This window comes from Carya illinoinensis, chromosome 1, assembly GCF_018687715.1.
Source record: "Carya illinoinensis cultivar Pawnee chromosome 1, C.illinoinensisPawnee_v1, whole genome shotgun sequence".
Taxonomy (NCBI): domain Eukaryota; kingdom Viridiplantae; phylum Streptophyta; class Magnoliopsida; order Fagales; family Juglandaceae; genus Carya; species Carya illinoinensis.
Genome location: NC_056752.1, coordinates 5,199,118 through 5,271,206, shown reverse-complemented (window position 1 = coordinate 5,271,206; position 72,089 = coordinate 5,199,118). Strand labels below are relative to the sequence as shown.

The window sequence follows — 72,089 nt, the reverse complement described above, 5'->3', positions numbered from 1 at the left end:
TAAGACTATACAGGAAGAATTTGAGATGAGCATGATGGGAGAACTTACATTCTTTCTCGGATTGCAAATTAAGCAAGCAAAAAGTGGGACATTCATCAATCAATCAAAATATATTAAGGAATTACTGAAGAAGTTTGGGATGGAAAATGCTAAGGAAATTGGAACACCAATGAGCCCATCAACTAAACTTGATAAAGATGAATCCGGTAAGCCAGTTGACTCGAAAATATATCGAGGTATGATTGGTAGCTTATTATATTTAACAGCCAGTAGACCAGATATTATGTTTAGTGTGTGCTTATGTGCACGCTTTCAATCATCTCCAAAAGAATTACATTTAATTGCAGTTAAACGCATTCTTAGATATCTTAGTGGTACAATTAACCTAGGGTTATGGTACCCTAAGCACACATCTTTCGATCTAATCAGCTACACAGATGCAGATTATGCTGGCTGTAAAATAGATCGAAAAAGCACTAGTGGAGCATGCCATTTCTTAGGTCATGCATTAGTTTCCTGGTTTAGTAAAAAATAAAATTCTGTTGCACTATCTACTGCTGAGGCAGAATATGTTGCTGTGGGTAGTTGTTGTGCTCAAGTTCTCTACATGAAGCAACAACTTGAAGATTTTAAACTCAAGTATAATCACATTCCAATCAAATGTGATAATACAAGTGCTATAAATCTTTCAAAGAACCCAATGCAACATTCAAGAACTAAGCATATTGAAATAAGGTATCATTTTCTTCGAGATCATGTGCAGAAATGCGATATAATATTAGAGTTCACAAACACACACGATCAGTTAGCAGATATTTTCACAAAACCTTTACCAAAAGATAGATTATGTATGATCAGAAGAGAAATAGGTATGATGCATGCTATGAATATCTCTTAAAAGATAAACAAGAGTCAATAAAAATAGAGATAGATTTTTTAAATACTTTTACATAAACTTGAGATTCTTAGTGTAACAGCCCGCTAGAAATTCAATTGTGAAATTTCTATTAACTTTATAAATCTCGTGAAAACCCCATAAGTTTTCACGAATCCATTAATCGTATAGGTTTTTGTTTAACTATATAGTTAGTGTTATTATTTACTATGGTATTAGAAGTGTGTTTTTGATTATTGGAGATAGTTAGAAGTGTCAAAATGTATTATGGTTTGTGCCATTAGAGTCGGAGGGTTATTTAAAGTCTTATGGCGCAATAACATTTTTTCATATTTTCGGACAAAACGTCTGTTCAAAACTGTAGATATTATTGGATAAAAAGAAATATCTTGAGGTAATTTTCATGAATATTATTGGATAAAAATATTTTGAGTTGATTTTTATAGATATTATTAGATAAAAATATCTTAAGTTGATTTTTTGTAGATACTATTGGATAGAATATTATGAGATAATCTTTTATAGATATTTTGGATAGGAGAAAACTACACTCAACTCTCAACTCTAGCCTCATCTCTTCCATATCTCATCCATAAGTATCACCAGCCACCTCTCCCCACGAAATTATCTCAATTTACACTTTCCATTGAAAGAATATCAAACACTCTCTCTCGGACAGCTTTTAGGAGGTCTTTTGCATACCCATTTCGAAACTTTTGTAAGTATTTTATCATAAAGTCTCCTTCATATAAGTTGTTCCTTTTTTAGTCTAGTTTACATGGATATCTTATTTGCCCCATTTGAAGATCATTTGGTCAGTTAAATATTGTGTAAACTATAAAAAGGTCATTCTGGGAGATAAACTGGAGAATATGTTATAGTTTGGAGTTTTTGACCAAGCTAATGGATAGATATTGGTCCGAAATTTTTATGGAATATTGTTAACATGTATATGTGACTATTGGTTGAGGATTTTTGCATGATTAAAGGTTTTGATGAAAGATTTTCTTAGATTTAGAAACTTAGAAACTGGAAGAAGAAAAACAGTTTTTGTTTTAAAAAAGTTTAACTTTTTGGTGGTCTAAACCTATTCTAATGACTTTAATAATTTTATTGGAGGATCCTAAGTATCTTATATACATGTTATATTATTATTTTGAAGATATTTGATGTTAGTTTCAAAGATATGAAATTTTATGCAAAGAGATATTCAAATAAGCCGAAGTGTGGATATTCTTGGCTAAATTTATGTTTTGGTTAATTTCTAACCATGTGATCTTGAATTAGAAGCTTATATATGTTTTAGGACATCTTTTTAAACTATGTGATGGTTTGGTTTGAAGATCATATATTTATAAGTCATAGATCAAGAGATTTATCAAAACTAGTTGAGGAAAAAGTTTCTGTTTTTGGACTAAGTGTAAAACCAAAAACTCCAAATGTTATTTTGTGATTTTGGTGACTTTAGCTCGATGATTTAAAGCATGGTTGATGTTAGGATGATATTATGAATATGTTAGAAGTAAGATTTGATTTTTGAAATTCTTGGAGATGTTTTGATTTAAGGTCAAAACTTGTGATTCAAGTGCTTGGATCTTTTTATAAAAAAGTTTGGTGTTAATTATTAACTTTTTCTAAATGGATGTTTTAAGTATGGTTTTGAACTTAGGATTGGAAGATATTTGTTGCAAAATTTTGGTTTAAGCATGAGTTTTGAAGTTGGAAGGAATTGCAACAAAAATCAAGGGAAATGGCCTATGGATGTTTTGGCCATAGTGTGTTCTTCATAGTTGTGTTTTGTTTTAAATTTTTCTGAGTTGATATTTAAGTTTAGGACAAAATTTACATGAGGAATGTAAATTTTGGAAACTTTTGGAGTTAGTATGCAAAATCCTTAAGTTATGGGTAAAACGGTCATTTTCCCACATGTAGAGAGTAAAATGAAAATTTTACTCTTTAAGTTAGTATTTTCCATATTTCAAATTATTAGTGATTTAGTTCTAACTTTTAGAATTACTAATTACAGTTCCTCGTGGTCGCACTTGAAGTTTTATAAGAAACGCGGAGATCGAGGTAAGTTAGTTTTTAACTTACTAGGAGTCTACTGTGTATGTGTGCTAAGTAAAAGAACTACAGTGTATCTATGTGTGTTATCATATATGTCATGCCATACCAAGTTATCACGTAATTGTCTATTATACAGAATTTATTCTGTCATCAACTTTTTATCTGTTACATAATATATTCTGTCATGTATTACAGTACCTTACAAGTACGTCATGCTAAGTATGCCATCTATTACATGTATGTCAAGTCATGTAATATTCACTGTTGCAAGTATGTCATGTTAAATATGTTGTCTATTATATGTTATGCCATGTTACGAAATATTTCTATCTCAAGTTGGTCATGTATTTCAAGTTATGTTCAAGTCACGTTATGCTACGTCAGGGCTTCAGTCATTTCGTATTCCAGTCATGTTTCATCTTGATTACTTATGTATGGGGTCACAGCAATTGTGGCGCATACACTACGTGAGACACAGCAATTGTGACACGTAGAATAGATGGGGCCACAACAACTGTGGAGTATGTATTTAAGCAGTTAAAGAATAAGTTTCCGTAGAATACATGGGGCCACAACAACTGTGGAGTATGTATTTACACGTAGAATACATGGGGTCACAACAACTGTGAAGTATGTATTTTTCATATTAAGTCAAGTTTGTGTAGAATATATGGGGCCACAACAACTGTGGAGTATGTATTTACAGGTAGAATACATGGGGCCACAACAACTGTGGAGTATGTATTTTTCATGTTAATTCAAGTTTCAAAGCAAGTTCATGCTAAGTCAAGTTTCAGATCAAGTTCATGTCAAGTCAAGTTCAGTTCGTGTTTCAATTTAAGTTATATCAATTATGCTATGTTGTACGCCAAGTTATGCTTTAATTACTTATGAATTTGATTATGCATTTATGCTTTTACTGTCATCCATGCATCATTAGCTTGTGTGGAAGTTTTTTATTAACTTACTGAGATTTGTAATCAAATCTCACTTTGGTAGTCCCAACTACCATTCCCCTCGAATGGTAGATCTTGTTACAGGACCTGAAGGAGAATCAGGAGCTGATCAACTAGACACAGTTGACTAAGCGACGGTGCGATGTCAATGTTAATATAGTAATTAACGTAAATTACTACTTGTACAATGGAGTTGCATCTTTAGTACTTTTTGGATCATAACCATTTTGGACTAGTGTTGTGATCTATTCAATGGGTCTTTATGTATGAAGTATGTTTTAAGCATTTGGGATATTTTCAATCTGGTGCATAGTATTGCTAAAGAAAAAAATTATCCGCTGCGAATATTGCATAATGTTAGATGCATGTTAGGAACATTGCATCTTATATGTCATGAACGGGGGCAGGTAACCTTGTGTTGCATGTCTCGACGCTTCAAATGTCCGTCCGATCCCAAACGGAATTTGGGGGCGTCACAGGGTGGTATCAGAGCAAATACGTCTCTGGGCAGTAAATCCACATGTCCTTAGGAAATGCACCAAACATTAGGCCTGAAATTTTAGTCGTCAGTAGGCTTGAATTTCTTAAGGTATGAAAGGTAGTATGTGGTTTTTATACATATACTCGTGTGTTTCAAGATGGGACACATGACTCGTGATAGAATATATCGGAATCCTAAGGGAGATAACAATCAAGAGGATCAGAATTTCCCGATGGATGAAGGATTAGTTGAGGTAAACATAGTTAACGTTGATCTGATTGCAATTGATGGTAGTATTGCATTATTGTTATTTTGGAGTAGGTCAAGTCTTTGGGGTTGGTAAATTGTACATTGTTTGATTCAAACGAGTCATTGTTTCTATTAATTATGGTAGTGCTTGAGAATTCAGCTTGGAAGCTGAATTGTTACTCTAGTGGTAAGAGTAACAATTTTCATTAGAAGTATTATTGTTCATACTAATGTAGATATAGAATACCTTTTAGTAATATGAGAAAGGATATGTAGGATTGATGAATGGTATTCCACATATTTGGAGGATTGTTTTGATTCTGAGAATACGATAAAAATTGTGTTTGGAAGAGTAATTTGATTAGGAGAAGCTTTAGCCTTAGTAGGATTTATTTATGATAATAGTATTACCACGCCGCCAATAAATGATTTCTGGCAAAGCACTATCTTTATGGATACATAGATCGATCTTCTTTTGAAGACTATTATATGGGGAGTAAAATCTTGGTTTTGAGGATTTATGTGAACATTAGGAACAAATCATTTAGAGTTAGAATAATTGATAACTCATGATGGATAGAAGAGTTATGACAATCATAAGAGAGAAAGTCTCAAGTTTAAGTTATCAACTGGTCAGTTATCGAAGTACCACCTAGGAAGATGACTGATTGTTGCAATTATAAAGAAGTAAATTAGTCCTAGACCAGTAGAACTCCTTGAGGTTTTTATTAACTTGAAGATTAATGAGAGTTTGGATATGCATGATTAAATGCATATTTATATGAGTCATTGGATCATATCATATATATGAAAATCCATGAAAGAAATAAAATGGAGCACATAAAACATCTACCAGAAGATAGAAACACAAATATGAATATTTGTGAAGTATTATTTTATTATCATAAAGCAAAATTACAGAAATTTGAGGCTCTTTGCCTCAATATTTAAATGCTCTTGCTCTTCAAAAATCTGCATACCTTTCCTATCTAAAGGAGTAGCCACTCGAAAAGAAGAGTTAAGCAAAGATTTTAAATCTCTCTGTTCTCTCGCTTTACTGCTTCTATCTTCATGTTGGATTCCATAAGAAGCCTCTGAAGGATAGAAATTTTCTCATGGAATTTGTCAACCCCACTAGTCCTGGATTGCAGTCATTGAGAATATGCGACAATGGCTTATGAGTATCGAGTACCGAGACTCACAAGCTCGTAGATAAGTTCATTATCTGACTTATTAGTCAGATCATTATTGGATTGCATTATAGCACCTACGGAAGAAGCTTAAACAACTGGTGAACGAGGTGCAGAATACCTCATATTTTGGTAATGAGAAGATTGCTGAGCCATTGCAAAGTGAGTAAGCAGAAAGAGATTGCAGAGTAAGAATGCAAACTAATTTCAGAAAAGTGAAGAAGATGAGATGAGAAAGAAGATGAACTGAATAATTCTTTTATAGAGAAAAATATGACGAATCATCTCTCGTGAATCATTTCTCTACAAGAGATAAGAGCAATTTAGTATCATAGCTGCGGTGCCTGACAATTACAGAAGAACAAAGTAGTGTCGTAGCTATGCGGCGCCTGACAACTACAGAAGACCTATAAAAATCATGCGCATCAGAGTTGTCTGGTCTAAAACAGAGGGCCACTGATTTAAAAAAAAAAAAAAAACAGAGAGAGAGAGAGAGAGGATAACGGCTTAATTTTGATGAATTCTCTACTAACTTTGGTATTTACAAGAACACTTAAAGTATATCGCCTATGTTTTTTAAAGAAGAGTTTCGGAAGATTATTTACTTGAAATTTTAGGTTTGGAGAGTGTGTCGATACAATTTGGCCAACCTTGTAGAAAGAAGTATAATATAATTGTTGATTAAAATAAGAGAGTTAAGGAATGACATAATCTCAAAGGCAAATATATATGGGATAGACACCAGGTTGATAAGCAACACATATTCCTTAACTTATTATTTCTTACTTAATTCGATTTCGAGGACGAAATTCTTTTTAGGAGGGGAGATTGTAACAGCCCGCTAGAAATTCAATTGTGAAATTTCTATTAACTTTAGGAACCTCGTGAAAACCCCATAAGTTTTCACGAATCCATTAATCGTATAGGTTTTTGTTTAACTACATAGTTAGTGTTATTATTTATTATGGTATCAGAAGTGTGTTTTTTATTATTGGAGATAGTTAGAAGTGTCAAAATGTATTATGGTTTGTGCCATTAGAGTCGGAGGGTTATTTAAAGTCTTATGGCGCAATAACATTTTTTCATATTTTCGGACAAAACGTCTGTTCAAAACTGTAGATATTATTGGATAAAAAGAAATATCTTGAGGTAATTTTCATAAATATTATTGGGTAAAAATATTTTGAGTTGATTTTTATAGATATTATTAGATAAAAATATCTTAAGTTGATTTTTTGTAGATACTATTGGATAGAATATTATGAGATAATCTTTTATAGATATTTTGGGTAGGAGAAAACTACACTCAACTCTCAACTCCAGCCTCATCTCTTCCATATCTCATCCATAAGTATCTCCAGCCACCTCTCCCCACGAAATTATCTCAATTTACACTTTCCATTGAAAGAATATCAAACACTCTCTCTCGGACAGCTTTTAGGAGGTCTTTTGCACACCCATTTCAAAGTTTTTGTAAGTGTTTTATCATAAATTCTCCTTCATATAAGTTGTTCCTTTTTTAGTCTAGTTTACATGGATATCTTATTTTCCCCATTTGAAGATCATTTGGTCAGTTAAATATTATGTAAACTATAGAAAGGTCATTCTGGGAGATAAACTGGAGAATATGTTATAGTTTGGAGTTTTTGACCAACCTAATGGATAGATATTGGTCTGAAATTTTTATGGAGTATTGTTAACATGTATATGTGACTATTGGTTGAGGATTTTTGCATGATTAAAGGTTTTGATGAAAGATTTTCTTAGATTTAGAAACTTAGAAACTGGAAGAAGAAAAACAGTTTCTGTTTTGAGAAAGTTTAACTTTTTGGTGGTCTAAACCTATTCTAATGACTTTAATAATTTTATTGGAGGATCCTAAGTATATTATATACATGTTATATTATTATTTTGAAGATATTTGATGTTAGTTTCAAAGATATGAAATTTTATGCAAAGAGATATTCAAATAAGCCGAAGTGTGGATATTCTTGGCTAAATTTATGTTTTGGTTAATTTCTAACCATGTGATCTTGAATTAGAAGCTTATATATGTTTTAGGACATCTTTTTAAACTATGTGATGGTTTGGTTTGAAGATCATATATTTATAAGTCATAGATCAAGAGATTTATCAAAACTAGTTGAGGAAAAAGTTTCTGTTTTTGGACTAAGTATAAAACCAAAAACTCCAAATGTTATTTTGTGATTTTGGTGACTTTAGTTCGATGATTTAAAGCATGGTTGATGTTAGGATGATATTATGAATATGTTAGAAGTAAGATTTGATTTTTGAAATTCTTGGAGATGTTTTGATTTAAGGTCAAAACTTGTGATTCAAGTGCTTGGATCTTTTTATAAAAAGGTTTGGTGTTAATTATTAGCTTTTTCTAAATGGATGTTTTAAGTATGGTTTTGAACTTAGGATTGGAAGATATTCGTTGCAAAATTTTGGTTTAAGCATGAGTTTTGAAGTTGGAAGGAATTGCAACAAAAATCAAGGGAAATGGCCTATGGATGTTTTGGCCATAGTGTGTTCTTCATAGTTGTGTTTTGTTTTAAATTTTTCTAAGTTGATATTTAAGTTTGGGATAAAATTTACATGAGGAATGTAAATTTTGAAAACTTTTGGAGTTAGTATGCAAAATCCTTAAGTTATGGGTAAAACGGTCATTTTCCCACATGTAGAGAGTAAAATAAAAATTTTACTCTTTAAGTTAGTATTTTCCATATTTCAAATTATTAGTGATTTAGTTCTAATTTTTAGAATCACTAATTACAGTTCCTCGTGGTCGCACTTGAAGTTTTATAAGAAACGCGGAGATCGAGGTAAGTTAGTTTTTAACTTAGTAGCAGTCTACTGTGTATGTGTGCTAAATAAAAGAACTACAGTGTATGTATGTGTGTTATCATATATGTCATGCCATGCCAAGTTATCACGTAATTGTCTATTATACAGAATTTATTCAGTCATCAATTTTTTATCTGTTACATAATATATTCTGTCATGTATTACTGTACCTTACAAGTACGTCATGCTAAGTATGCCATCTATTACATGTATGTCAAGTCATGTAATATTCACTGTTGCAAGTATGTCATGTTAAATATGTTGTCTATTATATGTTATGTCATCTTACGAAATATTTCTATCTCAAGTTGGTCATGTATTTCAAGTTATGTTCAAGTCACGTTATGCTACGTCAGGGCTTCAGTCATTTCGTATTCCAGTCATGTTTCATCTTGATTACTTATGTATGGGGTCACAGCAATTGTGGTGCATACACTACGTGAGACACAGCAATTGTGACACGTAGAATAGATGGGGCCACAACAACTGTGGAGTATGTATTTAAGCAGTTAAAGAATAAGTTTCCGTAGAATACATGGGGTCACAACAACTGTGGAGTATGTATTTACACGTAGAATACATGGGGTCACAACAACTGTGAAGTATGTATTTTTCATGTTAAATCATATTTGTGTAGAATACATGAGGCCACAACAACTGTGGAGTATGTATTTACACGTAGAATACATGGGGCCACAACAACTGTGGAGTATGTATTTTTCATGTTAATTCAAGTTTCAAAGCAAGTTCATGCTAAGTCAAGTTTCAGATCAAGTTCATGTCAAGTCAAGTTCAGTTCATGTTTCAATTTAAGTTATGTCAATTATGCTATGTTGTACGCCAAGTTATGCTTTAATTACTTATGAATTTGATTATACATTTCTGCTTTTACTGTCATCCATGCATCATTAGCTTGTGTGGAAGTTTTTTATTAACTTACTGAGATTTGTAATCAAATCTCACTTTGGTAGTCCCAACTACCATTCCCCCCGAATGGTAGATCTTGTTACAGGACCTGAAGGAGAATCAGGAGCTGATCAACTAGACACAGTTGACTAAGCGACGGTGCGACGTCAATGTTAATATAGTAATTAACGTAAATTACTACTTGTACAATGGAGTTGCATCTTTAGTACTTTTTGGATCATAACCATTTTGGACTAGTGTTGTGATCTATTCAATGAGTCTTTATGTATGAAGTATATTTTAAGCATTTGGGATATTTTCAATTTCGTGCATAGTATTGCTAAAGAAAAAAATTATCCGCTGCGAATATTGTATAATGTTAGATGCATGTTAGGAATATTGCATCTTATATGTCATGAACAGGGGCAGGTAACCTTGTGTTGCATGTCTCGACGCTTCAAATGTCCGTCCGATCCCAAACGGAATTTGGGGGCGTCACACTTAGCCTCATGTTTGAGACGCTCATTCTCTTCATACAGTATCATGTTATTCTTATCCATGGGAACCGGCAAGCGGAATGAAGAATCTAATAAAGATTTCAACTGTTTATTCTTCTGTCGAATGATTCCTTCCCTTGTGTGAGACTCTTGAACAATTCGTTGAAGTACAACAATTTGTTCTTTGAGCTTTTCAACTTCGTGATTTTTGACTTGTAGCCGCTGAGAAAAAGCAATAATAGAGGAAAAGTAGCGAGTCCCAAGACTCACCAAGTCATAAATAGCATTAGAATCTGACTTATTAGTCAGATTATTATTTTCTTGCTGCAACATGGCACCAATGGCAGCTGCAGAAAGGACAGGAGGTTGAGATGCAGAATGTCTCATGGATGGATCTAGAGAAATGTTAGAAGAATGAGCCATTGAGAAAAGAATAGAAGGCTTAAAACGAGAATGTTGAAGGAATGCAGATGAGTTATAGATATGAGAAGAAAACTTGATGCGGATTAGATGAATTTCAGGACTGATTTTATAGAGATAGCATAAAGAATAAGACAAATTATTGTCTCTTCAAATCTTATTTAGTAAAAAAAAATACAAGATATGCTGGACACACATTGTCAAAAGTTTTCTTACTAACCCAGCGAGATTAACAGTAGATTGTCCCTATTTTTCTAGTAAACGATGAACCTCTGCTGTTATCTGCCGATGTTGACCTTGTATCTGAACCCTTTCTCGTTCCAGCTCCTCTATTCGTGGTTGCAGATCATGAGCATACCAATCTGCAAATTTTTTCAACTCTTGGTTTTCTTGCTTTAGCCTTTTATTCTCACTATCCTTATTAGCAAGCTTCTGTCGTAACTCAGATATTTGCATGTTAAGATGATCAATCTCACTCACCCTCGCCATTAACCTTCGAGACAAGATCGTAACAGAGGCAGCATATTGACTATTGAGCATTCTTGATTCTATAATAATCTCAGAATCAGCCTTACTAGAAAAACGGTTCACTGCTCCTATCATGGTATTGACGGCCTCAAGAGAGAAGATTGATGATTGATGCATCAAGGGTTCCTGATTCAAGTCTGGAACATTAGTGGAAGAGAATTGCTCAACCATTCTATCGTTGTGGTAAAACAGAACTCAGGTCAAGAAGCAATTATTTTTTTGGCATCCGATAGATGAAAATGATCATTTTTTTATAGCAACTCAGAGCTTTCAATCACGTTTGTCAACAACATCAGGTGATTGTTTAAATCTCTAGCCACACTAAATTCATAGAGTTAGGCCTCGAGTCTTTGCAGCATTTGTCGGGTCACGAACGGCTCATTTTTCAACTATCTACAATGACTATTAAATGCATCGTTTTCTTTAGTCCATTTATTTGCTGCCGATCCTTTTTAATGATGCCAAAAGGGGAAGAAGTTTTAAACTGGAACATTAACATTGTTTAAATTGCTAAACTTGTTATATATGCTTGGAATTATATTTATACTTTTGCTTGAAAAACTAACGCATATTTTCAGGGGGAGCTTAAGTATTAATACAGGTTTCAAGTTTTATCAAGTATTTGTCATCATCAAAAAGGGGGAGATTGTTGAACTCAAGGTTTCAAGTTTCATGTGATTATAAAATGAATTCAAATGAATAAAGTGAATTCAAAAAGGGGGATTTTGATGATAACAAATGAATTCAAAGAATAAAGGAGTTTCAAGCTCAAGTTGTTCGCATAATGGAATCAAGCACATCAAAGAACCAAGCATGAGCAAGAAGGAAACAAATTCACATAAAAGTTATAGAGTAATGTTGTAAATCTCTTAAAATTCGAAATTAGGATTAATGTTCAAAATTAATATTTTATCATAAAGCATTAAAATACATTTTCCACATGTGCATGAATATTTTTGAAAATTTTGAAAGATGATTGATTGTCATCTTTTGCATGTGCATGCCTTAATTAAAGGGTTGAACTTTGAAAATATTAAAGATGATTGATTGTCATCTTTCACATGTGCATGTTTTATTTGAATATTTTCAAAAGTGATTGATACTTTTTTAGACTTATACAAAAAGTAAAAGATTAGGTTTGAATTTTTTGAAAAGGAAAGTGTGCTCATTTTGTCATATGCCAAAAGTAAAAGATTATGTTTGATTTTTTTGAAAAAGTGAATGATGTTGTCTTTGACAATTAAAAAAGAAGAACCTTTTATTTGAATTTTTTGAAAAAATGAATGATGTTGTCTTTGACATGTGAATCTTTTTAAATTTGAATATGAAGTCTCATATGCCTATAAATAGATCATTTGAGAGCTTCACATTCACAACACCAAGAGCATACAACATTCATTCAAAGCTTTCATTCTCTCTTCTCTAAGCATTGAGCCTTAATCCTTGTTCATTTGAGAGATATAGTTTGCGCTGTATTGTTCTTATTTCACTTATTGAGGAGTGTTTTATGATAACCTACCCACTATCAGCTTTTGTATCAGAAAAAGGGTGTGTATAACCCTTGTGCGTGTAGAAAGTATTCTACACGGGGAATAGTTGAATCACCACGTGTGAGGTGATTGCAAGTGTAGAGGGTGTTCTACACGGATCCTTTGTAGCGGTGTTGTTCAAAGGTGTAATAGGTTTCTATCTCTACCTGAAGGAGGTTGAATAGTGAATTTGGGAATCCTCAAGGGGTAGCTTGAGGCGAGGACGTAGGCAGTGGGGCCGAACCTCGTTAACATACTGAGTTTGCTTCTCTCTTACCCTTACTCTTTATATTTATTGTTATTTCATATTTTGTTTATATTTTATATTATATATTTGATTTATAATTGTTATTTTTTTTAATACAACTCAATTCACCCCCCTCTTGTGTTAGTCATCTGGGCAACAGCAAGTCTTTGCAAGAATCATGGATCCTACAAAATCTGCTATATAACTCTGTAATCCCATTAATTCAGCAAATCAATCTTATTTATGTTAATTGTATTATTTCCTTCCTTGTATAGAAAATAATGTGCATCTCTCAAGAGTGTATCTTTTGATTCTTTTATTGACTTGTACAAACTATATAATGAATATACAATATACTGGTTTGGTGCGTTAGCCAAAACCATTTTTCTGTGATTTTGTTCATGGTATCAGAGTTGTATTCAGCTCACGCTCATACATCCTGGTTCAATGGCTTCTCCAAATACTACTTTTGCTGCTCCTTTTGTTTTTCCATCCTTTACCCAATTAACTGGGGTTAAACTTGATGGAAACAACTACTTGCAATGGCTATCTCAACTGGTTCCTGTTATGAGAAGTCATGATATGATGGGCATTATGGATGGTTCTGAACCATGCCCTACCACTTTGATCTCTGATGCTCAAGGCAAAGAGATTCCAAATCCAGCTTATGCTCTATGGATAAAGAAGGATCAATTCCTTCTCGGATGGATCAATATGACCCTATCTGAATCGGTGCTTTCCACAATTTATGGATTGCAAACTTCTCACCAAGTTTGGACTGTCCTTGCCAGTCGATTTGCATCACAATCTAGATCTCGTGTCTCTCACCTAAAGAGACAATTGCAATGTGTTTCTCAAGGTACCAAATCATGTTCTGAATACCTGCAAAGTGCCAAAGTTCTAGCAGACCAACTTGCTGCAGTTGGTAAACCCACTGAGGATGAGGACTTAATTTCCTTCATTATTAGTGGGCTTAATCCTTCCTTCAATGGATTTATCACTTCTTTCTCTCTTGCTACAAGAGACAATCCTCTAACATTTCTTGACTTTCAAGATGAGTTACTTAGTCATGAAATGCTCCTCAAACAACAAACTCCTTCTCCTGATCCAACAAACTTTGCTTTATTTATGCCAAAGTCCAACTCCTCACAACAAAACAGATTTCCTTCACGTAATGGAGCACCCCACTTCCACAAGAAAGGCAAAAATCCTCAAACATACAATTACCCTCCAAGAAATGGGCCCTTTAAACCCTCTGCAGGTTCAGCACCTAAGCCACCACAGCAAAATAATGCTCAAAGCTTCAGCAACACTAGCAGGCCATCATGTCAAATTTGTGGAAAAACCAACCATACAGCTATTGATTGCTTTCATAGGATGGATTATTCCTATCAAGGAAGGCATCCTCCTTCTCAGCTTGCTGCCATGGTGGCTCACACCAACCAAGTATTGGATGAACAACCTTGGTATGTTGATAGTGGTGCCAATGCGTACATCACCAATGACTTGGAGAACCTGACCATCCAGCAACCTTTTCAAGGTCATGACACAGTTACAGTTGGCGATGGAGCTGGAATTCCCATCCAAAACACTGGTTCTTCCATCATTCACTCATCTACATCTCATTTTCATCTTAAAAATGTGTTGCATTGTCCACAGGCCTCTGCCAACTTGCTCTCTATTAATAAATTTTGTTCTGATAACAATTGCTATTTTGTCCTAACCTCTTCTCATTTCTTTGTGAAGGACAATCAGACCAGAGTCATACTCTTGGAAGGCAAAGTTGAGAATGGGTTGTACCCCTTGCGGTTTCAAGGATCTTTCTTCAAAAATAAGCATGTTTTTACTGCCTTTATTGGATTAAAGACCACTCTTCCTATGTGGCATTTTAGACTAGGACATTCCTCATTTGTACTAGTCTCTCGAATAATAAAAGATTATCATTTACCACTCTCTCATGCAAATGATAATGAGAAATCCTTTTGTGATTCATGTCAGCTTGGTAAAAGTAAAAAGCTTCCATTTTCTACCTCTCACAGGATCTCTACTGCTCCTTTAGAACTAATTCATACAGATTTATAGACCTCTCCTATCTCTTCTGTTAGTGGCTGCAAGTACTACATAATATTTGTGGATGACTTTTCACGCTACACTTGGTTTTATCCTCTTCGAACTAAAGCAAAAACATATGAGTATTTTGTTAAGTTCAAGACTCTTGTAGAAACTCAATTCTCATGTAAAATCAAAAAGTTGCAAACTGATGGAGGAGGGGAGTATAATTCACTTCAGTTTCAATCCTTTTTGACCCAAAATGGCATTATGCATCGTAAATCTTGCCCCCACACCTCACAACAAAATGGATTGGCTGAAAGAAAACTCCGCCATATCCTTGAAACAGGTCTCACTCTTCTTGCCCATTCAGGTCTTTCAAACACCTATTGGGTTGATGCCTTCCTCACCTCTATTTACATCATCAACAGGTTGCCTACTGCTATTCTTACCCACAAATCCCCATATGAAAAACTCTTCAAAATGGCGCCTAATTATTCTGTACTCAGGGTCTTTGGTTGTAAATGTTTCCCTTTACTTCGGCCTTACACCACTCACAAGTTAGAATATCGGTCCAAAATCTGTATTTTTCTTGGCTACAGTCCTGCTGGCTATCGTTGTCTTGATCCATTTTCAGGTAGAGTTTATCTCTCTAGACATGTCATTTTTTATGAAAGATCCTTTCCAACAAAGGAACATGCTACATTGCAATTGCCATCCAAGATTAATGCTGCTGCTGATCATCCTTTTCAACTCTCTGTAAGTTTTCCTCCTGCTAATACCATTACCATTGATTCTGAAAATTCTAGCACTGCATTACCTATCTCTCCTGACATCCATAACTGCCAATCTTTGAGTCCCTCATTGTCTCTTGATCCTTCCCCACCTTACTCAGCCCCTACAGATGCTACTTTTGACCCATTACCACATCCTGTCACCAATTCTGCTCCTCACTTATCTGAACCAGCAGTTGAGGTCCCAATTTCCCATCCAATGCAAACTAGGTCACGTACTGGTTCTCTTCAACCCAAATCATTCCCAGATTTCTAGCTTTATTACTCCACTAGATATCCTCTTCTTGCCTTACAAGCTCAATCTTCACCAGTTGAACCTACTTGTTTCTCCAAGGCCATTGCTGATCCATGCTGGAAAGATGCCATGTCTCAAGAGTTTGCTGCTCTTCTCTCCAATGACACATGGACACTTTGTCCAAGACCACCCCATCAAAATGTTATCAGAAATAAGTGGGTTTCCAGAATCAAACAACACTCCGATGGGTCTATAGACGGGTTCAAAGCACGCTTAGTTGCTAAGGGCTTTGAGCAAAAACTTGGCATTGACTACACAGATACGTTTAGTCCAGTTGTTAAAGAATCTACCATTCGCATTGTGTTGGCCCTAGCAGTACATTTTCATTGGCCCATTAGACAACTTGATGTGTCTAATGCTTTCCTACATGGAACCTTAATGGAAGAAGTGTTCATGGAACAACCTCAAGGGTTTGTTGATGCTCAACACCCAGATTATGTTTGCAAACTTCATAAAGCAATCTATGGTTTAAAACAGGCCCCAAGAGCCTGGTTTCACTGCTTATCTTCCTCATTACTTGATCTCGGGTTCACAGCATCCTTGGTTGATACCTCCTTGTTTGTCTTTATTCAAGGGGAAATCAAGGTCTTCATGCTCATATATGTGGATGACATCATTGTTACTGGTACTCATAACTCTGTTATTTCCTCTCTGATTTCTCAGTTGCAGCAAAGGTTTCCTCTCAAGGACTTGGGGCCACTTAGCTACTTCCTTGGTATTCAGGCCACACAATCAGCTACTGGCCTGCACCTCTGTCAATCTAAATACATTCACGATCTTTTGCACCGTACTCGCATGATTGGAGCCAAACCAACCAACTCTCCTTGCCCATCTAGTTCCAAGATGTCCAAATATGATGGGGATGTGCTTCCTGACCCATCTGAATATCGTCAAGTTGTTGGATCCTTGCAATATTGCATGTTGACACGACCCGACATTGCCTTTTCAGTTAACCAACTCTGTCAACATATGCATTGCCCCTCAACTACCCATTGGTCAGCTGTTAAACGTGTTCTAAGGTACCTAAAAAGCTCTAGTGATCATGGTCTCTTTTACTCTCCTGGCAGCCTTCATCTTCAAGCCTTTTGTGACTCCAATCGGGCAAGCAATCCAGATGACCGTCGTTCTACCTCTGGATTTGGTATTTTTCTTGGCAACTCTTTAGTCTCTTGGAGTGCCAAGAAGCAGGTGGTGGTGTCTCGGTCCAGCACAGAAGCTGAGTACCGAGGTATGGCCATCACCACTGCTGAATTGTTTTGGCTTCGCATGCTTTTTAAGGATCTTCATATCCCTCTCATACAGCCACCTATACTTTGGTGTGACAATGTTAGTGCCCTTGCACTTGCCTCTAATCCGGTGTTTCATGCACGTACTAAACACATAAAGGTCGACTATCACTTTATCCGTGAAAAAGTATTGAATGGTGACATTCTTCTAAAATTTATTTCCACTAATGATCAATTGGTTGATATTTTCACTAAGGGTCTCTCCTCTGCTAGATTCTCTCTTCTCAAGTCCAAGCTCTTGGTTCAACCTCTTCCCATTCGCTTGCGGGAGAATGTTAAAGTATCTACTGCAACCACATCAGATCCCTCAAGCTCCAGCTCTACAGATTGTGCACACAATGAGTGTCCAAGAAGTACCATTACCAATATGGCAAGAGTACCTCTTCAAGATCATGACAGCAAGCCTCCAGACAGCAAGCCTTGCAAATATGGAAGCTCACACTTAAGGCAAGTTTTTGCAAGAATCATGGATCCTACAAAATCTACTATATAACTTTGTAATCCCATTGATTCAGCAAATCAATCTTATTTATGTTAATTGTATTATTTCCTTCCTTGTATAGAAAATAATGTGCATCTCTCAAGAGTGTATCTTTTGATTCTTTTATTGACTTGTACAAACTATATAATGAATATACAAAACTATATAATGAATATACAATATACTGGTTTGGTGCGTTAGCCAAAACCATTTTTCTGTGATTTTGTTCACAAACGACACCGAGAACATTCCTCCGTTACAAGAAAATAAATATTCATATGAAAACCATTTTGTTATGTTTGTACACATATATTAAAACGGTTAAAAATGATACTTATGTTTTATTCTTGCAAGTGAAGAATGCTCTAAATGTTTTATATATTTACATTATAATTTAACTCTTTTGATTATAAAGTAAACTTTCTTACACTCAAAAAGTTGAGATTAGTTTTAATACCAAAAAAAGTTATCTTTTATTACAAAATAATTGAATTTATTGATAATTAGTTTCAAAACAAATTAAAAAGATTATTAAGTAAAATCTTTACATATTAGTAAAGATGAATCGGGAATAAACTAAATATGTAAATATTTGGAACCAAAATTTTGTTTCATGGTATCCAAAGACGGACAGCAAAATAATAAGAAAACAAAAATTATAAAAATATTACACAAAGGTAATGTTTCTAAAACTAATTTTCAAAAATATTGCTAAAATTACAACACTTTCACTGAGGTCTATAAAATAATGCCCAAAAGAATTATGTCCTACCTAAACATCTAGAATATGAACAACGAAAAAACAAATAAAAAATTTAAACATATGACTTCCGTAAATAATGCACATAAAATACAAAAACAATAAAAAGTGCACGAGAATAACTTCTGGTTTTATGTACAGATCTCTCATTGAGCCCAATATTCTAGTGAAATTCATATTGCAATAAAAAATTAGAGAAAGGTAAGCAAACTTCAAAAGTTTGTGCACATGTATTAAAACAGTTAAAAATGATATTTATTTTCTATTTTTTTAATCTCAAGTCATTATAACTGAGTAACAAAAGACACTGAGAACATTTCTCCATTGCAAAAAAATAAATATTCATATGAAAACCATTTTGTTACATTTGTACACATATATTGAAACGGTTAAAAATGATATTTATGTTTTATTCTTGCAAGGGAAGAATGCTCTAAATGTTTTATGTATTTACATTATAATTTAACTCTTTTGATTATAAAGTAAAATCTTTAAATATTAGTAAAGATTAATCGAAAATAAACTAAATATGTAAATATTTGGAACCAAGATTTTCTTTCATGGTATCCAATGACAGACAGCAAAATAATAAGAAAACAAAAATTACAAAAATATTATACAAAGATAAAGTTACTATGCCCAAAAGAATTATGCTTTACCCAACATTTAGAAGATGAACAACAAAACAAATAAAAAATTTAAACATATGACTTCCGTAAATAATACACATAAAAAACAAAAACAATAAAAAGTGCACAATTATAACTTCTGGTTTTATGTATAGATCTCTCACTGAGCCCAACATCTTAGTGAAAAATTTAAAATTCATATTGTAATAAAAAATTAGACAAAGGTAAGCAAACTTCAAAAGTTTGTACACACGTATTAAAACAGTTAAAATGATATTTATTTTTTATTCTTCCAAGGGAATTATGCTTTAACCAAAACAAAAATAATATACATATTGCGATAAAAATTTAAAATTTATATTGCAATAAAAAATTAGAGAAAAGTAAGCAAACTTCAAATTGCATGTTAAGAAATTAAAGTTCCAAAAAGAAAACCACATTAGTTGAAAGAAGAATCTTAACTTTTATAAAACTCAGCCATATGAAAGAAACACAAACTATATGATATCTTAATATATATTTGAAATTAAGAAAATATAGACAAACAATGAAAATAAGTTAAAGAAAATCATTTCAAAAGCAAACAAATCTATTTTCAGAACATGACTTGTGTACATAATATATACATAAAAATAAATAAATAAATAAATAAGTCCACCACCTTAATTACTTCTGTTACATACAAATCTGTTACTAAGTTCAACAATCTTACCCATAAAGTAGTAATTTGATATTATTGATTTGTAGCCACAAGAAAGTAATTGTAATTTTTTTAAACATTCTAGTGAATACCTTAAAATGGATAACCTTCTATTTTCATAAATTTCATAAAAAAGTAGAGAAAGGTATGTAAACTTCAAATTGCATATTAACAAATTAAAACTCCAAAAATAAAATCATATTTACACAAACAATGATCTTAAGTTTTACAAAAGTGTATAAAACAAACAATCTAATTTGTCTAAAACCATTTAACATTAACAAACCATTTTTAAACGAATGAATACTACTTCCAAAACAAACTGAAGATGAACATGGAACATGATAAACTCTAAAATATAGACAAACAATAAAAATTAGTCTGAAAGCATTTAACATTAACAAAACATTTCAAAAGGAAAGAATAAAATTTTAAGAACAAAGAAACCCAACATGAACATGGAACATGATAACCTCAATGCAACAACAAGATATAAGCTCTTTAAATGGCAAACCAACTTTAGGATCAACAAATGAAAATATCTAATATAACTGTAAACCAAAAATAAATTAAATGAACTAACCAAGAAAACAGTAATTTCAGCTTACTTGCAAGGAAGATAGACAAATTAGAACAACTAAAAGCATATAAACAAAAAAACAAATTCCCAAACCAAAACAATACCTAAACATGCAACTCAACAAAAAAGTATATAAACATTCAGAAACATATTGAACAATCAAAAAGATAACAAACATTCCAATAACTTATAAATCGTGACATAATAAATAACTCAATGAGAAAAAAACAAAAAATAAAAAATAAAAAACACAAAAAAAAGAAAAAAAAAGTTGTGGTCTTAGACAGAAATGATATCATAAAATAATAAAGATAAACTGTGGTCTTAGACATTAATAATGGGATGTGAAAAAATAACCGTGGTCTCAGACAAGGAATGTTCAAATAACTTACAAATTTAGACCCAACATTAGGGGTGCTACCCGCACCATACGGTGCGGGGTAGGCACCCCCCCGCCCCCCGCCCCCGCATGGGGCGGATGGGGAAAATCCCCCCCGTCCCCCGCCTCCGGTGTGCGGGGGCGGGGTACCCCGTCCCGCATGACGGGGTACGGGGTGGGGGGGCAGTCCGTCCGGCCCCCCGCAGTGTCTCGCTCTTTCCCAGCTTCAACAGTTACTCCCCCGGAAAACTCGCTGAGATCGCCGCCAGAGTCGTGGAGGAACTTCGCCATGAAGCCGACTCCGACACTAATATCTTTCCCTGGGCTACAGAAAACCCACCTATTTCATCTCAAGTTATCTCAAACGCTGAACCTCCTCAACGACAACAACAAGAAGACATGTCCAATAACAACGGCGAGTACGAGGATGGATACGAGGACGAAGACGACGATTTTGAGTTCGCGTTTGTTTGCAGAGAGCCAGATTCGTCTCCCATCTCAGCCGATGAGATTTTCTGCAACGGCCAGATCAGACCCATCTACCCGATCTTCGACCAGAGCCTACTCGTTAACGATTCCCGTACAAGCACTAATTCTTCAAACACCTCGAAGCTTCGTCGTCTTCTTCTGAGAAGGCTTATGACAGAGGAGCGAGAACGAGAAGAAGCCCGCGAGCCCGCGAGCCATAATAGCCACCGTAGCCCACGGCCACGCCCTTGCGTCGAGAGGCCATAACAGCCACCAACGCCCACGCCACGGTTCTGCGACGCCGTCCTTCCACCAACGCCCACGCCACGGTTCTGCGACGCCGTCCTACGGGGAAATCAACGGCCTCTCCTTTGCTTGGGGCTTCTCCCATAAGTCCCAGCTTAAACTTATATATATATTATATATGATACGGGGCGGGGGAAAAATGGACCAAGGGGGTCCGTCCCCATCCCCCGCCCCCGCATGGGTTACAGCTTACGGGCCGGGGGGCCCCGCCCCGGCCCTGACGGTGCGGATGCCCCGCCCCTCACTATGCGGGGACGGGGCGAACGGGGCGGGGCAGCAGGTAACGGGGCCCCGCTACCCACCCCTACCCAACATATTAACTCAACGGTAAAAATATATATATTCAAATCAAAAAATTTAACAAATTAAAAACAGCAAGAAACTATAACAAAAAATATATTTATCCAATGTGAATATAACTTGTAAATCCTCACAAAATAAAATAACTCAATGAAAAAAAAAATCAAATGAAAAAATATAAGAAATAAAAAACACAAAAAAAAAACTTGTGGTCTCAAACAGAAGTGATATCATAGAAGAATGTAGATAAACTGTTGTTTCAGACAAGAAATTTTCAAATAAGTCACAAATTCAGATGCAACAGATTAAATCAACTGTAAAAAAAAAAAAGAAAAAAGAAAAAAAGAAAAAAAATCAAATCAAATCAAATAAAAAATATAACAAATTGAAAACAAGAGAAAATATAAAAAACATATACTTCTGGAAAAAATCTGCTTCATGAAAGACACATATCCCGTAATGCGGACATTAAAATCCACCAGAAATTTATGAAAGAATAATTCACTCCTATCCGCTAGAGGAACTGACAGAATAGCAACTCTATGAACCCGTAAAGCATGAAAAAATGGATAAATAAAAAAAAGAGTCACTTTTAAAAATATAAGACCTTTAAAAGGAAAAAAAAAAATCTCTTTATGACAAAAACATTATTATAAATTTGGGTCAGGCTTTCCTCATTTCTAATACGATAAAGATAGAAAAAACAAGTTTTAAAATTAATATGTCAGATTTGAGTCAATCTAAATATCTTTCTATATATAAAAGTGGCTATCTAACGGATGAATAGTAATTTTTCATTGTTTTCATTTACTTTTTTGTTTCCTCCGTTAAGTTACCGTAAGTATCTATTTATATTTAGGAAAACAATAGCGTTACGTACAACCGGGCTGCGAACCCGTTGGGGAACCGGCTAATGCCACGTCAGATTATATTAAAAAAAAAAAAAAGCAAAACCCAACACAGACAAAATGGAAAGGAGGGAAGAACTTAGATTTCAAAGCCAAAGTTTTCGATTTGGAGAAGACCTTGCAATCGCAGATGTTGAAGAAGATGAGTGTCATTTCCAGTTCACCTTCCTAACCCCTCTCTCTCTCTCTCTCTCTGAAGAAAACATTACACGCTCGGCTCGTCAACAACTAGATCTGCTCGTCTTCGCGTGAACTAGTAGATCTCTCTGTTCATCGACTTCATGTGGGTATCTCCGTGGTTAACTTCAGTAAGATCTTCACATTTTAATAATACATTTAGTTTTGGCGAATATTTTCATTCTTGTTTCAATATTGCGGTAAAGCTTAGTTTATTCCTTGGATAGATCTCTGCCAAATACTCCATTTTTAGATAGAACAAGTTATATCTTGATAGTTAACAGATCACTATGATCTCAAGCATTTATGTATGGAGTAAATGAAAAATCCTTACAGAAGTAACGCATTGAAGTGCAGAAGTAAGAAAAAATCAAAAGAAAATAAGATTGAAAAAACAAAAAAAATAGGAAGAAAGAATGAAGGGAAGGAAAAACGAGGAGCTATTTTATTTACCATGCATTTGCTTTAAATCCTAATATACCCTCCAAAGTATATATTTGAAGGCCCAATGAACGCCCACCAAATTCTTAAATCCTTTTAAATTCATGATCAAAATGAACACCCACCAAAACTCTTTTATACCAACCATATATGAAGGCCAGAAACGACTTCTATTAAACTCTCACAAAAAGTATATGCCTTCCTGTTTATTCTAGCAGCATATAAGTATTCAAAGTGCCTTCATTCATTACTTGCTGCACAAGATTTTGATCAAAGAAATATCATTGCAATCCTCTATGTTCATTGCACAGAAAAGAGTAAAAAAAATTTGTTTTGCATAAACAGATAATATTTATCAGCGAATACAATTTGGGGCTGAAATAGCTCGTTGGCTGGAAATTGTATTTTTACTGAACATCAATTGACTCGAGTTTTGCATATGTTCAGGTGCATATCTATGAGACTGGTAAATTTATCTGTTAGGCTGATAAAAGACTTGGTTTAGGAATATAGCTATGGCATTAACTGTTATCAACGTAAAAGTTATAGGCCTTTGAGGCTTTTGTTCAACAGTTGTGCTACTGCTATATGTCTTATTTCATTAGGTTGATTCTCTGCTGCTGAGTTTGATTCTCTTCAAAACTGTTTTATTTCATTAGGTTTCAAAGATGATCATATAATTAGAGCCTTAAGTTCCATTTAGGATAGTTTCCTATGATCATTGTATAGTTATATACAGACACTATAGATGTGCTTTAGTATTAAATTTGTAAAGAATCCTCAAACTGTAACAACATGTCCGCCAAAAGTATAGAGAATGTTGATTGCCCCTGTGAAGTAAAGAACCATTGTTGTTGGTCCTGAGTGCTTCACTCCCTCAACCTTCAAACACAAAAGAAAGAGAGAGAAATAACTTAAGGTGAATGATAAAAAGAAAATTATGCTAATTATGGTTGTACAGCTCTCATTTCCTATCCAATTCAAAGTATTCTCAATACGGCTCTATATTTATATGACTTTGCACTTGACAGGTCTACTTTATCTGCAACTCCTCACAAAGCATCACCAGCAATTCCAAGAGTTAGTAGACCAAGCAGGGGAGTAGTCATTAAATCATCCTGCTTCATGACACTCTGATTAGTCGTTAAATCACTCCAATTGGTGGAAGCCTTGTATCTTCGACTTAGAATTTTGCAGTTGACTATTAGTTGCAGTTGAATAGTCATTACTCTGTGTATGTAGTGGTCGGATTGTATTTGATTCTAAGAAACCAAATTAATGAAGTATTGTAGTTGGGATATTCATTCGTTTGGGAATATTTGAAACATTAAAAAACCAAGTGTTCATGCTTGAGAGGCTGTTGTACCCTTTTATGTTTGTAGTGGTTTTCTAGCATTTAATAGCTTAATGGTGCCATTTAGATAAATCGCTGGCAAAATAGTGAAATCCTTTATAGTTTAGAGAAATGATTTATGCAGTCGGGAAACGCAGTCGGCGTGCAGTCGGCTGTAAAAAAAAAATTAATACAGGACCTACATGAAAAAAAAAAATTATTTTTATAGCTTTTTATAATTCATGCAGGTCCCCTTGAATATAAAATAATTTTTTTATAATTTTTTTTTATTCATTCCGTACAGCCGACTGCACGCCGACTGCGTTTCCCGACTGCGTGTAGCAAAGCCCTATAGTTTATTCTCATTATTAAAAGAAAATATCACAAAAAAGTGACTTCTTAACTTCTTCAACTTGCACAAGCTTTCCAAAACCTGCACCAACCAAATGGAATGGAAGATCGGACCCTAATTGCAAATATCCAAATATCATGTTTGAAAAATGCTAAGTCATCTGTGGGATAAGCATTTACCCTTCTTATTTGATAAACAAATTTAATTGAATGATTGTGGTAGGGGTTCTGTTCTAACCCAAAATAATAGGTTAAGGAGAAAAAGAGGGTAAAAATCCTCTATCCCTATTCTTTGTTTAAATTTAGTAAGCAGTTGTAGCCATAACACTAGGATCCCAAAGCAGTTCTCCAAGAGCCCTCTCCCAAAGCACTAAATAAGAATTACAAATCATCTCCAAACCCAAAGGGAAAACATTCCCCAACTCAGGCGCGTGAACTTAACATGTTGAAGATGTTTCTTAGCCTTCCTGGCCCTTCCATGAGTGCTGATCTTTACAACCCGTGGTCCCCTAACGGCGATGATGTAGGAAGAAACAGAACGCATGACTCAGTGGCCTTACAAAACCTGCATAAATAAAGAATGCAGCACATGCCATGAGGTAAACTCTCAAAACTTAACCCTAGCACATAGCCAATATTCTTGGATGCTTCTATTACCAGAAAAAAAAAAAAAAAAAAAAAAAAAAAAAAAAAAAAAAACCAATTAATAATTAATATCTATTCTCTTTTACCTCCAATATTGAACAGACTCCTCTCAAAACTATCTACTTTTCCCTTGCCTAAGTTTCATATATATCTAAAATATGTTTTCGCCCATGAGATAAGAAAGCAAAGACCCTGCTAGAAATTATGTTAGATGATTCCACCAACTTATAAAAGGGTGCTCCCAAAATCAAAGATACGAAGAAAAACATAAACCCATTATATATGTGTGTGTGTGTATATATATTATATGTATATGTTTTATTTTTTAAAAAAATCAAATCAGAGGTTGCATCAGAGTTGGGTGATATATTAAAATGCTAGGGAATGTAAGAGACATTATCACAAGAAGGCTTTGAGATAGCTATCAAAAACAAAGACATGAAAAGTCTTAAGTGATATCATAAGTCTTAAATAACCATTTTATTTACAAATTTCCAAACAGAGGCAGTGGAAATCCAATGATTCAAATCCAAACAATTTTGAGATAGTTTTGCATCAATTAACCAAACAATTACTGAATAGATTAAGAAGGAAATTAGTAGCTCAAGTGGAGAGTATATAGGAGAGGGGCAGCAGCATAACCAATGGTTGGAGCTAAGAGAACGCCTAATGCCCCATTGAGCCTTTTTTCTAAAGCAAAACAAAGAGGCACATACAGAGAGGCACATAAAAACAAGAAGATTGAAGAAGAAGAAGGAGAAGAAGAAACAAAGCTGAGATCACAGACAGAGAGTTAGGGTTAGAGTTTCCAAATTCGTGTAAAGGCACAACTTCGTGGGAAGAATGCAAAGACGAAGGGAGGTTTAGGGCATACAAAGAAGAAGATGAGAAGAAGAACCTGCAAACGAGGAAACTGCAACCACGTTCGTGTTCTTACGGGTTGAAGATGAAGGGAATTGTTCTTCGGGAGGGAGGAAATTCAACACTTTGTGGGAGGGAGGGAACATTGCATTTTGGTATAAATAAAATGCAGAGTTTCATTTTCCACGTGGCGCTGGTTACGCAGGTGTTCCCTTACGCGGTTGCAAGCAGAATTTTTCAATAAAAAAATGCCACACCCTCTTCTCTCCCTTATTTCTCCCTTCTTCCCAAAAACTCCTTCTTCTACCTTCCGAAAACACATTCTTCTGCATCTTGAAATCACCCTCTTCTTCTTATCAAAAACCCACCTTATTTTTTTTCTTTCTTTTCTGAGACTCGTTGACCGAGTCACACATCTCGGCTTCTCCATTTGTTCGTCAAAATCATTTCCCTTGCTCTTCAAAACCCCGCATTTCATTGTCTCCCCACCCCTCCATCTCTGACCTCATCTCCTACCCGTTTCCGACGTCGTCAACAAGAACCTCCTGCATTTCATCTTCCTTGCATCGGCCCTGGTCTCCAACTTGCATAAGATTTTTTCAAAGTAAATTGATTTTTTTTCCCGTTTCCCCTACATCGGCCACTCTCTACATTTTTTTTTGTTTCTCTGGAATTTACTTGGTCTATGTTCTTCTCTTTGATTTCATCCCTACGTCTTTACTTGGAATTTGCTTGTATTTGTTTTGAGCACCAAGTGCTCGACAAAACAGAAATTACTACTTCTTTGTGTGCTCATCATTATCTCAATTGTTTGATCATTGTTACGTCAATTATGATGCACCATTCTATGATTTTTTTTTTTCTGGATTCCAACATAAATAGATGGCAAAGAAAATTTTCAAAATAGAGGAGGGGTTGAGCGGCACAACATGAGGGGAGATGGAAAGAGACAATGACCTAGGGTTTTCATCCCATTTGGCTCCAAAACGTGACCGTTTTGCAAAGAGTGGCTGGCTTCACCTACTATGGGCTGGGCCCAAAAATGACAATCCACACCAACTTAAACCCAACAATAAACAACACCAAAGGCCCACTAACAAAAACAACTTAAACCCAACAATAAACAACTCCCTAGATGCAGTAAGAACTAATAATCTGAATGAGTTTTTTTATTTTTTTTCTTTAAATATTTTTTAAACATTCTTAACAATTGACAAAATATAAAACATAAAAATAAAAATAAAAATATATGAGTAGACGTATTTGGTAAGTATATTTGATAGTTATACTATCAATTTCTTTAAAATAATACTTTATTCTTTTTAAGATTGAGATTTGGTTCCAACTTTTTCGTAAGACACATGTAGAGTTAAAAGTATTACAAAAATGTTAACTAGCCTTTCCAGTAAAACATAAATATCCATGTACCAATTTGAAGACTTTATTACATTGTTGCTCTTGAATTCTAAATCATGACAAAAAGTGATTGCATCTAAGATTTGGGCTTGATTTTACATGAATTTGTTTTAGTTTGGACACTATTTTTATGAGAATGACACTTATATTTTATGGCAGTTAACATATATTACTAAGTATTGATTACAGGTGCAATAAAATAAAAAGATACAAAAAAATAGAAAAAATGTAAATAAAAATACTACAACAAAAATCACATTAAATTTAAAACAAGAAAACTAATATTATTAATAAATAAAATAATTATTTAATTAAAATACATAAAAATACAGCATATCACAAGCATGTTAGAAATTGTATATTTCCTCTAATAGTTTTCCAGTAAATTCTTGCTGCACGTGTGCTAGCAAGAATTAAAATACAGATTGTAGTAATTAATTTATTTGTTAATGTTCCTTTATAATATTCTATTAATTATATTACTTGTATAAAAGTTGAAGCAATGTCTTTTAAGTTATATATGTCATCAACTACTTTTTACAAGTTTTATAAAAAAAAACATTATTTTTGTAATATAATTGTTTAATACAACTAAGCAAACGTACTTTGTACGTTACTTTAACCTAGTTATCTAAAAAAGCACAAAAAAAACTCTGACTCGATGACACACAGATAATTCTGACACAGTGTCTCAAACCATCCTGTCAACCTGACCAAAATCTCACACAAAGTGTTCAGACGATTCCAATCTATCGAAAAGGACAAAAAAATCTCTGACACGCCTGCAAATCGGAAAGTAAATGCAACCTCATAGACTGAAAAAATATAAAGGAATAAAAAAATCTGTAAAAAAATGACAAAAAAATCTCTAAGACAGACACACAAGGAACGTTAAATACAACATCCATCTCCTCAACCTTACAGATTGATATAAACTAATAAAGATTCCATATATAATAAATAAATAAATATAGGTATAGATATAAAAGAAAACCCGAATTAAATTAAAACAAAAAAACTTACAAATTAGAACGAAACAAAAAAACAAACAAAGGTTGACCAAATTGATATCGATAAACCACAGGTCGACCAAATCTAAAAAAACCACACAAATGAAATAAAAATTCATATACTCATTTTCAGAAAAACCAAGTTCATCATCGAAGACAGGATCAAAACCGAAAATAAAAAAAAAAAAAAAAGTAAATGTTAGACTAACATGAAGATACACCACCAAAAATTAAAATAAAACCGCAAACACCACACAGACAAAATCAAATGTATATATTTATGTTCAAGAAAACAAAGTGCATCATCAACCACGGCACCACAAAAAGAAAAAAACAAACAGATGCTACCCTTAAATCAAGAGTAAAATTGCCACCCATAGAAAACAACCGCAACAAAAAAAAAAAAAAAAATCCAAACTTTAAACGAACATAAAAATGTACCGCTAAAAACTCAAAGTTCCATACCAATCTCTAGGAAAAGAAACCGAAAGATTAATTAAAACATCACAAAACAGAAGAATCGAACCAGACCTAATTCTTTTTTAATTAACCAAAAAAATGCAAATTTTAAACTAACATCAACATGCACGGCCAAAAATTAAAACTTCAATCACACTTCAATCACAATGCCAAAAAATAAGAATGGAAAGACCCACAAAAAAGCCACAAAACAGAATGTCGAGAACCAAAGCTTCTACCTTTTTGAATCCTCCCGAAAAAATGAAAACTTTAATCTAACATCAAAATACACCACCAAAAAGTATTATTCCATTTGGGTCTGTTGGTTTGGGAGGTTTCGGACAATACAACTGAAAAGATCCAAAAAAATACAAAACAAAACATAAAAAAATATAAACTTTAAACCAACATCAACATGTACCATCAAAAAATAAAACTTCAATCACAACCCCAAAAAACACAAATGGAAAGATCCATAAAACTCACAAAATAGAATGTCGAGAACCAAAGATTCTTCCTTTTCGAAATCTCCCAAATAATTGAAATTTTAAACCAACATCAAAATGGACCACCAAAAAGTAAAAGTTTCATGGTAATGTGAACCAAAGTGACTTCCTTTTCGAAGCCTTCCAAACCAACAAACCGAAACGAAAAAAACCATAGTTCCACACCTTCAAACACTTCCAAAACGATAAAAAAAAATCTACAACCTTCAACCTACAACAACCCCAAATAATACAAATGAAAAGATCCAAAAAAACTCACAAAAGTCAACGTAATGAAGAACGTAAAAAACACAAACTTTAAACCAACAAAGATTCTTCTTTTTCGAAATCTCCCAAAAAATCCAAACTTTAAACCAACATCAAAATCCACCACAAAAAATTAAAACTTTCATACCTTTAAACACTTCCAAAACGGCAAAAAAAGCTACAACCTTCAACAACCCTAAAGAACACAAATAAAGTAAAAATCCAGAGCCAATACCCGAAGAAACATACAAAGAGCAGTAAATAGAAAAGAAAAACCCGAAAACCCACAAAATCAAAGAAAAAAGATCGAAAAATGGAAGACAGAGCGAGAACGAAAGAGAGAAGCCGAAAATCTACACCAACCGACAGACAGCATGAGAGAGAACGGACGGAAAAAATGAAAAGGAAACCTAAAAGCCAAACAAATGAAAAGGGAACCTAAAAGCCAAAATATCTTATCCGCAAAATGACCAATAAGAGCCCAACCACACCGACAAAAACAAATAGAAAATAAAGGATAAAAAAGACAAATGCTATAAAATACAAAAAGTAAAAACGGGGGAAAAAAAAAACTGTTCCTAACACTGTAGCTCACCGATTGCCTCTTATATAATTATTGTAGATATATTTATAAAATTTCAAATTTTTCATTTTACAAAATTTATTTTTATAAGATTAGAGTTAGGTATCGAGCATTTATTATATTTATATTTAATTTGTGGTTTGTTATAAAACTAATGAAAAAAGAGACACTACAAGGAATTTGACTTCTGATATGGGGTATTTGAAGCGCTATTTTGAACTTTTGCAATAATTAAAATCGTTGAAATTGCTCAAAAGCAGTGATCCTAATACGAATTTCATAACCCATTTCCAACGTGTTGCAATATAATTTGCAACGAAAATATATCGCTGCAATTGATATCAATTGTAACTTTTTTTGATATCATTGCAATTGATCAAAAAAGAAAGGATTATAGTGTCGAACGTGCAAAGAACTAAAAAACGCTGCAATTGAGATATTGCAGCGTTTTTATGTATCATTTGCAACGTTTTTTAGCGATGCAAAAGGCCAAATTTCTTGTAGTGAGAGAGCAAGAGAGAGAGAGAGAGAGAGAGATCTTGAATGTGAGAGAGAGGCACTTCTTATTCCATATTGAAAACCTTGAATGATACCCATATATATATAGGAGTATAAAGGCAGTCTTGGCCATCATAATTGACGGCTAAGGACGGTCAATTATGATGACTATGGACGGTCAATTATGACGACTACGGGCCATCATAATTGACGGCTAAGTACGGTCAATTATGACGGCTAAAGGTGGTCATACAGATCGGTTTATAACACTCCCCCTTTGGATGACCACATATAAAAAATATGTCTCGTTAAAACTTTGCCAAGAAAAAATCAATGGTAGAGGAAAAAAAGTACAGTATTCATGTGTACCGCCAAACGCTTTAGAGTTGCCTCATTAAAACATTGCAAAAGAAAACCCAATGGGAAAAGGAAAAAGAATACAATCAGCACAAGTCTTCAAGACATTACTTCCCCTGAAAAGTGCATTATGATAGGTTTTGAAGTCTTCGCATTTCAATGTTCTGCACAATCTTCTTAAATGTTGCAGTTGGTAATACCTTAGTGAATAAATCTGCCAAATTATCACTTGATCGTATTTGCTTGACATCAATTTCACATTTCTTCTCATGAATTGCAATTATCTCTCTGTGTGGATCTAAAAGATAACCTGCATCTGTATATCCAACTAATTGTAAACTTGATCCATGTTGATAAAATAATCACATATCAATCGTATCTCGAAGGTAACAAATGATATGTTTAATACCATTCCAAGGTCTTTGAGTTAGTGCAGAACTATATCTTGCAAGTAAATTAACTGAAAATGCAATATCAGACCGAGTGCAATTTGCAAGATATATCAAGGCGCCAATTGCACTGAGATAAGATACTTCAGGACCAAGAATTTCTTTATCGTCTTCACAATGACGAAATGTGTCTTTCTGCACATCAAGTGATCAAACAACCATTGGAGTACTTAGAGATGAGCTTTGTTCATATAAAAGTTTTTCAAGACTTTATAGTGAAAGGTCTTTGGTTGATACATTTTAATATTGTGTACAAACTCTTTAAATAAAGCAGTTGGTAATGTTTTGCTAAACAAATTTGCCATGTTGATTCAAGATTATTTTAATATTAAATTCACTACTCTTCTAGAGTTTTGCTCTTCTGAAGTTCTTGTAAATAACATAACTAGTAGAGAAGTAATCAAAATTAAGCCGTCAACCTCCATATTCAACAAAAACGGGGGCCACCTTTTTAGACCAGACAAGCACCGTAAGATTTTATGCCTTTTCTATAACTGTCAGGCGTCGCAGGGTTATAATGTTACATCTCTTGTCTCTTGTAGAGAGATACTTCATGAGAGATGATGTGAAGTAATAGATATGCTTTGTACTTCCTTTTACTCACTTGAGGATGTTGCTCTTATGATAGAAGCATAGATTCATTTTTCTGGAAGGATTTATTTTGATGTCATTTCAGAATCAAGATTTTTTAGTGCTCAATATTTTGCCTCTATTATGATCATGTTTCGGAGGTTATTAGCTAAATTGAATGAAGTCAACCAACTCAATAATTAAAAATCTTAATTGCGTTAGAAGCTCTATGCGAAGAGTCGTAAGCACAAGAAACTGAATGAGGAGAATAAGGCACTAAAACAATATGCCCATGATCTTCAGGTTCAGCAATAACGAATATTTGAAGAAGTCAAAATACTTAGAGAATAAAGACAAGCTGCATTTAATCTCGTCGTGGATATCTGAAAAAGCCCAATTTCAAAGAGAGTAGGGGCAAATTGCTTTTAATTTCACGGCCTATTAAATAACTGTAGGATATCTATGTTTAGCGTATCCTCTATCAATATATATAATTTTGTCTTACTTTCATAAATTTCTCTATAAAAAAAATATTCAACTCATCTTCATTCGCATCTCATTTTCTTCACTCCTCTATAATTAGTATGCATTCTTACTCTGCAATCTCTTTCTGCATTCTTACTCTACAATGGCCTAGCAATCTTCTCGTGACCAATATATGAGGTATTCTACACCTCGTTCACTAGTTATTTCTGTTTCTACCGTAGATGTTATAATACAATACAATAATGATCTGACTAATAAGTCAAATGATGATATTATTTACGAGCTTTTGAGTCTTGGTACCCGATACTCATAAACCATTGTCGCATTTTCTCAGCGACTATAATCCAAAACTTGTGAGGTTGACAAACTCAATGAGAAAATTTCTATCCTTCAACGACATCTTCTGGAGTCCAACATAAAGATAGGAGCAATAAACTAAGAGAATATAAATTTAAAATCCTTGCTTGACTCTTCTTTTCGATTACCTACTCCTTTTAATAGAGATGCCATGCAAATTTTTGAAGATCAAAATCGTTTAAAGAATGAGGCGAAGATCCTCACATTTTTGTAATTTTGTTTCGAGATAATAAAATAACATTTCACAAATATTCATATTGTGTTTCTATCTTCTGGTAAATGTTCTGTGTGCTCCATTTTATTTCTTCTTTAATAATGCACATTTCTTACAAAACTGTAATATGAATCTAAAATACTAATTGCATTTAAGAGATGATATTTCAGAACTAATAATTTCATTCATCTCCCCCTTGAAGCCGAAAGGGTTTCAAATTTATATTTCAAATATGTGCAATTTTCATAAGCTCTTCTGGAGCCTCAATGACATTTAAATCATCTATATAAACTGCAATAAAAGCTAATTTAGATACTGCAAAATATATGGAAAATAGCTTGTTCCACATGTGTTTAGATTGTTTTAGATTATATAAGGATTTTTGAAACTTGATAGAATAAATACTTTAGGACTATATGCTTCATGCATTTCATATCTAGTGATCCATATAAATATGCAGTTAATCATGCATACCCAAACTCTCGATAACTATCAAGCTAATAAAAACCTCAATATAATTTATTAACTTCAAAATGATATCAATATTATTTCTGCGAATAACCGACTCGTGATTTATTTATCACATTTTCATTTTCTTTATACAAATATCTACTGATATTTAACAAATATCACATCTTAGGTATTTGGACTACAATTCCATATGTATCACATTTTACTAGTGATATCTATTCTGCAAGAATTGTTTCTTTCAATTTTAGCCAATATTTTTACGTCGATATTCTTCGACGGTTCTTGGCTCACTTTCTTTATTATTTATAGTAATGTCAAGTGTCATCTTATATGAAAATATATTATCGACAACAGTTTTATTTCTATTTACAATTTTTTTAATACTCATGAAATGTATCGAGATCTCGTTATTTTCAGGTACCTGTCCCTCTTCAAGGGAAGATATTTCATGAAAAATCTCTTCAGGAGGATTATACTCTTCAAGAGTTTTTATTATGAGACAATTTTATATAGAAAGTTTGGATGGATCTTATTGCTTGTTTTGTGAGTACGACCTCTTTAGGAGTACCAATTTCTTTTTTTTTGTGCTTTTCTCTTTTAAAATGCTTTATCTTTTGTATCGATAGATTTCACACGCTTTTAGACATTTCTTATGTTCATTAGACTGCTAAATTTCTTAATTGTCCTACGAAGACTTCAATCATCGCTGGGATTTTAGCAGCTAGAATATGAGACTTTTTTATCTTATTGTATCCATAAATGAATTATCATCTGAACTTCTAATTCACATATGATAATCAAGATAACGTCGAATTATTTCATTTTATTTGCTTCTAGCAAATTTTTCTTTCCGCTCATGCTGGGAATACTTTATAGTAAAAAAATCTTCTGGTTCTTTTATAGACGTCTATATGAAAATTATTCGACTTATCGTAATTGATTTCAGATGATCAAGTTAATCGTGAAAAACATACAAATATTTTGAAATCATATCACTTTTGATGCATCATAATATTTGATTCAATAGTTGTATATCATCTCAAAGAGAAAGCTGATAATTTTTCCAATACGAGGTTCTAGCCCTAAATCATAGAAGTACTATAAAGATATTCATTACCACGTCCAAGCTCTTAGTTTCTTTGAAAAAAATGCACCATTTTCTTTTGAGAATGATATAAATCCAATACCATTCACTTCAGGGAATGATATGAAACTAATAGGACGTAACTAATAATTTCTTAACAAAAGTTCATTATTTTGCTTAAATACTAGAAGACTAGATATAAATTTAGAATATATTGTAAACTTTTACACTCGATATTGCTACTTCAAGAGCACATTCGAAACATTCATTTTAAACATATATTATTTAGTGACTTTTCTCTACACAATTTCAATTATGCAACTTCAGGTGCATTAATCATAATGAGTTTTTGGTACACGTATCACTCATTTAAACTATCTCACGGAATTAATAGATCTTTTATTATGAGATACTCAATAAAATTATTAGTTTAGAGCAATCTTTCAGAGATGCTCAATTTCTATTCCAAGATGAATCTTAATATGAGATATTCAATAAAATTATTGGTTTAGTGCGATCATTCAGGGATGCTCAATTTCTATTTCAAGATGAATCTTATCATCAATAATTTATAATAAGTATAAAAAATAAATAGAACTTGTATATAAATTATGTAAATAAATATAGAATTTTATTAAGTAATAATAAGGAATATAATCTTTAATACTCACCTTGGGGATTACAAATAATATATTGAAAAACTTACTTGAAATAGAAGACCACTAACTTCATAATCAACAGAAGCTCGTGTTGATAACGTGTTATAAAACTAATGAAAAAATAGAAAGAGAGAGAGAGAGAGAGAGAGAGAGAGAGAGAGAGAGAGAGATCTTGAAAGTGAGAGAGCGGTGCTTCTTATTCTATATTGAAAATCTTGAATAATACCCATATATATAACAGTATAAAGGCGGTCTTGGCCGTCATAATTGACGGCTAAGAACGGTTAATTATGATGATTAAAGGTGGTGATATAAGTCAGTTCATAACATGAACGTTGTATTTTTGTTGGTTGTTTCGTCTAAATTGATGGGTTTTTGAAGTGGAAGAATGCAATATATATTGAGGAAAAAGTAGTCACATCCTTCCAAAAAAAACGATACCGTAAATTAAACACAAATAACATGAGCTAGCTGCACTTCAGATCAATATACTAGTGATCAACGTAGATGAAACCACACACGTGTATATATATGTACATGTTGCCCTTGGGGTTGTGCACATGCAAACGTACAGTACTAGTGTCGTTGATCAGGTCTCACGAAGCAGTCCGATGATGATATTCCCCATATTAAATGGGTGGGTGCAATTTCTATGGGTACTGGACGTTGCTTCTGGGCTGCTGAGTAGCTTCTAGACCTAGATCTCTCTCCTTTTTCCCAAACAATGCCTCAACCTCTTCCAAAGACTTCCCTTTGGTCTCTGGCATACAGAAATAGATAAACACCAAAGAACACACACCAAGACCAGCAAACATAAAGAAAGCTCCACCGATTGACATGGCTTTGTAGATTGGAATGAAACTCATTGAAACTGTGGCGTTCATGACCCGATTCACAGCCACGCCAATTCCAACTCCAAGCGCCCTCACTCTCAGAGGGAATATCTCAGAGAGATAGACCCATGCAATCGGTCCCATCCCCATTGAAAAGAATGCCACAAATGTATAGACTGCACAAATGCTTAGGATCAGCGCCCACATCAGTTTCTCTTCAGAGTGCCCAGCCATGGTGAGCGCAAACCCTAATATTGTTAGGGCTGCAACCATGCCCGTTGTGCTTATCAGCAAGAGTACCCTTCTCCCAACTTTGTCGAGCAGAAACGTGGCTATAAATATGAACAAAGTCTTTGTTAATCCTACCCCAACTGTGGCAAGCAAGAGCTTTCTCTTGTCAACAACTCCAGCTGCCTTGAAGATTCTTGGACTGTATAACACAACTGCCTCAATGCCTGTTGCATGATCGAAGAAATGAAGTCCGATTGCTACAAATAAGATCTTGCGGACAGAAGGGGTAGGCCTTAAAAGCAGTTCTTTCCAAGCCCCGTGGCCCTTAGAAGATTTGGAAACCTTGACAATACTGTCCGTGCAGTTTTCATCGACCCCAGCTGCCAGTTTTATGTCTCGGAACCTTCTTTCTGCATCATCTTTATCGTTGGATATTTTCAGCAGCACGCTCTTGGCTTCTCCAAAACGACCTTGCATGGCAAGCCACCTTGGTGACTCTGGCATGTATAAGATGCCGAAAACCAAGGCAAGAGAAGGGATTGCCGCAACTCCAAGCATCATCCTCCATCCAAGTTTCAAAGTCAATTTAGAGAAGAGGTAATTTGAAACATAGCCAATTAAGATGCCAGAGCTGATGGCAATGTCCGGTAGCGATGTCAGAAAGCCTCGGGACGATGGAGGGGAAATCTCCGCAGTGTAAACCGGTGCAATCATGAGGGCAAAGCCCACTCCAATACCGGCGATACACCTTCCGGACAGTAGTACTCCATAGCTCGGGCCATATCCCATTAGAACTGAGCCGCTCAAGAAAATAATGGAGGCCAAAACAATTGTGTAACGACGACCAATGTAATCTGAAACTCTCCCTGCTATAAGGGAACCCACCAAGGCGCATAGGTTAAGGATTCCGGCGAGGACTGATACTTGCGTGTCATTGATCTCGAGATCATCTTCGATGAATATCAAGGCCCCACTCATAACACCAGTGTCTGGAGAAGGACAAGAACATATTATATATTAATTATATATAAAAAGTCTATAAATAATTAAGATCTTGGATGAACAAGAATCGAATAGAGAAAACATGATTGTATATGTTGCACGATCAAGTTGTAACTTTTGTTACTGTATGAAGTCGACGATGAAAATCGATTAGATATCTTAGTTAAGAAAAGATATAAATATAGTTATGGTTCAGCCATCAGAGAGGGATTCCCACGCACAGAGAGAGAGAGAGAGAGAGAGAGAGAGAACTCACCATAGCCAAATATGATGGTGATCATGGAGATAACTAAAGTGCAGCCAAGGGCATATTTGTTCAACGGCGCCCGTTTATCCAACATCTGGCCTCCCTCCATCATCTCCCCCATGGTTGAAGTTGGCCGTAATCCGAGAGATATTAGGCAACAGGGGTAATTTGGGTAAACAGGGAGAGAGGGAGAGAGACAGAATAGTGAAAGGGTTGAGACTTGAGACGGTTGCCTTTCCTACAAAGTCTTTGAACTTGGATGGAAGGCAATCAAGATCAGATCGCTATATATAAGAATATATAAGATTTGAAGATGGAAATGTACAGGTTGATTTGGGTAGTTTTTCTATGGCTCTCATTGCTCGTAGCTGTCTTGTGCCCGAATTATGGATAATTGGCTTGTGTACGTTCATTTTCTATTTTTACAAGGTAGCAATATACCTGCTGGTGCTTCATGCGAAAAGTTGTACCGAACGTTCAATCTTATGATCTACTCTTGTAATGCTCAACTCTTGCTTGACTAGCTACAGCTGGCTGCTAAGTATTGATTGGCTCAAAAATAGTTTTATATACATATGTTGACTAGGTTTACAAAAAGCCAGCATGTGCGCTGAATCTACAAGAAGTTGGTCTAAACTTATCCGACAGCTTGCACTGGCTATTCTACTACTGCCTTATCACTTCAAATAGAGAAATAATCTACTCACAAAATAATTATATAAAAATAATTTTAATATAGTTTAATTTATTTTATTAAATTATAAAATTATTTTTATTATAAAATAAAATAATTTAATAAATTATATTAAATCATATTAATTTTTATATAATCTTTATATGGCTGGATCACCCCTCCTTAAAATAAGTTCAACGGAAGGGAGAGAAAGTTCAAGCTAGCAGTCGGCAGACGTTCTGATGTTATCTAATTGAATAATAATTTTCTAGTCAGATACATTTTCAAATTCCTTTGAAAAAAAAATAGTTATAAATTCGTTTGGACGTGATATATATCCATGCACACCGATTGATCATTTTTAACGCTAGATAGCTTAATAATTAATTGAGTAATTAATTAAGAAAATGAGAATATATATCCGCATATATATAATATTATTAATTTGTGTTTGGATATATAATATGATTAATTAATGATGGGGCCGGGTACGTACTCGACAAGTGGCGTTGGGGGAAATTAGTCTTGCACGCGTTGACAATTAAGTGTCGTCACGATCAACGACAAATTAAGGGATATGACTTTGATTTGAGGAATACTATATACCATATAAAAATTTTATTTTTATTATATTATATAAAATATGTTATATTTATTATTATTAAATAATAAAAAATTTATTAAATAAAAAATTATTTAATTATTATAAAATCTTATATAATGAGATAAAAATAAGATAAAAATGTGATATATAGAATTTTTTTTAATTTCTACCCACAAAAACAGCATTAATAATATAAAACAATAAAAAATCTATATAACGTCTTATTATTTATACAACTTCTACACATTATATTTTTTTAATTTTTATTATTTTTTATCAAATATTTAATATATAAATAATGAATAGAAGAATTAAATTAATTTAAGAATAATAAACTTAAAAAAAATTTTAAAAATTAAAAAAATTAAAAAAATTAAAAAAAAATAATGTATAGAAATTGAGAGGTTGTTTAGCATTAAAGACGAGCATGCGGGCTCGGGCAACTGCTTGGCATATCGTAGTTGATGAATTTTGATTTTTTAATTTATTTTATAATAATTTTTTAAAAGTACTCTTAGTTAATAAAAAGAAATTAAAAAATATATAATTTTATTAATAATTATTTTCTTAATACTAAATAAAAAAATTTAAAATTAAAAAATTTAAGCGATAATTTAAAGGTTAAGTAGAATTTTTCTTTAAGTAAAAGTTGGGTAAAAAAGATATTTTAAATTTAAAAAAAAATGAGAAAGTACTTTTCATTCTGACACTCAGCACGTGAAAGGCTTTCGTATTTATCCTTATCTTGGCCGTTCATTAGCATTATTAGTCAATGATATGGATTGAATACGAAGATAGCTCGGAAAATGATTTGTATAATTATCGAGAGAATCGACAAATCTCACTGTTTTTAAACAACCTCTAATTTGATATCTCATTACGATAATTAATAAGAATAGATGACATATAAGAGAACGGGTGGAACACTAGCATACACTAATTGCAATGACGTAGATATTGAACTTTCATAAAGAAAAAATCACTAAAAATGGACTTTTTTTTTTTTTTTTGAGAAATGCTAAATTCTCGCTGGAGCTATCACTCTCAGTGTTTTTTTTTAATGATTAAGAAATTTTTTTTATTATTATTATGAATTTTTTTATTTTATTTAAAATTTTTAAAAATATTAAAAAATAATTTCAAAAAAACTTTAAACCTATCGAAAACTCTAAGCGAATCACAAGTGGCTCTAGAAGGGTCATTTTCCTTTACAAAGGATATTTTCTTTGAGTTCATATTGGACCATTTATTTGTCCTCATTTACACAATTACATTTTTATCCTCTAATCGTTGAGTTCATGTTGAAAACTACTATTTTGTCCTCATTTGCACAAATACAATTACATTTTTATTCTATTTTCTTTGAGCTCACGTTACACAATTATGGTTTTGCCCTTATTGAAATACCAGCTATTTTGTCAAAGATTATAGCGTCGACCACTAGCATGCACTAATTGCAGTGACGTAGAGATTGGACTTTCGTAAGGAAAAAGTCACTCAAAACGGAATATTTTTCTTTGGAAAAGATTATTTTCTACAGTTATGTTTTTGTCCTCATTTGCATAATTACATTTTATCCTCTGATCGTCGAGTTCACATCGAACACGAACATTGATAAGAAGTCTGCCTCGAACAGGGAGAACCATCTAAGAAAATATCATGATAATTCAAAAAGTTCTCTATTTTTTTAAAAGGTAAAAAGAGAAACGATGTATTATGGCCGTCAAAATTGATATAAAAGAGACTTTTGATAGGAAATTCATGAAATTTTAGTCGGGTTTTCTTACGAAAAATATCGTAATCTTGTCTCAAAATTTTGAAAGTCGATATGCAAACCTAAGTAGGTGGCCTTGGTATTAGACAGGTCTCTTAATTCAACAAAGTATTCCTCTACAAAATTAGATGGCAAATCACTCTGAAAACAGTTCAAATTGAATCAATATTCTCACTAGAGAGTATTTAAAGAATACTTCCTTCCTCAATGCCATTAAAAAGCCTATTGACTCTAGACCTGGAAAGGAATTCTCAGTCAATAGACATGCTGCAAGTAAGTATTTGTCATCAAATTAATAACGGAGTGAAAACAATAGTCTGGATTGATCACAAGATTCCAACCTCTCCTCCCTTAACCCCAACTCCAAAGGATAGCTCAATCCAAATTGATCCCAACATGAAAGTCTCTAAGCTAATGATGGAAAATCCAATAAGTTGGAATACAATTATTATTCAAACCCTTTTCCACAAATCTTTAGTTGATGAAATTCTAAAAATACCTTTAGCTTAGGACAACTACCAAAATAGGGAGGATAAGCTTATTTGGATCCACCATTCCTCAAAAAAGTTTAGTATAAAATCTGCTTATGCAGCCATAGTGAGGACTCAAAGCAATTTTGATAATCAAAGCTCACACCAAACAAACATTTGGAGGAATATTTGGAAGCTCAAGGTTCAGGACAAACTCAAATTCCTTTGTTGGAAGATTCTCTGTAATATCATTCCCACTCGTGTCCTTCTTTGTAAACTCGTTCCAATGAACCAAGAGGACCTTCACTGTCCTATCTACAACTTAGGAGAAGAAAGTATCCCTCATCTTTTTCTAACTTGCACTTTCACCAGAATACTTTGGAGGAATTCTATCTGGCCTATAAACATTTCTGCCTTTGAAAATCACAGCCTAGACCACTGGATTCGATGCATCATTGATCCCATAGGACAGTGAAAAACCTCCTCAAGATGAGCACCATTTTCAGATCTTTGCCTTAATTGTAATTGATAGTATTTGGTACCTAAGAAATAAAGTTGTCCATGATGGGTTTAAGCATAATATACATACATTTGTGTCATCCACATTAAAAATACACAAAAAACATTGTGATGTGTGGGAAAATAAATTGATTAACTCAAGCCATGAATGGAAAGCCATCCCTCAAGATCACTGCTTCTTAACTCTAGATGTAGCCGATAGAGATCATGGTAGTACCGTTGCTGCAATCTGCATAAATGCAGCAGGTACTCCTATCTTTATAATAATTGACTGCATCCGGACCTCCAATTCCAACCAAGGTGAAGCTGCAACATTACTTCTAGGAATCCAAGAAGCTAAAGACAAAGGGCTTACAAAACTTGTAATTGCTGGAGACTCCTAAAATACACTACAGGCAGTAAAGGATCCAAGCATCAATCCAGACTGGTTAACTCAACCAATCATCCAAGATATCATGCTTGCTTTAAAGTCCTTTTAAAATTGGGAAATAAGGAAAATATATCGAGATACAAATCGATGTGTGCATTCTATTGCGCAGTGAACAACAACCAACAAAATGTTTGGAAACATATCCCTTTTCTCTATTCCACCATCTTTACTTAATTTTCATAATAGGAAAGATCTCCCTGGTTATGTACATAACTGCTGCTGAACAGCTTTTCTACTTTATGCCTTAATATATAATATGCTTGCTTTGTTTGAATATATATATATATATATACTGGTTATGTACATAACTGCTGCTGAACAGCTTTTCTACTTTATGCCTTAATATATAATATGCTTGCTTTGTTTGAATATATATATATATTGTACCCATTTACACAAATACAATTATATTTTTGTTCTATTTTCTTTGAGTTTACATTACACGATTATGGTTTTGCCCTTATTTGCGCAATTACCTTTTTTTTTCCCTCTAATTCATCATTAAAAATTCAATTAAGTTTTCTATTATTCTAATATTACTTCATCATGAACAATAGATTTTATTTAAGTCCCATTTAAATTAAAAGTTAATCTCAACTCATCTTATCTAATTATTATAATTTTTTCAAATTCTCATATAAAATTTAATAAATAATTTAATTTTTTTAAATTTTAAAACAATAATAATATTAAAAAATAATATTCTAACAATATTTTATTCAACTTTCAACTCATCTCATCTCATCTCAGCTCACTATCCAAATCTCACCTTAAGTTCTCGCTATTCCCATTTACACAATTATGTTTTTGCCCTTGTTTGTGCAATTACATTTTTGTCCTCAAACTCATCATTAAAATTATCTATTATTATGATATTAATTATAATAAAATAATAATAATAATAATAATGTGCTTAAAAATAATCTAAATTGAAGATTTTAGTTTATTGAAATTTTGTGGAACAAATTAACAATTAGTTTTTTTTTTAATATTTCCTCTTGGATTTAAAAATAATATTATTTTTCATATATAACAATGGGAGTACTAAATCAAGCAGAATTTGAAAATGATCAACAAAAAATATCTAATTTACCTTCTCTTTTCTTTCAAAAATTACGAGGTCGTGCTCAAAGAAATATTATACTAGGGGTGGGTAGTGAGAGTCCACCTCCGTCCACTGCATGGTATGGGGATGAAAACCCTTGCCCCATATGGTGCGGGGAAGGGTCCATAACGCCCCGTACCATACGGGTATCAACCCTAGATTATACTTCCAATTCTCAAGAGCCAAGCACCCACACGAAATTTTGATTTTGATTCACACGAGACTAGTCGAACAAAATACCGTACATCGGTATCTTTTTCCTGAAAAGGGAAAACGCCAAATAAAGAATTGAAATTCACAAGGAAATTGACCAAAAAAAAAATCAATTCTAATTTGCAGATGGCTAGGATAAGGGAGCAATTGCAACAAGATTCAAAAAGGGATGGTGATTAGTACAAAGGGATGCTTAGGAAATGAGATGAGGTTAGATAAGCAATTTGTAAATATTAATGAAATTATTTGAGTTATTAAGGGAATGTTTAGAGAATGAGATGATATAAGATGAGAAATTTGTGACTATTAGTAAAATTATTTGAGTTATGATGAGATTTTAGAAAATGAGAAATAAAAAGTTGAATAAAAATATTATAAAATTAAAATATTTTTAAAATATAATTTTTATATTGGGAATTGAAAGGGTTGAATTATTATTATTATTTTTTTATTAGAAAGTTTAGAAAAGTTGTAACGATTAGATAATGATTAAATGAAAATATTAAAATTTTGAAATTAAAAAGTATATATTTAAGTGATGTTTGGATGGTGAGATGAAATGAAACCATCTCAACGTTCAAACAACTATTAAGAGAAATTCTACATAAATGTTTTACACCACACACATTCAGTTAATCAACACATGATTTGTCATTTTTGTCATTCTATCTTAATACTTAAATATATGTGTGTGTTTAAATATAATGATAAAAATAATAAATCACATATTGGTTACATGGAGGTGTATGCAGGTATAAGGTTTCTTTTTAGTATTTCTCTTAGGGCTTGTTTGAGGTTGTGGTAGGAGTCTTAAAAAGTGATTAAATAGCTTTAAAAGCTTGTTAATAAAAAAAAAATTAAATTAAATTGTTTGGGTATTACATATTAAAGTACTTTTAATCTCAAATAAGTTAAAATGTATGTTTGAGAAAAAAAATCATTTTTATGCATTTCTTCAAACGTGTTTTTCTAGATAATGTAGCATGTAATTTGAATTTTAAAAATACTGTTAATGGAAGAAAATACTCATATAATTTTCAGATAATTATAAATTTCAAACTTTTGATCATAATTTTTAAAAATTTAAATAATCGTCATTTTTACATCAGAAATCAATTTTTTAATTTATTTTCAAATAAACGTAATGTTAAATACATGTTTGAGATTGCGGTAAAAAATATAATTTATAGTTAAAATTTATAACTTATAACTTAAAGATTAAGTTTTACTATTAAAAATTTATTGATTATTTAAAACACCTTCAAACTCATTACGCTTGTTAAAAGTCCAAATTTAAAAGATTGGTTGTACGCTGGATATGAAGCTTTATAATCGAAGAAAAAGCTAGGGCGCCATATAAGTAAATTAACCAGGTTTTAGGTAAGTCATTGTCGAGATTTTAACGGTGATTCCTTTTTCATGGGCCTTCCACTTGTCACTTTTCTCGTATAATTTCTCTATTTTGGATAGGAAGATAACAAGCAATCTGACCTGTGTAATCCGAATCCTCCGTCTAATATGCCAATTAATGGATTGGCCAGCATCATATTTTGACCAAAACCACAAGGACCAGCCATATCTTCGGACCTCATGAATTTCAGCAAAACTGAACAGCAGCACAGAATATATATGAAGTACTGCTTCGATCCCAGCTATGTTTATGCTGAGTAAAGAAATGATACTTGAGTTTTGTTAGATTTAAGTAAAATTGCTTATTAATATGTATATAAATATTAATTTTTTTATATTTAAAATTTAAATTAGTATTATTTTTAATAAAATTTATTTTTTGATCAATCACATTAGATTGGTGTACAAATTAATACATAATTATGCTTGTAATTATATTCTTTCATGATATTTATAGTCGTAGAGTACGTAAGCGTTACAACTTTCTTTTTAAAAAAATGAATAAATATGAGATCTACATAAAAAAATTAATTTTCTAAATTTCTGTTATATATAATTACTTTTTATATTCTTTGTGCACTATACTGATGTAATTTGCTAAATCGGTTATTTTATATTAAAAAAAAATTATACAACCAATCATATAGTGGAGTATACAAAAAGTATGCTAAAGTGACTACATATAGAATTTTTATATTTTTTAATAATAGATCTTACTTTTTTTTTTAAAAAAAAGTACATGATATTTATATAATATATGACTGTATTTAACATTACTCAAGATATATAATATTTTGATATAGATTATTTTTCGTATTATTATATTGGTCGCGTAAAATTAGCTTGAGTCCAAGGTGATCACGAGGCTTTTGAGTTAAAAATCTGAGGTTGTTTTTCAATAATTCCTAATAAATTGATCCAAAACATTATTACTATTTTTGTATGTTTGGTATTATTAATTAATTGTGAACACCACCTAAAATCTTAGTACTACTTGTTGCCATGCATGCAGTACTAGCCATATTATATTTAGAAATACAACATTAATTGGAGGGAGATTTCATGTATGTAGTAAGCCCAAAACTTTGTCAGAATTCTCTAATGATTAACGTCGTCGTCCAATGCAATAAAGAAATCATTCCGAGCACAGGGTCATTACAAATGGGATGGCCAGATACGTACGTTTCTTATGTGTGATATATATAGTATATAAGATACCAACATGTATCACGTCCATTAACTTAGGAAATGGACATCATGTGGCGATCATCGATTATTACACTAATAGGAATTATGAGTGCCTGGAAATAGGAACTCCAAACGGTGATTATAGAGCCACCCTGAAAATATACCCACCATTCGAAGTGTCTGGAAAATTTTATGAGCTGTGACGTACGGATACCCTTGAGACTTGAGGGCTGATTTCGTTGTCCTTGCTCAGCTCTTTATACGGACTTTGGAAAACGTTACTCAGCTTTTTCAATATTATCGTTCAAAATTACTATTTGAATATTTGAACATTTTAATTTTTTTTATTTATTTTACTTAAGAATTAAAAAAATAATTATTAATAAAATTTCATAGTTATTAAAAAATATTTCTTCATCTTCTTAATTCTCCTACATAATAAATGTAACATAACACAGAAAAGAGGAAACATTAAGAAATCCGAAATTTCTAATTAAGTGAAAAAGATAATATTAAATACATGACTTTTAGAATATGTAAGTCTTACTTACTCTTTTTAAAAAATAGTGAGACTTAATATTAAAAACTTAAAACGTGAGTTTTCTATATATGTAGATTTCAAATTTATTCAATTTTAAAAAGAAAATGGGTGAAATTTATATATTTTAAAACTGTAAAAATTATTTTTCTAGAAACAAATCTATGGCACTCCCTAACATGACAACGTCTAATCTGCTCACACCTCTGAGCTATGTGAGAAAATTACTGAGAGATTTTTCTAGGGTTGATAATCGACCAGTCTGGACTGGATAAACGGATTGGACCGACCATTTTTTGACTAGACCAGTCCGGTCCAATTTTCAAGAGACCGAAACCATTTGGTCCGGTCCCGATTCAGGGATTTTTCACCTCGAACCGGACTAAATGGAAATTAAAAAAAAATATAATTTATTATTTATATAATAGTTGTATATAATTAATTATATAATTATATATGGTATAAAAAAAATATTAATAGTCTAATATAGACTGTAGTTATACTTATACTGATATAGTTATACTAAATTAATATAACTAATACTAATATATAATTGTTGTGAAATTTACAGATGTATTTAAAGAAAATTACAAAAATACTCCAGTATAAGCCATATACTTCAACAATAGCTATATTAATAGTCTACAATTAATACTAATATACTATTATATAATTTATATAGTTATACTAATCACTATAATTAATACTATGTATAGCTATATAATATACTTATCACTATAATTAATATAATTTAATTATCACTATACTTATATTTAATTAATATAATTATCACTATACTATAATTTATATAGTTATACTAATCACTATAATTAATACTTATATAGTTATACTAAATCACTAATTCACTATGACTAATATTACTAATATATAGCTATATTAATGGTCTAATACTATTATAATTTATATAGTTATACTAATCTTAATAAGTTAATAAATAAATCACTAGAAATATAACTATATATATTTAGTATGAATGTATTATTATATTCTTTAATGTATAACTATAATATATAGTACTAGTATATATTAATATATTATAAGAGTTATAGTATAAATTATAATATACTAAATCACTATAACAGTATAACTAATACTAATATATAACTATACTAATAGTCTAGTATTAATACTATTATATAGTTATACTAATCACTATAATTAATACTAATATATAGCTATATAGTATACTTATATATGGCTATATAGTATACTTATACAGTTATACTAATACTATTAGTCTATTATATAATCTAAGACTCTCAGTTCTAATATAGACTATATAGCTATAACTAATACTACTGTTTATATTAATACTAATAATGTAGAATATAGTTATACTAACTGACTGATTCAACATAACTAATATTACTAATATAATATAGCTATACTAAATTACTAATAGTCTAATATTAATACAATTATATAGTTATATTAATTATAAATTCATAATAACTAAATCATTATAAGTCTATAACTATATATATTTAGTATCAATGTATTATTATATTCTTTAATGTATAACTATTAACTATCATATATAGTACTAGTATATATATTAATATATTAACATATTATAAAAGTTATAGTATAAGTTATAATATATCATATATGTATAAATTTATAATAGTATCAGTATATATATAGTTAGCTTAATATGCAATATGTTAGTATTAAATCACTATAACTATATAGAGTATTAGGAATAAGAGTATTACTATTATTTAATATAGTATTACATAGAGTATTAATAAATGTGTGGAGCTTGAAGTGATATAGTAAAACTAGTACATATATTACATATAGTGTTACTATTATTACATATATTTATTAGTTATAGTATTAGTACTAATGTATTATTAGTTATAGCAAACAAGTTAATAACTACTACTAATTTACTATTTACTAATAGATCACTAATAGAATTAGCGTATTACTAATATATATAATATAATATACTATATGTATATATATTAAATATATTACAATATAATTATATAAGTATTAAACAAAATGCCATTGGATAAAAAAAAAAAAAAAAGTTTAGGGTGGACCAAATGGACAGACCGGACTGGTGCTTAGGGAGTTCAATCCGATCTAGGGTGGAAAAACCCTATACCGAATAGGTTCGGTTCAGTCCACAAAACCTCCTAAGACCAGACAGGACCGAACTCCACCCTAGATTTTTCCATGCATGACTTCCGGATAACTTTTTCATTGAACATTTTTGTTTTTGGCTAAATAAATGATCAAGGGCACTGGCATTGGAATGCATCTAAATTTATGGCTTTTTATCTCTTAAACTCACTGTATTGGAGTGGTCATAACCTGCTAACTTGACATTTGAGCTATAGTATATATATAATCATTTCCATATTTGGCGCGTGTAATACTATTATAGCCGGCCAAAAGAATAGAATATTTTAATCCAATAATTTAGGTTGAGGAAAAATAATAGTTGGAAAATAATAATTTAAGTAAAAATTAAATTATTAATTAACATGTAGTTAGTGTAGTTGCAAAATATTAAAAAAAAATTATATATATTATTATTTTGACCAATCCAATGTAGGGTTTTATCTTGAATGGTTTTGATTTTATCCAAAATATGTTCTTTTATTTTGAAGATGGCTTTGGCTAGATCAATGTGGCCATGGTCTAGGTCCAAAATTTGACTAAAACTAATGGAAATATTAATTCACGTTGGATTATCAATTACAAAGTTAAAATAATTATATAATATTATATATTTTAATAATAATTTTTAATTTTTTTTTTATATTTTGCAAATACAATCCATATGTTAATTAATAATTTAATTTTTACTTTAAATTATTGTTTCCCAAATATTTATTTTCTCAACCTAATTATCAAACAAACACATTTGAGAATATTTTTAGAATAAAATATTATTTTGGAGATGAAAAGTGTCGGACCAAATTTGAAGAAAAAAAGAAATTACTGTAGCTCAAAAGTGAAGTCATTGAGATTTAACTACTCCAATACAGACTACTTTTACTTAAGTTAGCCAAAATTTATCTAGACACTAGCATAGATTTGGCTAGGCCAATACTAATACTCCAATGGAGCGGAATGAGGGTAAAAGGGATAAGAGTTCAAAGAGGGAAATTATTAGACTGCATGCGGGGTATTCTCATATATAATTACATGCATGCATGAGGGAATGATTTCATTAAGAAGGAAATGAGTTTAATTTGGGATGACCAAGCATATATATGCATGGTAATCTTATGGTTCTAAAGCATTTTTGAACTTTTTGGCCCAGCAGGCTGGTAATTGACAATATCAGACAATTCTTGCATGCATTGAGATTACAATTATGAGACTTACATAATTTGCAAATAGTAGCAATTACTTCATGTGCAAATCAATTAAAACAGTACGTAGCAACTTGGTAAGATCATGATCAGCTAGCCAGGCTCTTTTCCGTACATTTTTTAAATCTCTCAGCTCGATGTTTGAACCTTTGTCAACGTCCCTTTCAGGGAGCGCATTTAGGGGATGCCGATGATCCGATGCTGTATATAATATTAAGCAAAGAATTAGCCATTGACAAGCAGGGCCCAGTTGAAGGCCATAGCTGGGAAATAACATTCCATTGAGAAAATGCACTGCATATACCGACACAGCTTACAGCTAGAGATCGATGATGTTGCATGCAGAGAGATTGAGCTCCACGTACGGTTAATTGCTTGTTGTTGGAGACACTTTGAGTGTAAAAGGCGCCAGCCTTAACTTTGCCAAAGAACACGTTCCAAAAGGACAGGGAAAAGAAAATGGAGGAACTAAGAGGCAAAAACATGTAGAGACACTTGCATGCAAAGATGATTTTGTTTCCTTGGATCCCCACCACGTTCATGAAAGAGAGCTTCTTTGTAGTACTGACTTTTCTTTTGGAGTGTTAATCCTGCCTAAAGATTTTTCTGTTCTTTATGTATACCACAAAAAAGTTACAGGCTCTCCTTTCATTTCTTGCACGCTTGATTTGGAAGATCATGAGTTACAATTCAACGTGCTTGTTCACATCGAGCGGACAAAAGTTGCTTTTACTCCTCTCTTTTTTGACGAACCACTACTCTGTTATATATAGAACCCTAGGACATTACTACTCAAGGGGTCTGAGAGCTTGTCGTAGCTGGTCTGCATTGTTTCAAAATATATAAATCTTTATATATATATAAATAATATATATATCCCCTAGCTAGATCGAGCAACTAAATTCACATGAAATGTTATAGATTATGTGGAACAGTAAAAAGTGCAGATTCTTGTAGGTCTTTTTTTGGGTATTGTGAAATGATTTGGTTCCATAATCCATTGATCTCCTCATCAAAGCAACAATTTCCGGCCAAAGAAATTTTAATTAAAGCGACGATTGCGGATATATATATATATATATACCTTTTTAAATTAATTTTATTTCTATTTTAAATTCAAAATAAATTTCGAATAGTGCTAAAAAATTATTATAAAAAAAATCAAATTTCCAGATAATAGAATACAAAAAGAAACTTGTCAAAATGTCAAAGAACAAACAGTAGAAAATTATTACTTTGTTTGAAAAAAATAGTTGCTATTTTTTAGTTATTGAAAACATCGAAACAAAGAGAATCACAATCTTTGGAACCTTTAGCATCTTCAGCATTTTTTCAGTATATTATGCAGTCTACTGATCAGCCTTAGAATCACTCCGTCAGGGTACGGCTGCATGGTCGATACACCCTGAAGGGCCTGAACAACCCCTATCATGAATAATCGCTCAGTTTTTAGAAGGTCCCTCTTGGAAGGTAGCTCTTTGATGTTTCGAGAGCTTCCCTCCAAAAATAATTCAAGAATGAAGAGGCTTTCCAAAAAATAAAAATACTGAAGTCTAGAAGAGAGATCTAAAGAAAGCTAATTGTACGTACTACAAGTGAAAAGGGAGACAACCTTTAAAATACAATTGGATTGACATTTCATATAATTCTACATAAAAATCTACCATAATGTTCGAAAAAACTGAAAAACCTTAGAGGTTAACATTTCTTAACTGTATTTTAAAAATGAGAAATGTTAGGGACAAGTTTAAATTATGTAAGTCTTGTGCAGATCCTTAATTAAAAAGAAAAATGAATCCAACTTCAAAGATCAGTAGTTTTTTAATTTATATTTTTCATAATGGAGTACACAACTTTAAAAATAAATATACTTGCATAAATCATTACTCTTAAAAAGATTAAGAGCTCTTTTTGATTTAAAGAGTATTTCGTCTCATCTTATTTTATTATTATAACTTTCTCAAATTTTTACACAAAATATAATAAATAACTTAACTTTTTCAAATCCGATAATAATAATAATAAATATTTTAATAATATTTTATTTGACTTTTAACTTTTATTTAAAACACATTTTTACTTATAACGATTATATATTGAATATGTAGATCTAAAAATATCATATATTTTTATTTTATTAGTGATGATACAAGGGTAATTAAATGCTTTATTAATTAACACGTGACAAAATATAAAATCAAAAGACAAGTTAAAATTATAAGAAATACTCTAAACATAAGCCCACACACGGTATTTTTCTAATTTTTTTTATCAAATATTTAGTATATGGATAATAAGTAGAAGTATTTAATTAATTTAAGAAGAATAAACTAAAAAAAAATTGGAAAAAAATTTTGAGAAATAAAAAAAATATATGGTGTGTGGTGTGTGGCGACTCGGTTTAGATTGGAAGATGAGATGAAATGATTTTAGATGAAAAATAAAAGTTAAATAAAATATTATTATTATTGTTTTAAAATTTAAAAAAATTGAATTGTTTATTATATTTTATATAAAAATTTAAAAATATTATAATAATGAAATAGAATAAAATAAGTTAAAACATTTAAAACCACCTCCCAATCCATATCGAGAGTACAATGAACCTTTAAATTTTTATTTTATTTATCATGTGTGATATATTAATATAGGATGTGTAGCCAAACCTGTGGCAGAGGCTAGTCCATATCGATATTGCATTTTTCCAAACAAACACTGTCAAAAGCAGCCCTTTTTTCATGTCATTCTTTTTTGTGTAAACGAAGTGATGGTCATTAATTAGAGCTCGCCCTGCTCCATACTCCTCCTCCCTATATAAACCCCCACTTTTCTCACACAAACAGTTCATTCATAATCTTCTACGCTTCGATACAAATGGCTAAACGCTTCAAGCTCCGGATCTCCCGAGTCATCCCGTCCTTCCAATCCTGCCGTTCCAAAGACCCCGCCAATCTCCCAGCTGATCCTGTCCGTCCCTTCTTCCGACCTTCTCCGGTCAATGCTAAACTTGTTAACCTACGTTTCCCAGCCACTGCCCCAGTACTCCAACCCTCCAAAACGAGTCACTCTTCCCTTAAGCGCCACGTGTCATCCGCTTTCATATCCGTCGGCTGTGGTTTCAGATCTAGACCCACTCTTTCTGATGATGACCGCACCGATTCGCCAGAGTTCCAGTGGGAAAAAGAAGAGAAATGGCACGTGGTCGCCAAGGTCTACGACGAGAGCCCACGCCGTAAAATCTACAACTCGTCGGTCTCCGGAGATTCCGACGAGGACGTTTTGTCTGTTGTCCGGACACCGGCACGGGCACCGCCAGTTCCTCCCACGGTGGAAAAGAAGAAACGACGGGTCAAAAAGAAGAAAACGGCGCAGAAATTCCGCATCAGCACCTCTTCAGCTGAAAGTGGACTGTTCAGCAGTGAAGGTCGTGACGAGAGGGACGACGAGGAGACCGAGACCTTAGTTTCTTCTTCAAGAAGCTTGTCTACCGATTCCTCGTCCGAGTTCAGCCCCCACTTGGAAACCATACGCGAGATTCCATTAAGCTCCACGAGGCGAAAGAAGAAGCCGAAGAGAAACGTGAAGAAGGTGAAACGGTGCGTTCCGAAGCATGGAAAGGCAAGGAAGGTGATCCCGTCGTCTTTGGAGAGCGAGTCGCCTGCAAGACTGTCGATGTTCCAGAGGCTTATACCGTGCACGGTGGACGGGAAGGTGAGAGAGAGCTTTGCGGTGGTGAAGAAGTCGGAAGATCCATACGAGGACTTCAAGAGGTCAATGATGGAGATGATCTTGGAGAAGCAGATGTTTGATGATAAGGATTTGGAGCAGCTCTTGCACTGCTTTTTGTCTCTGAACGCTAGGGAACATCATGGAGTTATCGTCCAAGCTTTCTCGGAGATTTGGGAGGCTTTGTTTTGTAGAAGATCAACTAGTCGACGTGTTTCTAGGGCTCTCTGAGTAAAAAAATCATGAGGTTGTACGTATATATATAATAAAAATATTAGAAAAACAAAAATGATCTCGTTTTTTCTCTCTTTCTTTTTAATTTCAGTTACTGTGGGGACTATGCATGAAAATACTATCTTCCATTGTTTGGATTCTAAGCCAATGCTGCTCTCTGATCTGCCTATATTCTCTGCAAAATGGGCACTGATGAAAAAGATCATTACAAATCAAAATATCTCAAGGAAAATTTATAAACAGGAGCCTCGATCGGATAATCTCATGATCTTTGTGGTCTCTTTCTCTTTATGTACTGAAAAATGGATCCATCACAATCACTTGCAGCTAGCCTGGCCAATGGAATCCCAATAGTAAACAGAATGAATTTATTTATTTTAAAAAAAAAAAAACAGTAAGAGGACTAGCTAGCTTGGTTCTAAATTAAGGTGGTGTTCGGAGCAGGGAGCTGAATTGACGAGTCAAAGCTTTCGGCGGAGAAGCATGGTCATTTCAAAGGAAGTACACCTGCGGAGTAATGCGTGGATGGGCATGCAGCAGCTAGCATGAGTAGTGGATTGGGGGGTTGGTCGGGGACCCCTACATCATTGACCAAACTAGCACAGGTATTGACTAATTATGATCAAAAGCTGCATGCATTGTGGTTGAATTTGCTTTGCAATAAATAACCCCCACAATTTTCATACTGATCATTCCGGGGCACATGGGACTTCTCCAACTTGGGTCCACATGTTCCCAATTTGTTGAAAATTATCATCATTTGCACAGCTACAATGGTTCCTCTCATCCCGACTACTCTTACACATATATGCTATATCCTTGGATTAATAGAATTACTACATATTTTATGTTGCATGTGTCCCTAATAAAAAGTAATCAAATCAATATTTGTTGTATTGATCATGATTATGTCACCAATCACGTAAATTTTTTGCAAGTAAAAATTATAATGAGTTTGACAATTGCCCTCGTAAAGATCGAAGTACTCGTCAATCGATCAAAAGGTGAGTAATAGTTTTGGAAAAAAGGCCAACATGCAAGAGAAATCTCAGCCACAGGTTCGAGCACAAGCAATTATTTAGTCCAAAAAGGGTTATTTGTTTGATTATTTTATTTTTCATTTTAGCACTTTCATTTATGGCTAGACGACAAGAATCCTATATTAATTTCCCAGTTATGATTTCCTCCGAGCTCTAATAAAAATATTGTAGAATTACTTACTAGGATTTTGATCATTCTACTTAATGTTTGATGTGATTTTGATCCCCCAGGGTGACCGGAGAGCCAACATTTCCGGGAAACCATCATCACTCGCTGCCGGCCGGTAGTTGCTCCCGAAACATCGATCATCGATTCCTGTGTCTTCAACGAGGCCATCAGGCAAAGGCCCGTGCTCATGTTTTGCCGAGTTATATATCTGTCAGTCTCTCAATGTCCCCTTGCAGTAGCAAAACTCCAAAGCCTGACGTCGGACTATCACTGCAGTCAAAAGGGTAGAGAGGGTGGGGGACGGGGCGGGGGAGCCTTCGCATGGATAATGCCTCTGGCTACGAGTCGTGTTGTTTCGTGAAGGGCACGCCAAAGTCCACAAAAAGCATAAGGAGCCCTCAGCCCAAGAGAATGAAATCCTACTCCCTGTGGTATGCTTTCAACGGGTATTCCGCGCTCACGCCATCAGAGATTCCCTAGCCAACCTAACGAAACTGACTCAAATTATTATATGCGTGCGCACTGTCGTTTCCCTAAAACGACAGCCTTAATTTGTTAGGCAAAATGGAAAATACCATCGGAGTCCTCAAAGTACCGCTCAATCTTACTTCTTATATATTGTAATTTTTTTTAATTTTTTACTTAATAATTAAATAAGTGAATATTAATAAATATATATTTATTTTTTTAATGATTAAAAATTTAAAAAAAATATTATTCATTTTTTTAAAAAAAATAAATTAATTTTAACACCCAGCAATAAAAGCTGAACGACCCCGTTAGAGCACTCAAATTTTATAAAATACAAATTTCTGTAAAATATAAAGAAAGATGGTTAAAAATCTCTTCTATTGAATCATCTATTCTATTTTATTTTATATTCAACTACAGTAAATTCTCTACATATGGAGGTTGTTGTTCATTTCTCTAAACATTTTTTTTTTTAATTTCTCTCTCATTTCATCCGCTTTCCTTTTTATCTTATTTTCATTTTAATCATTTTATCACTTTTGCACAGACCCCACTCTCTTATCTCTCTTATACTCTCTAGCACTCCGTTTATAGTCCCTTCCACTTTTATGCATGCAAAAGTTTTGATCTTGTTAATAATAAAGGTAGGTATTTTTTTAGAATATTTTCAATAATGATCAAGAATGGATATTCTTTTAATATACTTTGACAATATTTTATTATATAATTTCTTCTTTTTATTTTTTGAATTAATTTATATTTTAGTTTAACTTATAAATTTGGATTAATTTAAAATCTAACATAATTATATGACGTTATAAATGGAGAGATATCACAAATATCAAAAGATATAAAAATATCATTGATAGTTAGAGAAGATATTTGAAATGAATAAAAAAGATTAAAAAGTATAATATTTAAATAATACAAAAAAAATAAAAAAGTTAATATATGATATATTGTAAAAGTCAGTATGTAAAATAAAAAAAATTTTAATAATATATTTTAAAAAATAATATATATAAACCATTGAGAACGTTGTAACATGTAAAATTTGTAAGGTGTATGAGATTAGCCCTGAATGAGTAGCACTGTAGCCTGTAGCATAACCTGATCAATTAGCTGCCTGTCATCATTCATGGATATTCTCATGTGTCGTCGATTGATCAGTCATCATCATCCATCAGTCCGTCACACTATTACTTGGAAGCTTGGAGCACTACCATGGCCATTGGGTTATTTTTTAGAGTTTTAGTAGGTATAAATAAAGTTGTTTATTAATTTATATATTAATATTAATTTTTTTATATTAAAAATTAAAATTAATATTATTTTTAATAAAATTTATTTTTTAATTAATCACATTAAATTAATACATATATTAATACGTAGTTATATAATTACATCTAATTTTTTACCCTTCGTGTTGCTAGAGATTTGATTTTAGTCCATGTTTATAATATATTTCATTAATACCTGGTGTCTTGTCATGAGGCACTTTCACGGTGGCTCAAATCGGACATACGATGTGACTCGCGGTGGCCATCTCTGAACCACTCTAGTTACTTAAGGCTCTGTTTTCTTATAAGAATATTTTAGATAACTTATAAATAGTATTAAAATTATTTATAAATAATAATAAATAATTTAAATTTTTATATAAAATAAAATAAAAAATTAATTTTTTTAATTTTAAAAAAATAAAATTAATATTAAAAAAATAAAATTTAATTTAATATTTAATTTTAATTTACCTTACGTTAAATGAACTTGCCGAAACTCGAAACTCAAAAGGAGACTTGATAGATCGAGAGGACCTTTTCCCTAAAACAATAAAATATATTTCCTCTTTTTGGGTGGCCGGACCAAGGACGGCGTAGATGTGGCTCCGGAACCAGACCTATGGGTAGAGTTGATCTGGGTGGGGGTTCTACTTCTCCCTCCACCATTCTTGCTGGTTGAAGAATATTATTTTATTTTGATATGTATTTTTAGTTTTATTTTTTAATTCATAGAATAATTGAAAGTTAAACATTTTTAAAGGATAGTGTTAAATATAATTTAAGGATAGATAAGTTCATAAATAATATAATTTAAGGATAGATAAGTTCATAACACTCCATTTGAAAAAAAAATTAATAAAAAAAAAAAAGGACACAAACTGATGCATATGAAAAAATTAATAGACATATAATCATTTTTATAATTATTTATATAATTATAATTTAATAAAGAATATTTTTATTCTTTATTTATAAAAATATTGTCAATTTATATAAATATCTTTATTTTAAAATATAATTATAAAAGAAATTGCAGATGTACCAATTTTTTTTAAAGCCCGGCCTTTCGCTATTAAAATGTAAAAACATATATTCAAATTTATCTATTTACTTATTTTCACTGTGCGGCTCGTAACTCTTCCCCTCTGGTACCATTAGAAACCCTTGCAAAACCCCTTCTTCGTACAAATATTGCGCTTCCCATCTCCGCTTTTTTGTTGCACTTGAAGATGATGCTCAAGTCTGCTTCCTTGGGACGAAATTACAGCACCGGTAACGGCGAGTTTATAGGCACTGTCGCCGTGAGCGCCGGCGAAGTCGACCTCCGAGCTTCCGTGTCCGACGACGCTTCCGCTTGTTGGCCCACCTTTGGCATACTGTCTTTCGCCGTTGAGAAACCCGGTTCCTTCTGCATCGACTACGATGTCCCAAAGAAGGTACACCATTTGCTTAACCAATGGAAATCAACCAACTTTCTGTTGGGTTGCACGGAAAATGTGGGGAAGGAAAGTAATTTTCAATACGAATGTTAGATTGTAATTGTGTATATTTATGTGTGTGTATGTGTTTCTCTTGTTTTGAACTACTTTTGCACTTTGAAACAATTATTTGGCTTATATTCTTTTTGTTTTCTACTTTTTCCTCCGTTTTCGAAGGAAATTAGTGACTACAGGGCATTTTGTTGATCCGAAAGCCGTGGAAAAGAAAATGAAGAAAAAAGTAGAAGTTTGTGGTCAAGTTATTTTATTTACGATTATCAATGCTAATTTACAATTCTTGAAAATCCGGTCCAATTTTTCCTGTTCCTTTCCATTTCCTAGAGTTCCGACATGGGAAAGGGATAGAGATATAGGAATTGCAACATACACTATAGCGGTTCATTCTGTGCAGGATGTTCGGTTTCTGTTCACCAAGAATTTAAATATGTTAGAGAGACCGTTGAACTTGACTTACACTCACGCGATGAGTGAGAACCGGACTTTACTGAATGGAACGCTTGAGCTTGATTCAGCTAGCAAACTGTCGGCTAATTATGCATTTCATTCTGGGAACTGCAAGTTGAAATATAGCTATGCGCATGGGGGGACGACATTGGAGCCATGCTATGACTTTGGAAATAAGTCTTTGGACTTGGAAGCATCTCAGAGGATTCTTGAGGGCAATTTGATCAGGGCATCGTATAAGACATCAAGCAAAACTTTGGGATTGGAGTGGTCCTCAAATTCCAAGCACAACAAAAATTTAAGATTCAAGGTAAAATGACTTCACATATTCATCATTTTTTGTCTTGTTTTTGTATTTCTAGGTTCGAGCATTGGTAGTCTTCATTTCTGAATTAAATTTGTGGCACATTTTTGTTAGTACAATGCTTCCATGGACATGTTCTATTGTATTTGGTACTTGATTTGTCTGGCCAAAATGGTTTGTGATAAACTATAAAGGTATATACTTCTATATGGAAACACACATTTTGTTTCTTTGTATGTGTGCGTGTATTTGTATTTGGAAATTGTCTATTTGTTGGTGGCATGTGCAGCGAATTCATTTGGAAACCTAATATCAATGGTAAAAAATGTGGGCTTCTATGGTGACAAAGTAGCGTATGTCCTTGGGCTATGTTTGGGTGCTGAGGTGATTTAGATAATCTGAGTTGATCTGTGAATAATAGTGAGTTAAGATGTTTGAGTGGGTTTGTGGGTCCATTGAGATGTGTTTGAATGTATGAAGTAAGTTGAGATATGTTTTAACTTTTTATGGAAAGTTGAAAAAGTAGTAGGTCCCATCAAATGATTGGTTTGAGATAATGTGAGCTCAGCACCCAAACATACCCCTAGAGGTTACATTTTGAGATGATCTAATAATGTTCTAGAGGTGCATAATAGTGGATAGTGACGAATAAAGTGTTGCATTACATTGAAAGTGTGGGTTGCCTGATAACAAAGGCCGAGTGAAGGCTTTGCTGGAATAAGAATGTGTAGGTTGTCTATGCAAGTGTCTAATATGCTGTTTGTTTTAAGTGTCATGCATATAAAAAAATGAGCTTTGCTACTCATCATCCTCACACACCACACCCCCATTTGGTTATACAGTTCAAATGAGATGAGATAAGATGTTTTGTTGAAAGTTAAATAAAATATTGTTATAATATAATTTTTTAATCTTAGTTTCGTTTTAAGATTTGAAAAGGTTAAATTATTTATTATATCTTGTATGGAGATTTGAAAAAATTGTAATGATGAGATGAGATGAGATAGTTAAAGTTTGGGTAAACAAACAGGCACGATTTCTTTTAAATTTTTTTTGGGTTTTATTCTTCTTAAACTAATTGAATTCTTTTATTCATCATTCATACACCACACATTTGATAAACGAAAAAAAAATGTGGTATGTGGGGATAATGAATAGAATTTTTCTAAAAACAATTTTGTTTCAGTCAATGTCTAGCTCATTTCTTGTCCACGGTCCACCTAACAGCTTTATAATGGTTACTTGAATTCAAAATCAGCTTTTGCAGTACTTTACTTCCAAACCAACTGATGTTAAGTGAATCTCACCCGCTGTCTTGTTTCAACAGTATGATGCATTTCCTTTTAGCACACATTTTTGTCTCTAAGGAGCTCTTTCATTATGTGTATCCTAAAGCTATATATTGTATCCTGAATCCTGAGAACCTACCATCGGTTGACGTTTAATCTTCCTACTGTTCTTAGCTTCAAGAGTTTGAAGTGACTAACATCAAGACTGGTCTGGAAAATGTTGGATTAATCCATATTTTTTTAAGCACTCTTGAGCCATGGTAGTTGTTCAGCTTCTCGTTCCTAGGCCAGCTTTAGTGCAATTGCATTGTGCCAAATGATATTCACCCGGTCTTCTTCTAGCTGCCCCCACATACCTACGCTTGATGTCTGGAAGGTTTGTGTTGGTTTGATCATTTAGGACTTAAGTGGTTTAACTCTGGTGATTTTATGTCTGGAACCATCCACTTTACCCAGCCCATACCATGGTTCCAATTTGGAGCATCTGGAATCAGGTATGGAGAAACCCTCTCTACTTCTGCATCCATTCTTTATGATGCCAAGATTATGTCAGAAAATATGTTTAAAATACACGAGGATGACAGGGGCTGTCGGATCAAGTCTTCCTTTTATCCTTAGGTTCCCCTTCTAGTAGCAATGATTTGTATGACCTCGATAGCTTTGAGCTAATATTTTAGACTGGTAGATTTCTTCCAACTTCTAGAAAAGATAAGTTCACCTTATGGAAATGAATATGAATTTTCCTTGTCCACAGAAAGGATACATCATTGATCATGGAAACTTGCTCAGCTTGTATTATATTTTCCAGTTGATTTAGTTCTTTGTGCTCCAATGCGGACCATTTCTTGTCGATGTAATGAAATAATCGACTAGTAACAATGAAGTTGTTTATCTTTTGACTTATAATCTCTTTTCAAGATACGTTGAACTCTATTAGCTGCGTGTCCGCAAATGTTTTCTCTGTAAACTTGCTTCTGTTTTCTACTGTTCTCTTGCTTATTTTCACTGCTAATTTTACAAGTGGGCATCAATTTTGTTAGGAGTAAATCTTGTTCTAATTTCTTCTTTAAACTTTCAGGTGTCAGCATTACTTGAGTTGGCAAAGGGATTGCACATGCCGATCCTAAATGCTGAGAGCATCTGGGACTTTTCGCTTTAATATTTCCACCTACTGTTGAGATCTTTATATGAAAAAGTAACTTCCTTTAGTTAAAATGTACCGAGACATTGCTTTTAAAAAATCGTATTGGTTTGAATTCTGCAGCGGAATCATTGCCAACCCCTACTTCCATCACTGACAGACAATCACTGACTCACAATCAGTGAATAATTTCTACAATACACAGAACGGCGAGCCACTTTTGATATTTGGTCAGGAGGATAACCCTTTGCTTGCTTCTTTTTATTGTTTTGGGATGACGACACGCTAATAATCAAAGAATCTGATCCAGCTATTTGAATTTTAATTGCTAGATAGTGGGATCTAGCAAGCGTAAGAAGAGTAATATAAAACATTTGGTGTTCATTTAAGCCTTTACAGCGAGAAGAAAAGTCTAGCAAGTTTTTATTTACAATACTTGCTTGTGGATAATTTAGAATTGATTACTACGAAAGGAAGTTTTTGAAGGATAGTTTGGATATGAGATGAGATAATTGTAGATAAAAATTAAAAGTTAAATAAAATATTATAAAATATTAATTTTTTGAGAATTGTTACATATATAAAAAAATTATATCAAATAAATCCACAAAATGATATAGATTTATAGAATCCGTTATATTTGATTTATGATAAACATAATTTTATAATTTGACGTATCATAACAAGTTATATATCAATTTTTTAATTTATTTTTATATAATTTTTTTATAATTAAAGTATTTTCCTATTTGAAAAGCTGCAAGGTAGTGTGCTGAAAAAGAGATTTTGGCGATCCGCCAAAACCTGGTGATCCTGATTAAAAAGCATAAAAAAAGAAAAAGGCAGTTGGAAACTGAATATTCCTCCAAGAGAGGCGCTTCGGCCAGTGACACCTATAAATTGTGTTTATCGGAAACCAGTTGTGAGTTGACACGTAACGGGCACATAAAAAAATTAGTACTGGCCGCATAACAGGGGATCAGCTCCCTTCCGAACTGAAGCCGAACTCTGCTCTCCCTCCCTCTCCTTCACAACCACACGCCGTCTCCCCCTCCCTCCCTCTCCTGCAAGCCGAAACCCACTTCGTCTCCCCCTCCCTTCCTCTCCTGCAACTGGAACCCACTTCTGGAACAATTATTATAATTTAATTTAATTATATTCCGGTTTGAAACTGTCCGATATACAAGGTAAAATTTAATTTTTATGCTTGGATTTTTTCTAATTTTTATTCAACATTCATTGAAAACAGGGAGTACACAAACAGATTTACCATGATTTTCACTGTGGGTTCGTCGTTGGGAAACTGTCCGATATACAAGCCAAATATTTTGGAACCCACTTCTGGAACAATAATCCTGGAACCTAGAAATTAGGGATTAGAAAATGTAAAAACTAGAAAATGTAAAACCCAGAAAAAGTAAAAAACCAGAAAATGTAAAACCTAGAAAAAGTAAAAACCAGAAAATGTAAAAATCAGAAACCGAAACCTAGAAATTACAGATCGGAACTCACCCATGGAAATCGACGTTAACCAGGGAAGGGGAGTGAGAGAGAGGTTAGGAGAGATTTTTTTTTTTCGTTAAAGATGATTTCGTGAAGTCTGATTTTGATCTTCGTTAAGGGTGAACTTCGGTTTTGATTTTCATCTGCGGCGGGAAGAGTTGCTTTAAGATACATGGGTCTTCAAAATGGGATACGGGAGGGAGAGTTGTGAAATGGGAGGAGAGATGGGTCTGCAAAATGGAAGGATTCCCTACAGCGCAGCTTACTTCCTTTAAGATACATCTCTTACGTGGCAATTTATTACTGGGTTCCCATAATCTCACGTTATAGGAGGCACCGGTTTGAAGATTTTCCCTTCCTCCAATTAGATGTTGTTTATTTGTATTTTAATTAGGATTTGTGAGGTAGATTTGTAAACCTGATTAAATAAGATTCTCGTAAGATGGGTTCTGGCATTTGTTGGAAGTTAATTAAGTTTTTGTACAAATAACTCAGCCAATACTTGGATGAAAGGTTTTTTAAGAGAGGTTTTTTTTTTTTTTTTTTTTTTTTTCTTTTTTTAATTTAAAAGATGTTTGGAATGGATTGATGTTGGAAGTTTTTGTTGAAAAACAAAATTGAAAGTATTTTGGCGAAGATAGATATGGCCTAGATACTTGTTTTCTTAACCAATATGGTACACATTGCAATCTGCATTATCCTAAAAACAACCAAAATACAAAAAACAAGACAGATCCTGGACATTATATGGTAACATCACCTCTCAGAATGATTTCTCAAGATCTCAACTTGAAGATGGCGGCAAAGGGGGGTTATTGGGATTATGCATAGGGGGAGGTGGAGGCATTGATCCCTGTGGCATGGGGAGCCGACTAGGCTGTTGCTGAAGGGGTGGGGGCGGTGGTGGACGCCACATAGGTGGTTGGACTCCCATCCCCATTGGTGGTGGCATAGGCCTTGGAGGACCTGGAGCTGCCTGTGGTGGAGGGGGCGGTGGCATATTTGGGGGAGGGGGCCTGAAATGCTGAAGTTGTGGAGGCATGACAGGTGGTGGCATTGGTTGACCCAATTGCTGCGGTTGACCCTGCCAAGCTGGCTGTCCACCCATTGGCATGGGATGGAAGGCTGCTCCTTGAGGTGGACGGAGTGCAGGTATTGGGCTTGGAGCTACAGAACCATTTGCAAAAGGGCGTGGAGGCACAGTTCCATTGGCCTGGGGAACATTCTGAAGTGTTGGAGGTCCACTGGCAAATAAAGTGTGAGGCCTGCTCTTTTGGGTAGTTGGATTGCTTGCAGCCAAGACTCTCTCTGCAGTATAAAAGCATTATATAAGCAAAGCAATCATCTGTTATAGCATGCATAATTCCTACTAAAGGCAGCAGCATTAAAAAAGCACTCACCTGCTGGAGTACCATGACGCTCCCCTTTAGTATCCTTCTTATATGCATATGACACTGTAATTTGACGGTTGCAAAGATACTGGCCAGTCATTGCCTGAAAATTTATAAGAAGATCAATATCAAATCAACTATTTTATAATCAGAACAGAATGCTAGCGTCACATGATCGCTTAAGTCTCATGTAAAAAAATTTAGTAGTTACTATAATATGTTTTACAACGCAATAGATGGGCTCCTTGATATAAATAGAATTGGCATCATGCTATGACCAAGTGGAAGTAGAATTTTTAGATATAAATACAAAACAAAAGCCACAAAGACGAATAACAAAGTAATGATTCATCCAAATCTAGTATCAATTTTTTTTTTTATAGGTAATAAGTTATTGTATTGATATAAGGATGGGCATGGCCCAAGTACACTAGAAGTATACATGTGCATACACCTATTTAAGAACTAGAAATAGATACAAGGAAATCATGGAAGCTGAGACCATTAAAATCTAAATCTTGTATCATTAAACCCAACCCCCCCCCCCCCCCCCCCCCCCCCCCAACAAAACAAAAAGAAAACCCAAAAAAATAAAAAATAAAAATCTCACAATTCTCAAGCAGATTTGGACACAAACCTCAATAGCAGCATCAGATGCCTCGAAAGAATCATAGCTAATAAACCCAAAACCACGTGAATTTCCTGATTCTGGGTCTCTCATTATCTGGAGAAGAGAAGTGCCAAGGATTAGAATCCAAATAAAGGAAACGTCATATTCATCAAAAAATAACAGAAACGTCAAAATTTTAATAGGTACAAAACATACATTAGAAAACAATTTTTATGCTTTCGGTACAAATGTTTGAGCCCACAACTTGTGCCACACAGATGGGGCGGAAAAGAGTTTACATCCAGTTCCCCTAAAACAAAAATGAACTCATATAAGAAAACCAACATAGATAGTTGATGGTCACACATAAGTGCTCATAAAGTAGCTCTTAAGATTTCCCACAACCGATGCACCATTAAATCTAGCTCACGAGGATGGTTGTCTAACTCACCCAGAATGTGGATCATTTCAGTGATCTGAACTAGAACAGAACAAGGTACACCACTTGCCCCATAACACGGAAAATTGGGGGCAAGGTAGCCTTCACCATACAATTTAAGTGTAGTTTGGGCTTCAGTCTTCCCAAAACCCTCCATGCAAAGGCATACAACGATGGTAGATTGACTATTAGCGATGGCCATATTAAACAGTTATTTGCCAAGTAAATGGCAAAACAAACTCCTTTTTCTATGGCTGTCAAAGAGGGAAGTTTCCCGTTTATTTTTATTTATTTTTTTCATGATGTGACAATGAAGATCTCATTTCCGTTTACAGAATTGTAGTGATAATGAACCAGAATACAAGAGTTTTCCCACACTTCCTGCAGATGAGTATTGTTTGGATTAAAAAACACTCACAAAAATAATACTAAAAAATTATACTCTTAACAATATTTTATTAAACTCATCTCAACTCAACTCACTATCCAAACCTCCCCTAAATCTTTCATAGTAGCCATATGCAAAAGGATGTTATATAAACTCCTAGGGTAGAAGGATCATTAATGACTTCATATTTCAACTTCATAATAGAAAAACCAACAGCTCAATTAGATACAGTAGGCAGTTGGCAGTTGGCATAGAATTTTCTGCAATTTTTAGGGTAATTAAAACAAAATGGAAAAGATTATTTAACATCAGACAGCAAGCAAACAAAAGGAAAGCCAGAAACTTAACCTTAGGATTTGTGACAATGACTCCAAATGCACTGAAAGTATCATATAGAAGCTTCTCATCGACGTCCTGAAAAGAATATTAAGCATGAAAAAGTTAAAAATCAGTAGTCTAGCACAAGCTAAAGTGCATAACTCCGACAGAAGTCGACATACAGGGTCAAGGTTCCCAATGAAAAGGTTTGCTCCCACATCCAAGCTTTTTTTATCTTGGGATGCCTGGGAAGAAAATAAAGGAAAAAAATTGTAAACACCACATTAGTTCATTGAATCACATATAGCAGATGTAAATAGACATTGAGACAGAAGGGAATGCTGAACTTTGTCAAACATAACCATGATTCAGAACTTTTATGCAGCAAAACATAAAAAAGCAGCCAAACAATAGTTGAGAAATGAATACCTTATTTACACGTATAGGCTTTCCATAAAGTTTAATCATGTTCAGCACTTTGATTGCCTGCATAAGTTGCCAAAGGGAAGCAAAACTATTAAACAAAAGCAAAGAACTACTAAGGGGAGCTAAAAGAAAAAACATTGCAGTTCAGTAATACGATCTTCGTATGCACTTGCAAGTTTTATAGATAGCATGACAGCAGTATGTGAGGAATACTTACATAATCGGCATCTTCTTCACTCCGGAACTCCACAAATCCATATCCTTGATGCAGATTTGTCACTCTATCCTTGGGGACATACACGTTCACTGAAACAGAAAGGAAAAAGGTTATAAATGGGCAGTCATACAAGCAGATTCAAGGAGTGAACTAACACATAATTTTATTTTATACCTACTAACAAAAATAAATGAAACGCTGATAAACTACCAACCAGTGAGATTAACATAATGACCAAGACAATAAAGTCTAAGAATGGGATTAGTAATATTTCCAGAAACTTTTTATAAGAATGAATCTGAAGAGGCTCATTTGTAATCTTTCTTCTCTTTCCATTTGGTGAAATAACGGCCAGAAGAAGATATTTTTGATACGTAATAATAGGTGCAACAGCGCAACCCAAGTACACAACTACATTAGTTCCAAAAGAAGATTAAAACTACGTCAGTTAAAAAATAATTTTGCATAAGGTAATCAACCCGAAATATATAAGCTGCTAATAAACCCCCTCTTAAACCTTACTTTTTTTTTTTTTCATGCATCATGGAAAAGCAATGAGTTAAACTTAACCATCTTTCATTCAAGCCTGAAGAATGTTCATAACATTTCTGAATATTAAACTAAAAAACAGAAAGAAAAAAAATCTCAAACGATATGAAACAAAGAAATAAGCTTCAGCAAAAACAATAGTAAGGAGACTACGACGAGCAAAAAAAATATATCAAAAACAAAAGAAACAATTATGAACATGAAACGAACAGGAATCTACCCAATTTACAGAACAAAAGAGTTCCTATATCTAACAAACATAAAAAAAAAAAAAAAAAAAAAAAAAAAAAAAAAAAAAAAATTGTGAAAATAGAACAGAGAAAAGGGTGAACAAAGGAAGGCCGGGACATACCAACAGGACCTGCTTGAACAAACAACTCCCAAAGTAACTCCTCGCTCACCTGAATGCGTAGAAGCGGAAGAAATCAATCAAGCTCAAGAATCAACAACTCGAGAGTAAAGACATTGGAGCCCTTCGATTAAAATCAGAACCGTATAGGAAAAAAAACCCTAACTACTCCAAATTCCTTCTTTCGCAGCAAAGTACGAACATCAACTACCAAACAAAGGAGAAATGAGAAAAAAGGGGAAAGAGGACCTGAGGGTCGAGATTGCCGACGTAAGCGGTGGCGTCCTGATTCCTCTCGGCAGAGTGTTGGCCGAGAAGATTGGCTCCTACTCCAGGTGCTATTCGAGTCGTCATCGCTAGCTATCTAGCTTGGCTTCCTCGCTCTCTTAAAACCCTCCGCCTCTGTTACTTGGACGGAAATTCACGTCAGACTCATAAAAATAATTCAACAAAACGGGGGCTTCACCATGGACGGCTACGCGAGTCATTCTGGGTCGGGAAGAAGTATTGGGCTGGGCCAGTCAACCCAAGATGCATCTTCCTCTCCAGGACTTGAAAACTGAAAATGTAACTTCTTTTCTTTTTTTTTTCAACTGAAAAAGGTAATTTTTTTTTTTTTTTTTTTCTATAACGGGATGTTTCGAATTCAGGTTTTCTCTTTGAAGAACTGAATCTATTGGACTGTTAAGATCACTAGCATTGATTTCTTCATATGCATATTTAAAATTACAATTTTTGAAAATTGATTTTACATATAAAAAAAACCCCACATTAAATTATGTATTTTTGAACCAAATAATAATAAATTATTTCTTAAAATTATTATTTTTATATATTTTACAATTACCATAATGTGCTCAAAAATACAAATTTCATATATCTAAATATTACTAATTTTATATATCGAAATGACTACTTTTATCAATAAATATTAATATATACTAAAAAAAAACATTTTGTATCATTAACTTCATATAAACTTAATATATCAAAATCATATTAATACAGATTTCACAAAATTGATTTTAATGGGTAGAGAAGAGAAAAAATAGTAAAATAATATTTGAAGAATGAATTGTGATTCTTCAAACTTGAATAAATACTATTCATAGTTATGTAAAATTTTAAAGATACATAATTTAATATAGACCAATTTAAAAAGATATTATGTAAATATAAAGATGAATATAAAGATAAATAAACTATTAACAATGCTCTAAGAAGGTAAATTAAATGAATAAAAAAAAATTAAGTACTTTATCTAACTTCGACGTGGAAGCGGTCCACATTTATGAGCCAAAATGATGGGTATTAGGTACTTTTGGTGTCAAACTTGGTAATATAACCTCCACTTATCCTTTGACAAATGTTTGTTGACAGCGTGTCGTGATTTTCTGTTAATTCGTATATTTTTAAAATTACTTTTTCTGGATTAGTGCAATATGAAAACTGCACAAAAAATGACAAAAACACAGAATTTCCATAGACTTCCAACGAGGGAAATTAGTAACGCCGTCCATTACCCGACCTGTTCGTGCATCCCACGAATTTATCTCACAAGTCACAACTGAGATCTCCACCAACAAAATTCCCGTCTTCCAAGCTCAAGTGCACATTCTGCAGCACAGAACGTAAAATTTGGGATTTGAAAAAAAAAAAGAAAAAAGAAAAAAGGGAAAAAGAGAGGAGAGTGAAAGAACCTCTAAACTAAATATTCAAGTACAGTTGCTCGAAATGTAAGATGCCATACAGAATAGCAGAATGAAAATTACCAGCCTTTTCCCAGCTATAATTGAGGAATCTTGTTACAGAAACAAGCTTGTCCAGATTTGAAGACAGATTACTGCGTTGAAAGGCCCTACCTTTGACATGGCAAAGCAGGATGCGCAAGGGTAACAAGAAGAAACAAGCAAGGATACAGGCCAGGAGGAGTAAGTTATGGCCACCATCTAACGGAATGCCTTGAGAAGCTCATTGCCATGAAAAAAACAATAGCCGAACTTAATTAAGCAGCAGGAAGGAAAACAAGAACTTGATTTTACGAATTATTTGCTAAAACTAAGGGGAAGAAACACAATCACTAAACATTTTTAACTGTATTGAAGCTTCAACACTTCTTGGCAGCTCAAAACAGCTTAGTGTAACAAGCTCCAAATCAAATTTGCATCGCTTGTCCCACCAACTCAACATTCAATAAATATTGAATCCTTTGCAGCTACAGATCAAGCTACAAACACATCCAGCTCGAAGGACCAACACATAAAAACATGCCATAAATCCTTATGCTGCGGCCTCTTGGTCCTCAACAGAATCAGCATCCACAGAAGTCAAACCAAGTTCTTCCTCAACCTTTGTCCATGCATTAACAACATTCGGGGGAAACTTTTTCTTAATAGTCCGGATCAATCCTTTCGCCGCCTTCATCTTCTTCTTCTTCACCAACCCTTCCACCAAATTCCTCATCGTGACAAAATCAGGAATCTTATGCACCTTCACACTCTCCTTAAAAACCTTGTACCCCTTCTCATAATCCCCATTCCTACACAAATAATATATCAAGATCCTAAAAGTTGCAGCATTTGGATTGCACCCATTTCCCTCCAACCCCTCATAAACCGCCTTCGCCTCATCCATCATCCCATTTTTAAGATAACAAGTCATCAAGTAGTTATAACTTATTGTATCGGGCTTAAGCCCCGCATTACTCATCTCATTGATCAATGCCATCACATTCTCCGGCTCACCACCTTGCGCACACATAATCCTCACATTATATGCAGCAACATCGATCTCACAGCCTTTTTTTACCATCTCATTCCAATATTTCTCGGCCTCCTCGCTCTTCCCCTTCTTGTATAAAGCGCCCAGTATGGTCGTAAACGTCACTGCCGTTATCTCCACCCCCTTCTCCTCCATCTCCTTGAAAACCCCAACCGCCGTCTCGGGCGAACCTGCTTCGCAGTACGACTTGACCAAAATCCCATACGAAACCTTATCCGGCGACACATTGTATTTCCTGGGAATTTCTTCGAACAGTTGGGGGACCTTGTTGAACATCTTCGAATGATTGCACGCAGATAGCAAGGCGTTGAAGGAAACCGCCGATCTCGGAGTACCCAAGTCGTCCATTTGATCGAAGGTTTTCAAGGCGTGGTCGAACATGCCAGCTCGGCCGTAGGATCGAATCAAAGTGGACAAATAGGGCTCTTCCTTGATCTTGGGGTCTTTCTTGTGGGACTCTATGAGGGACTCTATGTCGGAGAAGCGGTGGGACTTCGCGAGCCGGCGGACGGTGAGGTCCTGAGCATAGCGGGAGGAGGTGGGAGAGGAATAGTTTTTCGAAACGGATGAGTATATTTCCAGGGCTTTGTCAGGGTCATACTCGGTCCGAAGTTTCGATTTTGCTCTGGAAATGGACATTGAAGAGGAATTGGCGGTGGTGCTAAGGTGGCGAAGATGACGGAGAGGAGTGGAAGAGGACATTTTCTAGGGTTTTTGGGGGAAGAAGAGGATGAGAGAGGTGGAGGGCTTTGCTGGTTCAATTTCAAGCAATAGATCAGTAGCTTCCAAGACTTGTGTGTTAGGGTTTTAGAGAAGGGGAAATAATTAGCCCACAGATAGGGTCACCGATGGTGGCCACCGATTCTTTTTATTATTTTATTATTTTTATTATTTTAATTTAATTGTTAAGTAAATATATTTTTAATGAGTTTATAATTTTTATTTATTTTTAAAAAATATTTAATAGATTTTAAAAAAAAAAAAAAAGAGAGAGAGAGAGAA

At 33.4% G+C, this 72,089-nt stretch overlaps 5 protein-coding genes and 2 long non-coding RNA genes across 11 annotated transcripts; 3 read left to right on the top strand and 4 right to left on the bottom strand.

Annotated features, from left to right (window-relative positions):
* The first annotated feature begins 22,649 nt into the window (after nucleotides 1-22,649).
* On the top strand, nucleotides 22,650-24,721 carry LOC122307413. Of its 2 annotated transcripts, none has more exons than XR_006241752.1 (2): nucleotides 22,650-23,033; nucleotides 24,400-24,721. It is a non-coding gene; the product is annotated as an uncharacterized LOC122307413 (long non-coding RNA). The 2 variants fall into 2 exon arrangements; XR_006241751.1 differs by having other exon boundaries at nucleotides 22,650-23,058.
* A 582-nt stretch (nucleotides 24,722-25,303) lies between these two features.
* Nucleotides 25,304-27,479, bottom strand: LOC122307410. The gene is made up of 2 exons (XR_006241750.1): nucleotides 26,596-27,479; nucleotides 25,304-25,617 (listed from the first exon to the last, which is right to left on the bottom strand). It is a non-coding gene; the product is annotated as an uncharacterized LOC122307410 (long non-coding RNA).
* Nucleotides 27,480-36,346: 8,867 nt separating this feature from the next.
* On the bottom strand, nucleotides 36,347-38,677 carry LOC122307379 (probable polyol transporter 6). The gene is made up of 2 exons (XM_043120249.1): nucleotides 38,246-38,677; nucleotides 36,347-37,976 (listed from the first exon to the last, which is right to left on the bottom strand). Exons 1-2 carry the CDS (start codon nucleotides 38,355-38,357, stop codon nucleotides 36,574-36,576), a joined length of 1,515 nt encoding a protein of 504 aa, XP_042976183.1. The 5' UTR covers nucleotides 38,358-38,677; the 3' UTR covers nucleotides 36,347-36,573.
* Nucleotides 38,678-53,263: 14,586 nt separating this feature from the next.
* Nucleotides 53,264-54,624, top strand: LOC122301580 (transcription repressor OFP7-like). Its single transcript, XM_043112995.1, has one exon. It carries the CDS (start codon nucleotides 53,391-53,393, stop codon nucleotides 54,471-54,473), a length of 1,083 nt encoding a protein of 360 aa, XP_042968929.1. The 5' UTR covers nucleotides 53,264-53,390; the 3' UTR covers nucleotides 54,474-54,624.
* Nucleotides 54,625-58,536: 3,912 nt separating this feature from the next.
* Nucleotides 58,537-62,238, top strand: LOC122307358 (outer envelope pore protein 24B, chloroplastic-like). Of its 4 annotated transcripts, none has more exons than XM_043120239.1 (4): nucleotides 58,732-58,875; nucleotides 59,095-59,158; nucleotides 59,330-59,692; nucleotides 62,054-62,238. In XM_043120239.1, exons 1-4 carry the CDS (start codon nucleotides 58,862-58,864, stop codon nucleotides 62,132-62,134), a joined length of 522 nt encoding a protein of 173 aa, XP_042976173.1. In that variant the 5' UTR covers nucleotides 58,732-58,861; the 3' UTR covers nucleotides 62,135-62,238. The 4 variants fall into 4 exon arrangements, with proteins under 4 accessions (XP_042976155.1, XP_042976173.1, XP_042976164.1 ...); XM_043120230.1 differs by having other exon boundaries at nucleotides 59,095-59,164; XM_043120221.1 differs by lacking the exon at nucleotides 59,095-59,158 and having other exon boundaries at nucleotides 58,537-58,875.
* Nucleotides 62,239-64,245: 2,007 nt separating this feature from the next.
* On the bottom strand, nucleotides 64,246-68,838 carry LOC122307346 (splicing factor 3B subunit 4-like). The gene is made up of 9 exons (XM_043120191.1): nucleotides 68,556-68,838; nucleotides 68,310-68,358; nucleotides 67,409-67,497; nucleotides 67,195-67,251; nucleotides 66,948-67,010; nucleotides 66,796-66,861; nucleotides 65,648-65,734; nucleotides 65,020-65,113; nucleotides 64,246-64,927 (listed from the first exon to the last, which is right to left on the bottom strand). Exons 1-9 carry the CDS (start codon nucleotides 68,658-68,660, stop codon nucleotides 64,404-64,406), a joined length of 1,134 nt encoding a protein of 377 aa, XP_042976125.1. The 5' UTR covers nucleotides 68,661-68,838; the 3' UTR covers nucleotides 64,246-64,403.
* A 1,171-nt stretch (nucleotides 68,839-70,009) lies between these two features.
* On the bottom strand, nucleotides 70,010-71,889 carry LOC122307341 (pentatricopeptide repeat-containing protein At4g36680, mitochondrial). The gene has a single exon (XM_043120178.1). It carries the CDS (start codon nucleotides 71,787-71,789, stop codon nucleotides 70,587-70,589), a length of 1,203 nt encoding a protein of 400 aa, XP_042976112.1. The 5' UTR covers nucleotides 71,790-71,889; the 3' UTR covers nucleotides 70,010-70,586.
* Between the last annotated feature and the right edge of the window lie 200 nt (nucleotides 71,890-72,089).

Coding starts and splice junctions, on each gene's coding strand:
- LOC122307379 (XM_043120249.1), bottom strand. CDS start 38,357: ATGGGGGAGATGATGGAGGGAGGCCAGATGTTGGATAAACGGGCGCCG. Junction 37,977..38,245: donor CACCATCATATTTGGCTATG/GTGAGTTCTCTC, acceptor GTCCTTCTCCAG/ACACTGGTGTTATGAGTGGG.
- LOC122301580 (XM_043112995.1), top strand. CDS start 53,391: ATGGCTAAACGCTTCAAGCTCCGGATCTCCCGAGTCATCCCGTCCTTC.
- LOC122307358 (XM_043120213.1), top strand. Junction 59,693..62,053: donor ACAAAAATTTAAGATTCAAG/GTAAAATGACTT, acceptor TTAAACTTTCAG/GTGTCAGCATTACTTGAGTT.
- LOC122307346 (XM_043120191.1), bottom strand. CDS start 68,660: ATGACGACTCGAATAGCACCTGGAGTAGGAGCCAATCTTCTCGGCCAA. Junction 67,252..67,408: donor GTGAAGAAGATGCCGATTAT/GTAAGTATTCCT, acceptor CAACTTATGCAG/GCAATCAAAGTGCTGAACAT. Junction 64,928..65,019: donor GCGTCATGGTACTCCAGCAG/GTGAGTGCTTTT, acceptor TTTATACTGCAG/AGAGAGTCTTGGCTGCAAGC.
- LOC122307341 (XM_043120178.1), bottom strand. CDS start 71,789: ATGTCCTCTTCCACTCCTCTCCGTCATCTTCGCCACCTTAGCACCACC.